The sequence below is a fragment of the Paralichthys olivaceus genome, chromosome 14 (genome assembly GCF_024713975.1).
Source record: "Paralichthys olivaceus isolate ysfri-2021 chromosome 14, ASM2471397v2, whole genome shotgun sequence".
In the NCBI taxonomy this organism is placed as follows: domain Eukaryota; kingdom Metazoa; phylum Chordata; class Actinopteri; order Pleuronectiformes; family Paralichthyidae; genus Paralichthys; species Paralichthys olivaceus.
Genome location: NC_091106.1, coordinates 791,126 through 852,073, shown reverse-complemented (window position 1 = coordinate 852,073; position 60,948 = coordinate 791,126). Strand labels below are relative to the sequence as shown.

At 39.4% G+C, this 60,948-nt stretch overlaps 2 protein-coding genes across 7 annotated transcripts in view; both read left to right on the top strand.

Annotated features, from left to right (window-relative positions):
• Positions 1 to 2,385: 2,385 nt before the first annotated feature.
• Positions 2,386 to 32,348, top strand: hells (helicase, lymphoid specific). Of its 6 annotated transcripts, none has more exons than XM_020103558.2 (23): positions 2,386 to 2,763; positions 7,178 to 7,275; positions 10,044 to 10,159; positions 13,018 to 13,140; positions 13,228 to 13,269; positions 13,365 to 13,392; positions 13,502 to 13,563; positions 13,645 to 13,686; positions 13,839 to 14,066; positions 14,289 to 14,471; positions 14,727 to 14,870; positions 16,608 to 16,804; positions 17,570 to 17,663; positions 19,211 to 19,372; positions 23,804 to 23,946; positions 24,286 to 24,430; positions 24,659 to 24,742; positions 27,399 to 27,518; positions 28,076 to 28,192; positions 28,293 to 28,452; positions 29,201 to 29,297; positions 29,422 to 29,498; positions 31,941 to 32,348. In XM_020103558.2, the coding sequence occupies exons 1-23, from the start codon at positions 2,756 to 2,758 to the stop codon at positions 32,027 to 32,029; spliced, it is 2,559 nt and encodes an 852-aa protein (XP_019959117.1). In that variant the 5' UTR covers positions 2,386 to 2,755; the 3' UTR covers positions 32,030 to 32,348. The 6 variants fall into 6 exon arrangements, with proteins under 6 accessions (XP_019959117.1, XP_069394948.1, XP_019959116.1 ...); XM_020103557.2 differs by having other exon boundaries at positions 2,412 to 2,763; positions 7,178 to 7,341; XM_069538845.1 differs by lacking the exon at positions 31,941 to 32,348 and adding an exon at positions 30,162 to 30,291 and having other exon boundaries at positions 2,412 to 2,763; positions 7,178 to 7,341.
• A 27,997-nt stretch (positions 32,349 to 60,345) lies between these two features.
• The window catches only part of LOC138413647 (tissue factor-like), a 6,204-nt gene continuing 5,601 nt past the window's right edge, over positions 60,346 to 60,948 (top strand). The window contains 1 exon segment of the mRNA XM_069538844.1: positions 60,346 to 60,424. Within this exon segment, the coding sequence (XP_069394945.1) occupies positions 60,361 to 60,424 (64 nt within the window). The 5' untranslated portion in view covers positions 60,346 to 60,360.

Here is a 60,948-nt window from a genome sequence, read left to right as displayed (position 1 = left end):
TGTATATTATGATTTGGCGCTATACAAATAAATTGAACTGAATTGAATAATCGTTAAAAAAAACCAAAGGGAACAGAAAATATCTGGACATTTTGCGACAATTTCCTACAAGATGAGGAATTATTTTAATAAGTTAAAGCACTTTATCAATGTTCTTATGTTAGACAAGTCAGAAAGGAACAAATGGGAATGTTTCAAATTCAAAATTCAACATTTAGCAATTGACCTGTGAGAATCAAAAGCACACAAACAAAAAAGGATTTATTGAGAAACCAAATATGAGATATAATGGAAATGAAATGGAACTATCAATGGTGGAGGAACTATAGGTACATCAAATTCATAGACTTTTCCATGAAAAAAGCTAATAGGGCAATCATACACTCAAGAGCTAGGAAGATTAGAAATGGGTCACAAAGACAAAGCAAAAAAGAGGATAAAACTTAAGAACAATGATATTATATTTCACAGACAAGTTCTCATACTATTGTAAAATGATCTTTACCCATATTGGTAAACTGTTGGTCCTATCCTAAGAAACTTGAAACTGTTGAACTGTTTGTATAGCCCAAATTCACAAAACACATTTTGCCTCAGAGGGCTTTACAATCTGTACAGGTAGTGACACCCTCTGTCCTTAGATACTCGGTTCGAGTGAGGAAAACTTGCCCACAGAAAACCCTTTTAACAGGGAAAAAAAGGTGGAAGAAACCTCAGGGAGAGACACAGAGGAGGGATCCCTCTCCCAGGATGGACAGACGTGCAATGGATGTCACGTGTACAGAACAACGCAACAGATACATATTGTACAATGACAATGAAAAACAATGATTACAGTAGCAGTGGTGGTAATATGTAACAATGCTACAATAATAAACACGTTAATATTAATGTCATGGAATTATGACTAATAGTAATAACAAGAGTGGATGTCAGGCAGGGCCATGGCAGTAGTGGGAACCACGATCCAATACAGGGAGCAGCCATGATCCATGAGAACCTGCTGGACGAGAGAAGATCTTTAATTAATTTGATCAATCTGAACATTCTATCGAAGGAATAAGTTGCGTGAACAATATTAGTCAATCTTTTTTACTCTGATTAATGTTGTCTGATATATATTGAGGGGTCTTAATTTGTAGAGGACTTTTAACTCTGAGTTGAGTCTGAATGTGTTTGGAGATCTGTTTAAGGACTTTTGGGCTGTTATGCTGATGCTATGGAAAAATTATTACTTTTTATACATTTAGTAATTACATTTATTCTGATTTTATTTACTTTTTTATAAATTAATTTACTTAGCCTTGCAATTCTAAATTTGTTTGTACTGCTTTGTTGATAACATGTGATGCATGTTGGATTTGACACAATGCATGATGGTTTGAAATTTTGTCCGACATTATATAATCTGAGTGTATTACATTTTCTTCTGTCCTAATCCAGAGTGCATTAAATAACCCATCAAACCCCATCTGATTTCCATTAAGTCCTGTCCTGTTCTTGCAAAGTAGTGCTTTTAAATTCAGTCCCAGCCCCAATTAGTGTACTGTATTACTTAATGTCTCGCTCTCTGAATTATATTTACAACAGTGTATGATAGCATATTCTATATCTTCTTAAATGTTGATCCATTGACATAGATCTTTATGACTTTTTCCCATTCTATATAATGTGGATTTAAATCATGCATGTCCAAGTCATAATCATAATGTCCTAATTTATTGTCTGTATTCCATTACTTTTGCCAGACTGTTGTTTCTCATGGCTGTCCTAATTAATGATTTTACCTTTACCCTACCATAAGCTTCTTTAATCACGTTATTTTTGTTTTAAGAGCCTTCTTTGCCTATTTGTGTTTGTTCATTATCTTTATCACTAATGCAAGCAGAGACTCAACAAAACTGTACTTCTAAAACCATCCCTTGTAATCTTAAAGACATTGTGAGAATTTCCAACAAGAGATCTCTACTCTGCCTGTGAGCCTTGGTAACAACGACCAGAGAGCCAATATCAGTGGGAAAAAACAACCTCGCGAGAAGTACAAGGTGTGGCACCAACGAGCTTTCAGAAGGGGTCTCTGTGCTGTAATATTTATGTTTAGTGATATGAAATCAACTATAGTCTCCAATACAGCTTTCAGGTTGATTTGACGTCGTCATGTAATTGTTATGGTGGTTCGAGTTATCACATTTATCTCTACAACACTGCAGGATCGACACACATAAATCCCGTACTACCCTGTTTTACAAGTAGTGGTTTAGTCCAAATTGGCGGGAAATGGAGTAGCCCCGCCCGGGATAACGCTCCAACCCCTTAAACGGACATGATTCTGACTTCAAAATAAGAGATTATAACGACATCTCCAGGCGATTCTAGAGTGAAGCCTTTGGCTGAGCAATCTTACTTTGAACGGCATTGTTCGGACGTAGAATTGTTTGTCGCAACTTCCTGCTGCGGAAAGATAGTATTTACCGTGGCTCTCTAATGTGTAGATCCCCACATTTGACTGTACAGATTGGGACATGGTGATAAATTAGAAGTCGCTTTATATCGTGATACCTGTAGTTTCGCTTTTTATCAACATCGTATCTTAGCTCGCTGGTTTGCCAACATTCGTGACAACAGTCAGCGTTATAAATGTTGGAGTAACACGCTTATGCAATTTTTGTTTGAGTACTGACAATACCTGTGTTAGTAACTTATAAAGTTTGTCATACGCTTTAGCGCCGTTGTCTGCTTCGCTGTTGGAAAAACAATGAGCTGGTAAGTAGAATATATTTCGCACTAGTAAGTTTTATGTAAGATATCATAACGTTTGTAAGTGTAACAATAATCCCTGAGCCAAAAATATGTTAAAGGAACCAGCATGTATGGGAAGGTTTTCAGTATTTATGGTTTTAAGTTTTTTTTTCTTTAAGTATTTGTTCATCTTTTAGTCTTTTAACATGAGTGTGTACATTACGAAAGCCTCCTCCACATTGTTGGAAAGTAAATATATACAGAATGCACTCTAACTCGTATTAATCATATTAAAACCATTATGCACAACATAGTAAAATATAGTGTTTGTAGATATTATATAGCCACCATATGCATAAATGTCAATCTCTCCCGCAACAGTACAATGCAGTTAGTCATGTTCCGTAAACTACGGTGGCCCAAACGGTCAAAATAAGGCATTTGCTGAAAAACATTTTTCTTCTGAAACCAAACATTCAGATGTCTGGAGTATGTACTACTTTGAAGTAACTGTCAAACATTTGCGAATCAGTCGCAAACGTTCTCCGTCCTACTGCGGTCAAGCCATTTGCCTTTTATTTGTATCTCCGTGGTCATGCAAGCCGCCCCTAAATTTCGCCCTTATTCAGACCTTTACGGTACATGTTGAAACATCTGACGAGAGCGATTATATCGGTAATTTGTCTTACTTTCTGAAAAGAAGTGTTACAGCAGCAGATATCTATCTGACAAGTGGAAATGTATTATCGCCGAACTCATACAACGCAGTATCACTGCATTATTGGTCGGATTTAGCGCGAGAATAAGCTAGCGACAATTTCCGGTTTTCAACATTAGAAACGTAAACGGAGTAGAGACAAACTCCACGTTATAATAAAAGATTTAATTACATTCACATGACGTGTAAAATATTTACTACTGTTGCTCCCAGCAACACTGTGTAGGAAACAGTCCCTGTGATTTCATTTATCAGTCCCGGTATCCATTTAGGGTCCACATCCAAGCTTTTTAAGTTCAAGATCACTTTTTAATTCCAAACGTAAGCTAAGATGTACTACCATGATATCTTTCAAAAACCCATTTAGAAGAGTCATATATATTAATTTTTTAATTAAATAAATAAAAAGTGCTATACAGTATGAAGCCATGCATCAAAACCCTGACCTTGCACTAAAACAAAGCCATTTGCACTTAAATTTGCTCTGCTTTTGCTCAAACTGTGCTTGCACTCAGATATATTGTTATTTTACTCTTTAACTGGGTTCATCCACTCACGCCCTCCATGGCTTTATTATATGGACTTCCCCTGTCCTTTTATTCCAAAAAGTCATAGAGAAAGCGAGGTAAAGTTCATCTAATAAAGCTGTGGAGGGCCGGAGTGGATGAACCCAGTTATAACTGCCTGCATGGGACGCTCCGAAGTAAAGCGAACGCACCCACAAGGCAGCGATCTTTTTTTTTTTTTTTTTTAAATAACATAGTTGCAAGTTTTTCAATGCCAATTTCATCTGACTCAGTGAGTCTAATTCTATACCAAATTGTGTTACTACTTTGGAATATTAGAACACACCCCCTTGTATTGTTTGTGCTTCCTCAATTTTTCTAAATCCTTTTTATGGAAAAATAATTATTTTCTAAACCTCAGTACTGTTCAGATCCTAATAATTTGTGATTAGGGCTGCTCTTTAAAGTGTACTGTTCAGGTCCTAATAATTTGTGATTAGGGTTGCTCTTTAAAGTATATAAAAGGGCTGCAACAACTAGTCGATTGAATCTATTATAAAAATAGTTTAAGTAATCAATTATTCAGGTCTTCTGTACACTGACTACACACTGTGGCAGCTTTTCCTGAGGTCGGGGCAGTTAACCAGCTACCCCTAGCCTAGATTAGCTCATTTGACAATGCCTTCTCCTCGCCTGAGTCAACATCGGAGACAAACATGGCTAACTGCACATTTTTGACAACTTGTCTCCACTGTACTAACACTTAACATTAATGCCTTCAGAAACTGATAGCAGCAAACTGTGTTCAAGGGATAGTTAACCAAAAAATGGAAATTAACACATTATCTGCTCACCATTACGCCGATGGAGGGGTGGGTTAAGTGTCCACAAAAAAACTTTAGGAGTCGCTGGGGTAAACAGTGTTGCAGGCAAAGTGACCCCTTCTTCAGATATAATAAAACACCATGCCTCCATACTGTTCATGTGATGGCATCTAAGTGTACGCGAGCCCCATCATTCATATTCAACTTGAAACAGCGTAATTTATGAAGTGTTTTAAGCATTTAAGCAATGCTAGTGGACACAGCGATGTGAATGTGCACCCCGCTCGTTCCCTTGTGCAAGAGTCTGTGTGGTTTTCCGGTGTGTCTGCGAGAACGTGAATGCGTCTCCAAGGAGCATATCTTAGGACATTTAGGCATAAAACACGGGGTACACCGTTTCCGGTCAAATATGAATTTTGGGGCTTGCAGACACCACACAAGCATTATGGAGGCAAGATGTGTTTTTTCTGTTGTCTTATTACATCTGAAGGAGGGGTCCTATTTTAGTGACTCAAACACTTCACTCACCCCTCCATCATTTTCTAGGAACTATCCCTTTATGCTAATTTCACATTAAATAGCACTTCTCTGTGGTATGAACCTGAAGAGAAAATGTTTTGGAGCCATTCTTCTTCTCTTGGTTTACTGATGAATTGGCAACAACTTTGGGTTCATACCGCATTGATGTTGTGCTGCTGTGTCACAAGATTTCTTTGAGGTTTGAATGTAAAATATTCACACCTTTTAATGACCCAACAATATTGGTATTTGTATCGTATTGGTATTTGTATTTTTAGTTACTCTTATTTTCTGACACTATTGCATGTGAGTTGCTGGAGGTGTCTGGGATTTAAGATTTTCATTGCCAACAGTATCTGTTGTGCAGATGACAAATAGAACCTTTGAACCAAGAATCAGTTCGCAAGTGACATATAGATTGAATGAAGAGAGGGAGCGCCAATAGTGAACACAAAGCAGTGCAACAAAAACTCAAACCATAATCTGATTGTTTCTTAAATACAAAAACAACCTGCTGAAAGATGTTGCATTGCTAAGTTTTATGTTAATACAGTCATGAATTGAGCCCAGTGCAGCTTGTCTGCTGTGACTAACAGATGCCGCTGGACACACAGACAGCTCTCTTTCTCACGCACATTCAGTAGGAAAGCCGTTTTTACTTTTCTTAACCAAGTTTGACCAGCCAGATTAACTTTACAATATCTACAATGTAATTTTTACTTTTACTGTGACTACTAAGAATAAAAATAAGATATCATTAATTCTGTTGTACTGCTCATAAAAACTGCTCAAATTTTTTAAAGATCTGTAATGACATTGTAAAACTCAAACTACTTTTGTTTTTATGTGTGTGTGGTTTCTCAATGTAGATTACATTATAATCTTTAATGCCAGTTCAAGATGCCTTTATTTGCTTTAAATTACGACACCTTTAATTATGTTTGAACTTTTCTTAATGGTGGATATGAACTTGAATAATGAATAGTCAGAATTAAATTGTAGATATCTGAATCTGCAATTATCATCATAATTAAGTTGCAGATCTCTGTAATACATATAATAACACCAAGAAGATTAAGTTGTTTTTCAAATAAACTGCTGGAAAGGGTAAAATGTAGCTCGGTCTTTTTAAATGATTCAATTGAAAAAATAATCAACAGATTCATCAATTATCAAAATAAACGCTAGTTGCAGCCCTAGTGTAAAATGAGCGCAGGTCAGCAGAAGTGTGTAGGGAGCATACCCAGACAGGAAACACGGTACAAACCACGGGAAATTCTGCCCTGATGTTGAAGCAGTGGCGCTAATAATTTTGCATGGACGGGCCATAGTGTAAACCCTGTATTCACACTTTTTGTTGCTACTCTTCTTTAACTTATTGGACTAATTTCTCGTAAACATTAACAATGTAATTTATCTCTGCTTCATTGTTTGTGTGTATGGGTGAGTCGGGGCAGGGTCTGTGTGTGAGTGTAAACTCTGCCTCCTTCTCAGATGAGAGAGGTAATACAACTCAATTAAATCCACGTGCCGTTTTCAGACAGGACCAATCCAGAGAATTGCTATGGAATTTACCCTCATTTAGCTTTGAAAAATACAGTGGGAGGTTATCTGCACAGATGCGTTTACAATAGCACCAAATCCTCTGCATTATTCAGGCAAGAGGTCGATCAGCCGGGTGCAGCAGGCAGAGGCAGGAAGTGACATGTTTAAGTTTAATATCATACTAAAAGAAACACTGATGAATGCAGTCTAACTTGGTTATAAGTATGAAGTGTTATTCAACCAAATGAAATGTTAAGAATATGATCACATAACTAGGAAAATAGTTCACCCTCTGGATCTGATTATGTTCACTTTCATGCTGACAGTGTTAAGGAAGCAAGCCGCAGTGCGTCCCCTCACTGCCCCAAACCAGATGAATCAAAGGAACCACTGGGGACAACCATGGAGACTGGAGCTTCCAATGGTCAGTCACAAAGGACCTTAATCTGTGACCTTCAGAGACCCCAGAGGAGTCTACTGGGGAATTCAAGTAAAATTTGATAAAAAGTTGTGTAATTTAAGTCTTAAATAATGATGAGTCATTTAACCCATGATTCTCCGCATTGTTGTTGACCGTATTCATTAACAGCAGTCTAACAGGGTGCAATCATACCAAGCTTGGGCCTTATTCACCAATATCTTTTTTTCTTGAATTTCCTGTGAAAACTCAAGGTCAGATTCATGTGTTCTTAAACTGCAAAATTGTTCACACCCATGTCGCTGTATTGATGAATCCCATTGTCATTGAAACATATGCCTGTTATGCAATTCAATTTTATTTGTATAGTGCCAAATCATAAATGTTATGTCTGTGGGTTACAACTTTAGATTACCACACTATGAAGAATTCGCAGGGGACACGTCAATACTGTTTAGCTGTCTGGTTCTTTACTGAAGCACTCGGCATCAGTGTCAAATATACATACATGAATGGATAAGTGGCAACACAGCACCATCCAGCTGCTTGCCTTAAGGACAGTAGCTTACAGGTGGTTTCACAACACAAGATGGGGATCGCTTACCATTTTCAGGAAGTGGTGTGTTGGTGACTTCAGATGTTACCTGTGGTGATGACACACTCACTAGATCAGGAGATGGAACCATAGAGGGTTCTGGAATGGTATCATCTGGCGCAGGTAGATCCGCAGAAACAGGGGATGACTGTGTGTTCGATGCGTGGAGTCTCCATCTCAGCGTGCTGGGCCAGCATCTGGTCAGCTTGACACCTCCACTGTTCTGATGATCTGACGTTGACTGTGTACGACACAGGGCCGGTTTCAGCTGATACCACGCCAGGTGTCCACTTCTCTCATCCCCTCCCATAATCACATAATCTCATGCCTTTACATTATCTCAAGGCTCTTAACATGGTATGGTCAAGACCTAAAATTTATCGAGAAACCGAACAGTTCCCACAATGAGCAAGAACTTTGGCGACTGTGGAGAGAGTATACTCCATCATTAACTGAAACAAACCATTTTTGTGCAAGGAATCGCATAACTGGTTAGCAACAGCTTTTTAAAGGATTTAAGAAAAATATAGTAAGGTTTGATATGGGTCTATAATTCGCCAATACATCGGGGTCAGTAGCATTTTTTAGTAGAGATTAAATGACCGTTACTTTTAAAGCCTGTCCTACATAGGCAGTTAATAGACCTATTATTCTGATTTAATATGGAACTTTCAATTAGAGGAACCCTATCCCAACTAGACTTCTTTAAACAGTCTAGTTGTGAAAGGATGTAATAGACAAGTGGGTGGTTTAGACTCGAGGAATAGACTAGTGAAGTCAGCTCAAAAAGATCTATTGAAGAGAAGTGGTCTAGATATAAAGCATGCTCCAGTTTGCTCTAAGGTTTCTGTACTTGACAGTGTATCTGTGCTATTCTAATGGAGGATGTGGTGATTTTTTTTCCTTAATGGTTACAACTGTATTTCTTAAAATCATTACTGCTAAGAGTTAAAGGAACACATGGATAAGTGGAGCTATGACTATATCTGTCAGCCTGGCTAAAGTGCTGAAGAGGAACCTGGGGTTCTTATTTTCTTCTGTTCATGATGAATAAGGTTCTGGCATTTCGGACGACTTTCTTGTTAGTTATCAGACTCTCTTGCCAGGGTAGGTGAAAATCCTCTAAATTGGTGGAATGCCACTTCCTCTCTATAAGTGAGTAATGACTAATTAATATCTACAAATCTCATGTTGTTTTTTGGACTAACTTGACAGCCAGCAGTGAAAGAATGACACGTGGCTGTACATGACTTCACATAGTCCGACATTATCTTTGCATAGAACACACTGAATCAATATACATTTTTGTGACCTTGCAGAGGAGGAGTAACTCAGCACTGTGAGGTAGAGGGAGCGCTGTGTCCACATGCAGAGATAACAGAAATGAAAAGAAAATCTAAGAAGTCAAGAATGCCAAAAACAGAATCTAAAGATAACGGCACACCAGAAGGAAAATGCACAAAAAGTTGTTGAACTATGTAGTGTCAGCATTGGATATAAATTTACACCAAAAACAATAAATGGCGTGTATTTACATGGACAGTGAAAGCCTTGCAGTTGGATCTCAAATCTGAAGTCAAAAGAATTGTTGTGCCTTATGGTGATGATCCATCTTCTGAGCCATCTCCTTTCTCAATCGGAAAATAAGCAGAATAAATAGGCTACAATTAGATGAAACATTGTAACTGAAAGCTGTTCCTGTAAAACTATGCAACACGTGACACACTTATTAATATGTTAAGATAAAGATGGGGAACTATTTCTGTGTGTCCATGAGACAAACACAAATTGAAAGATTATTAATATGCAAGGAGAAATATCTTTTTAAGTGATGGATTTAAATATTATCAATCATAAGATATCATAATTAAAATCCTTTTATATACACATGTAGAATTGAAGAAAACACTATTTATTAAAAGCACTCTTGCAAATCTGTAGTAATTTGCAAGATTGCTTTTAAGTGGGCCTGGGTTCCATTCTTACCTAAGAACAAACCCCAAAAAAGAAAGCATTGCTGATTGCCACATTCTTCGTTAAAACTGTTAATTTCTTATTAAGTATGATTTGGTGAATTTGGCCCATATATCTTCTGACAGTTAATAATTTGGAAAGAAGTGAAACCATGTCTGTTGTGGAGCCAGACGCAATCTTGACTGTCTCAGTTGTTTTCTTAAAGATGTTGGTGTGAAATCTGTGAATATGCCTGAAGTGGTTATTACAAAGGAAATGGAGGAAGAAGAGAAGCAGCTGATGAAGGATGGCGAGAGGAAAGAGGAGGAAATATTGGAAAAGGTTGGTTCCTTTTTTTTTTTCTAACCCTAACCCCTGCATCACATTAAGGTGTTGACTCAGTGTTTGAGTATGACTGCTTTTAATTAGACAGCATTTACAAATGAGAAACATCTTGTTTTTCATTTCAGTTACCATGTTATCTTGTCGTTGCAGTCACACTGCGTGTGAGCCACACTGCCCCTTTAGAGAGTCGGGGTCTCACCTATTCTCTGCTTGGGGTTCATAGCAAGATAGATCGACATTAACACTGTGGTGAAAGATAATTTTCATCACAAATATCTGCAATACTTACTGTACTTTTTCATCGTATAAAGCATTTAAGTGTTTCTTTTGACTGAATTTGGGAATTTGTTTTAACAAGCCTTTTATGATGAAATATTTGATTATATGGGAGGGGGCTTGTGGTTTTTTTCCCACATTTTTCCCACAAGGAGAAGACTGTGCCAAGTCTTGCGCCTCCTGCACAAGAATAAAGACAAAGGTTTCACAGTGTCTCCAACATTACAGTTGGCCCAGATTTACACTCCACTCAGCCCTTCACTTACATCCGAGTCATATTCACCGTCCAAGCCAGGGGTGTCCAAACTATGGCCCGCGGGCCGCAGTTGGCCTGCGGTCCAGTTTTTGTTGGCTCGCAGCAAATTCTGAAAATATAATTGATTATGGCCTGCACAAGAAGCTTGAGCTCAACTCTGTTACACTTCTCAGTTTTAACATTAGATGGAGCCAGCCATTGAAACGGTGCTTCTCCACTAAACAAAATTAAGCAAAGAAAAACCTTTACCGTGAGTCACCAAAAATGGCAGCACAGAAGAAACGCAAAATATCAAGTCAGTGTAGAAGATTTCAAACACGGTGGGAAAATGAATATTTCTTCAGAGAAATCTACGGAAAGTGTGTCTGTTTGATTTGCAACGAAGATGTTGCTGTGATGAAAGAGTATAATGTCCGTCGGCACTATGAGACCAAGCATCAGAGCTACACATCGTACACCGGTGCAGAACGAACACAGAAAGTCAAGCAAATGGCAACAGTTTTTTTTTGTGCTAACAAAATACAGGGAAACTCCACAACAGCAAGCCATGAAGTCGCTAGGCTTATTGCCTAGAACAGCAAACGGTTCTCAGGCGGTGATTTCTTAAAGCAGTGCCTCATCAAAGTCACAGAAATAATGTGTACGGAAAAAGGATTTCAACGTGAGCTTATCCAGAAATACAGTGGTGCGGAGATTCAAGGACTTGTCAGCTAACTTGAAACTTCAGCTGAGAGACAAAGCTTGTGCTTTTGTTTTTTACTCAATAGCATGCGATGAGAGCACAGATGCCACAGACACCGCCCAGCTGTTAATTTTTTTGCAGGGAGTAGAAGATAATTTTTGCTGTACAGAGGAGCTGCTTGATATGATGAGCCTAAAAGGCACAACAACGGGTAGAGATATTTTTGAAGCAGTGTCAGAGGCAGTTGAAAAGATGGGGCTTAAATGGGACATGCTCTGTGGAGTAACATCGGATGGAGCTCCGTCCATGACGGGCGAGTGCAAAGGAATGGCATTGATGGTGTGCGCCAAGGTAAAAGAGAGCGGAGGTGAGGCTGTTAGGATGCACTGTATAATCCACCAAGAAGCACTGTGTGCCAAGACTGTCCAGCTGGGCGATGTGTTGAACACTGTCAACATAATTAAAGCTAGAGGACTGTACCACAGAATATTTCAAGCTTTCCTATCTGATGTGTATGCTGAATATGGGGATGTACTCTACCACTCTTATGTGCGCAGGCTCAGCCGCAGCTCTGTGCTGCAGAGGTTTTATTCGCTGAGATCAGAAATCGACCAGTTTTGGAAAGAAAAGGGCTAACCTCTTCATGAACTGAGTGACCCTCTGTTGCTGGCAGACCTGGCATTTTTAGTTGATCTTATTCATCATCTGAATACACTGAACAAGAACCTACAAGGCAAAGAACAGCTGGTGCCACACCTGTATGCGCACATGAAAGCCTTCTGTGTAAAGCTCCGCCTGTTTGAGACACAACTACGAAGCTTTAATGCTGCACACTTTTCTGTGCTGTCGGAAATCAAGTCTGCTTTTCCAAAGGCCGACCTTTCTGCTAAAAAAGGAGAAATATGTGTCTGTGATTGCATCTCTCGTGACAGAATTCAACCAGCGTTTCCAAGAGTTTTCTGTCATCGAAAAACAAATCAAGCTGTTCTCGACCCCCTTCCTGGTGGATGCAGAAGAAGTGAAAGAGTCTGAAGTTAGAACTGATTGAAATGCAATGTAATGATTCTCTGAAGAGTCAACATCAGCTTCTCTACCTCCCTGACTTCTATCAGAGTTTGGATAATGCCAAGTTTCCTCTGATGAGACGCAACGCAAAAGAATGATGAGCCTGTTCGGCTCAACATACATATGTGAACAAACATTTTCTCTGTTAAATCAGAACAAAAGCAGACTGAGAACCAGAATGACCGATAGCCATCTCTGTGAAGTCCTTCGTGTCTCAACCACCAAACTTTCTCCTGACATGTCAGCCATCATTCAATCCAAAGGATAGCCTCACTGCTCCCACTGAGTGCAATGTTCTTCACATTATAGGTGAGTTAGAAATACACATAGGATTCATGTGTCAATATGTGACCTCTAGTGTGTAGCCCGGCCCTTTGTTTATTTTTCTGTATTTGGCCCTCACTAAAAAACCATTGGACACCCCTGGTCTAAGATAATGCAGGCATTGGATGCAGATGACAGAATGAAAGTACTAGATCAGAGAAGAGTTCCTTTTGTTTAGTGGGTACAAAAGAGATTATACTCAACCTCAATACTGTCCAACACTGGTCTGTGTCTTTAATGTTTGACCTTAAGGCCAGGAAATCATGGGAGAGGGATTCTCATGACATACGGTTTAAGCGACTGCAGCATCTGCTTCAGAAGAGCAACATCTACTCTAAATTCCTCCTGACTAAAATGGAGCAACAACAAAATGAGGTAGTGTGTGAACACCACATGTCAAACTCTCAAAGAAACTAGCTGTGCCATGCTTCACTCCATCTGTTTTTCTCTCAACGATTTCAGGAGAAACTCAGGAAGGAGAAACTGGAAAAGAATACCAAGAAGGTGAGGGGCATATTACTGAAAAAAAAATACATTTGGGATTGGCATTGAATGCTGTTTAAAGTCATTTATAGAAGCTATTTGTTGTTTTTATGCAGAGCACAAACATTGCAGGACCTGAGGGGGGTAAGGGAATCCTCTGACTTTCGGTTTAAAATAAAATACAGAATGCAGTTCTTCAATAAATTTGTTTATTAACTTGGTGTGACCTACTTGACTATCCCTGTTGAACTAGATAAACAGAGGAAGCGGAGGAGGGATGACGACTATAAAATATCAGATGTCATGACAAAAGAAGTAAGGTCTCATTTGAATTTGTGTTTGTTTTCTACATTTACCATTTACTGACATTGCTTCTGCTTGATTTTTCTTTTATAGGAAATCATGGTGCAGGCTAAAAGAGCAAAAATGGACGAAAGTGTAAGGGTTGATTTGAACGTCTGGCCAAATGAGTAGTCAATGTATTTTAGTTTTCCATCGGGGGGGTTGAGGGTTTAAACACTGTAAAATAGATGTATTTCAAAAAGTATTAATTGAACTTGTCTAGCTATACATGTCTAATCTGATATTAGGATGAGGCACCAGCCCAGAAGAAAATAGAAGCTGAGGATATAGAGAAGATGAGTGATTCAAACCAGGACATCAAGAACCGTCTATCGGAGGTGGTGCGAGACAAGGCCAGGCATTTCCTCCATCCTCACAGAATGGTAAACGGCCAGCTGGTCCCCACCCAGCAGCCACAGCTCTTCACTGGAGGAGTCATGAGGTGTTACCAGATTGAAGGTATCGAGTGGTTGAGGGTAAGTGGGGCTAGAACAACATTGGATTTTGTAACGTGATTTCCAAGATTTCTTACTTGACCTTGTAAATGGTACTTGTCAAATCAGTCTGACCTTTAAGTCCATTCAATGGATCATTCTTATGGTAGCTAATGGTCAGTATAAAACAGTGGAACCCGCTGAGTGTCTGGTGTTGTTCAATGCTCACAAGCAGCCCATGTGGATCTCTCTCTGTGCTACCAGATGTTGTGGGAGAACGGTATTAATGGGATCCTGGCTGATGAGATGGGACTGGGGAAGACCATCCAGTGCATTGCTCATATCGCAATGATGATAGAAAAAAAAGTGATGGGTCCCTTCTTGGTGGTTGCCCCTCTCTCCACTCTGCCCAACTGGATCAATGAATTCAAGCGTTTCACACCAGAGGTAAAAGGATATGTTATTGCAGAAGTTTAATTGGTCCTAGAAAATCATCAAACTTACCAAAGAGCAGGGTTATGTAATTTAAAAAAAAATTTTTTTTCATTTTATTGTTTAACAAACTACAACCATTTTTCTGATTAAAAAGACATTTGCAAATTTAGACCAAACAGCAACATCTGTAGTGACTAGTGACTGACTGAGTCTTTTTCATATACCCTGTAATTCAACAGTCTGAGCAGGATTATGTGTTCGTCCCAGGTGTCTGTACTTCTTTACCATGGCCCTCAGTCAGAAAGGGCCAAACTGCTAAAGCAGATCCACAGGCCTCAGGGGCTCATCAACATGTGTCCTGTCGTCATCACATCCTTTGAGATCTCCATGATTGACAGAAACTTCCTCCAGGTAGGATGCCTGCCCATTGCAGATGGCTGGTCAGGGTGTTTGTCAGGGGGAACTTGGGCATTGTCATTATATACATTTTTCATATTGTTTTGGACAGGTCAACAGTATTTTTGAAATTATCGAAACATAACACAGATTGTTTTTCTCAGCACACTTAATAGCACCAACCTCTTCTACTCCATCCCAAAAACCTCTTCTAAAAGTGCTGTCGTTTCTGAAAGTACACACATGAATGAGGTCTTGCCAGAAAGAAAACTCCCAGTGGTTTCTTTTGAAAGTGTCAGAAACACTGGTAGGTGACACATAAAAAAGAGCAATGGGCCTTTGAATTCAGTATAAGTTTAAGCTTTTTGTCTGCCTATAACAAAAATTAAATATGTTAAGTTAATATTATCTTTTAAGAATAATTACTGTGGCTTTATCTGGGCAGGTAAAGGACAATATGGGGCCTTACCCCCATCAGTGAACATCTTTCTCATGCTTAGATAGCATAAAGTATAATCATCTACAGTGTTTTTTAATAAAGGTTTATGACAAGATTCGGGTTAAGTTCCAAAAGGGATATTTGGAGACTCCAAATGAAAGCATGGTAACCAAATTGTGGTAACCAACCATGGTAACCAAAACAAGTGTTTCTATCTTTGTTTACATTTTCATATTTCATCAGATGATGCTGTTATACTCAAACATTTGCAAATTCCAATATCAACTAGTTTTTTTGCATTACTAAACCATTATTAATATATACTGTATATATATGTGTATATATATATCTGTGTATGATCAGTTAGTATATGCTGTGCATTATTTCAAAGTTTTAAACCTCCTCCAAAAGATGGACAAGACAAGCTTAATCCATGACTCGCCATCTATCAGTGAAATGCAATAAAACAAGCACAGACAAAAGCACACCGTTAAGATAAGTCAGGCTCCTGGCTTTCAGACTTGACCACTGATGACCACACAACGCTTGGCCAGATGCTGACACTGTACCAAATTGAGTGTAATTGTGATAGTAAAAGTGGAGAGATCATCGGAATATAGCCACAAATGTAAATTGAAAGTTGAAAATGGGCTCATACTAAAGCACTTACCTTTTCTGAAATAGCCAGCTCCACATCAACTCTTTCAAAATAAACTTAAAGAACTGATGCTATTTCTGCATCAAATAGAATCCAGGGATTGCAAACACCCCCATGTTTAGTGAATCCTGCAGATTAAACATTAAAGGGTCACAAATGCCTCTGTTTTTTCAGCCTCTGAAGCACATGGAAACATGTAATGAAAACCATTTGAGAGCTTAAACATTAAACTTTTGTTTTAAGTAATAACTCTAGTGTTCATTAAAAAAAAAGGAAAAATTTACTGAATATTGACAAATGTGCTTGTGCCACATCCAGCAAAGATTGATTGATTTACACTAAAAGCCTAAATGGATTTTATCTCATTTTGCCCTCTACTTCAGAGTAGGGCTGTGTAATATGACCAATATTTTATATCCTGTCACTTTATATACATAAAATAACTCATTACTCAAACCTTTCTCTCATTTAAACTGGGTCCATGTCTTTGTAGATATTGGGTTTTAACAGCAGCTGTTACTAAAATGGGTTTTTGGAGGTTGTTTTCAAACTATGTTTACATTTTAGAATGCCTTTTTAGAGGGTGCCTTTGGTCTCATGGGATAACAGTTAAGTCTTATATGACTGCTGTTAAGAGAATTGTTTCCTTCCACAGCGCTTCCAATGGAAGTACCTTATTGTGGACGAAGGTCATCGGATCAAAAACCTCAATTGTAGGCTGGTGCGGGAGCTGAAGATGCTGCCCACAGACAATAAGCTGCTACTGACTGGCACACCGCTGCAGAACAACTTGGCAGAACTTTGGTCCCTCCTCAACTTCCTCCTGCCAGAGGTCTTTGATGACCTCAAGAGGTGATTTCTATAGATACTAAATGCTGATTGCAGCTGCTACTCAGTGTTAAGTCAGACAGCAGAGTGTTTTGTTTTCCAGATTCGTATGAGGTCACCTTGACCTTTACCTTTGACCACTGCTATCGGGCCAATGACTCATCCTTGAGTCAAACTGAACGTTTGTACGAAAGTTGAAGAAATTCACTCTAGGCGTTCTTCAGATATGTTCTCAGGCTGCATGGAGGCATAATAATTAGTGTGGTGATAACAAATGGAAAAATGTCCAGCTTTGGCATCATAAAGAATGAGCTTTAGACTCGCTGTGGGGTAGAGCGGTTGCTCTCCAACCAGAAGGTCAGCGGTTCAATCCTAGTCTTCCCCTGAATGGCCCCTCATAGAAAATAGCCCACAGATTTACTGTGTGAATGGCAAACTGTACTGTAAATTGCTTTGAGTAGTCAGTCATATAAATACAGACCATTTACTAGTTGATCAGGTTAAGGCAAAATTTGCGAAGAAACACAATGACATCCATGGAACACCACTTAATGATCTGAAGTTAAAATTATGTAAATCATATGCTATGGCCTTCTGTCATCAGATCTCAACTCATTTGAAAAAATTATTTAGACCACCTTCTTAGTCAGGGCACTAAGGTACATCCTTCATCTGTAAATATCCTATTAATATCTTCTCTAAATCTTCAACACAAAACTAGTAACATTTATGATTAATTTGTGTTGGTAGTTGTTTAAGTTTAACTCATGGCTCATGTTTTCTATGCAGCTTTGAATCATGGTTTGACATCAACACTCTTGGGGAGGCTGAGAGTGTAGTGAATGCTGAACGCGAGCAGAACATTCTGAGCATGTTGCATCAGGTCAGTCCCATAAATTACCTAAATCCTATAATGTATTTCCAATGTGTTTAATTTGATGAGTCGCTGTCATTTGCTCATATTTGTTTGGTGTGACTTGTTTTCCCTGCACATTACATAATTTGATATAGTCCACAAGCATTTTAACTTTGTATTACAAACAATCTCTGTCCACACGAACTAGACTTCAAGCAAGTATGATTGAGCCCTTATCTGGCGACGTAAAGGTTTAAGTGTTCTGACATGGTGTCAACAAAGTCTCATGGCTTCCCTGGCCAATTTTGAGGGGGGATCAAATTAAAAAGCCAAGTCTAGCCTGTCACTGCTAGGGGGAGCTGTGTCTATTACAATATATTGGCATAAAGATGTGTTCAGGGCACGACCCTTATCCCACATATGAAATTGACTGATTAAACCAAAACATAAAGTTACAGCTACGTGAAGGTTCGTAGTGAGACTTTGCAATTCGCTGCCACGACATGGACATGCCCCCTGATGAAAACTCAGTGTTGTATTGTATGAAGTCACCAACACCTTCAGGCTCTCCTGACCAAATTTCACATGCATTGGGTGAACGGGGAAGCCGCGTAACAAAATGTAAAACTTAACATTTCTTGTTACAGATAGGGGGCGTTATACCTATTATTATCATATGGACCATTGACCTACATGTGTTTGAGCTAGTTTGGACAATATACATAGACGTTATAAGCACTTCAAGTTTTCAGGTGAATCATCAAAATTCGCCACCATGCTACAGCCATGCCCCATGATGAAAACATAATTTTGAATTTAAAAGTCCCTAACATGGCATATACCAATTTAGAAGTTGATGAGATAAAATCTGTAAGAGAATTAGGATTTTGTCTGAACATGCAAAAAAATCATGCCAAATTTGCACGATGTCGGTTTTCCTGTTGGGAGCTTGGTGAAGAGTGGCGAGAGGTGAAGAGTGGCGAGAGGATTTATTGTTTGTCTTGGCATGATACACGTGTGCCAAATTTCATTTCATTAGGCGAATGTAAATCAATCAGTAACATTTTATTTGTAAAGCCCATATTTACAAATCACATTTTGTCTCATAGGGTTTAACAAGGTGAATAGGAAAACCCTTGTTGAACATTTGCAGGGGGTGCTATTGAGCCACTTTTGGATGCTTGTTCCAGAGCACTTTAAAATATGTAAGAAGAAGAAGAATCAAAGCAAAAAAAATAGGGTCCTAATAATAATCAGAGCAACCCCAAGGACCCTCCTCACAGCTGTTGCTGCTTGGGCCCTAATCTCAATTTTAGTGGCTTGATAACCCTGGAGTATTGTGGACATTGTGCATCAATCTGGCTATGGTGTGTCCTAAAATGAATCATTCAATGTTTTTTTATGAGTTACCCATGAGATATTTTGTTGTGCAGAAAAGAGATTGAGCCCTTTATAGTTAAAAACAAGACATCACAACACAACAGAATCCGAAGACAGCAAAACAATGCATCACAGTAAGTAGGAGAAGGTCATGTTTATTAAATAATGCTCATGTCAGTTTTGTGTTGTTTCAGATTCTAACTCCATTTTTGCTAAGGAGGCTGAAATCGGATGTGACACTGGAGGTTCCTCCTAAGAAGGAGATAATTGTTTATGCTCCTCTGACAGCCAAGCAGGAGACTTTTTACACTGCTGTGGTCAACAAGACCATCACCAAGATTCTGGGCCAGGAAAAGGTAAATAATGTTTTATTCAATGCTGTATTATGGTATGGACTGTAAATTGGTCATTTTGTCATCGCCCTCTGAAACAGACTTAGCAGTGGTAATGTGAAACAAGGGTGTCAGTCCTTTATTCACTATCCAAAACAGTAAAAGCAAATTGATTGATGATATGGGCATTTTTATAGTGTAGGGCTATGTGGTAGCAATTTCTGTGAAACAAGCACAAAGTCAAACACTTCTTTCTCTAAGTTTAATTCAGCATCTGCAGATGGAATCAAAGTACACATCACCTGAATGACATGCACGAATGAGCAAAGAACATAGGAGAATCGGTCTTATGCCTCACAGCCTCCTCCCACTAAGCAAGCAAAGGTATTTATTACCCTCCTGTAGTTCCACTCAAAAGGACATCCTCTCATTTTGTTTTTACATGTTCTATAAAAGAACCCCCTTTGAGACCCCAGGTGTGGGTTCCCAATCAGAGATTCCAAGAGATACCATAAAGTTTTGGTTTCTCAAGGCCATAAAACTCAAGTCTCTTAAGCCATCATCGTAAACCTTAAAGTTGCCCTTTTAGATTAACAATTTGATCAAACATTTGGTCAGTCCTCCACATACATGTCTGCTCATGCAATTATACATACACAAATGTAAAATTTCCATTACAGATATTTTGTTGAATTAGTTGAATTCATTCTCACTTATTTTTTGGCCTCTCTCACCCAGGGCGGAAGAGGAAGATTTTAAAATCCACCACATTTTTGGTGTAATAATACGAAATTCCATAGGTATCCATAGGAAGGCGCATAACATCTCTTCAAGAGGGCACTCTTACTCTCTTCGAGACAGAGAAGGCCCAATAGTGGTTTGAAGAGATGAGCCAAGGTTTAGATACATTTGTCCAGATTCACAAGACTAGGAGTATGTGGCCACTGTGAATACAACTGTTGTTAAATATCTGAATGGCACAACTGCTATTCTCCATGATGCCTCCCGTATTGAGAATAAATACTTCTGCTTAAGACAGCCATCTCCAGAAAAAAACGAATTCCTTCAACCTGCCAGAAGGGCTGAGCGATATGGAAAAAATATCTTATCACAATAATTTTTTTCATATCAGTCAATATACTGTATATAGCGATATAAATCAACTAACCAGATAATAACTTTTGTGGTAATGTACAATGTTTTTAGGTACAAACATTTTTTCTCATGCCCAAAACAGATTTTACTTGCACGTACAATCATCCTGTGCCACAGCACTTTACTCATAACATTTCATACAAACCAGTACAGTGAAAAGGTGTTTATTATGTACATATTCAGCAATTTTATAATTAAATTAAAATTTGTATTCTATTGCCTTTTTATATGTCTTTGTTCTCTTGTCTACCTCATTCTGACCTGCCTGCTGCCGTAACAACTGAAGTTCCCTAGTGTGTGTGGATCAATAGTTTTATCTTAGCTTAATTTTACTAATCACTCACACTTGGAACTGATCTTTATTGACACCTTCTGAATCCATATTTATGTTCCTTGATAAACAGGGCATCGCTTGTTTTGCAAAAATGAAGTTAAAACACTGCATTACATCATAAGCTGCGGGAGAAACTTCTGTTTGCAGAAGTGTGTATGTGTGTGTGTGTGCGTGTGTGTGTGTGTCTGCTCGTCTCTGTCCCCCCTCTTGACATGATGTTGGATCTTGACTCTGGATTACGCTTCAGTCACATGATTGGTTCTGCACAGCGCTATGCTCATTTTCATGGCTGTCTGAAAAAACATGGGATGAGTTCTAACAATGTTATATCGACATGTCTTAAATTTCTATCAAGGAAAAGTTATATTGTGATAATTATCAATATCATTTTATCACCCAGCCCTACCTGAAAGATATACTGCACAGAAATGGTGTCACCAGGAGGACGCCAACACAACACAGTGGTTGGAGGCCTTATGTTTTCGGGTTGTTCATCCTGACGTACGTTTGTATGTCCTATTCTGGTTTAGGAGAGATCAAAAGAATGCCTTGAGGGAATTTCTTCAAATTAGTTACAAACATTCACTAAGACTCAAGGATGAACTGATTTAAATTTTGGTGGTCAAAGGTCAAGTTCAACGGGGACCTCACAAAGCACATTTTTCACACATTATTCCAAGTGCAAGGTTTGATCAGCTTACTGAGCAAGAGAGGGAAAAGTCTCAGAATGAATTGATGTTTTCTCCAAGAACACCTACAGGGATTGTAGGTGGAACCAATGTGACCACGCTAAGGCTCTTTGATGAATGGTATTCAAGATCCATCAGGTATTGTATTGAAGTTTAGAGTGAATATGGTTCCCTGTCATTATTTCGTAATTCATTTATGTATCTGATACCAAAAACAAATAATTGTTTGTTTTTCATAGATTGTAGTTTTTGCTCAGATCAAAAGTAGAAAATGGAAAAAAACAGGTCACAGGTCGAACTTGATTTTGATATTTAATATTTAGAGTACTAGCATGGATAACTCTTCTAGCGTGCCAGTAAGCCCACCTATACCTCAGGGTTTCCCGCAGCGCTTTATAGTTAAGGCGGCCGCCTTGACAACAACGGCCCCCCACCTTGACTATGTCCCCCCGAAAATAAATAAATAAATAAATATTCCGCATCCACGCATGCAAAGATAGTAGGTTAAAATAAGGCCGCATCGCAATGAGGCGGAGTAGTGGCATCTGTAGGTTAAATATGTTAAGCCATCTATCATCTGCTGTAACTGTGTGGCAAGGCCAACACAGTTTCTCTGGTTACAGCTGCTCATTTATCAGAGGGTGCAGTTGGTTTGTATTAAGGTTGAGTTTCTGTTTCCTCCTCCACTTTAACTAATAAATAGGTTGAGTTTCTGTTTCCTCCTCCACTCTGACCTGCTCTCACTTTAACTAATAAACACTCACTTTTTTAACCGCATGAACCGAACTTTGAACTAGTTCAAGTGTGAACTGGCACAACACTGTCCAGCATTGCTGTGTTCAAAGATTCTGTGCTAAGCATGATCTTCAGTAAAAAAGACATGTATCAGACAGAACTGGAGCAGGCTGTGATCGGATCCATATATGAGGGTTAGGGTGGGCGGTGGAAAGAAAAGCAGGTTGGGTGTGTTACTGGCTCGCTAGATGAGTTATCCATGCTGATACTCTAAATATCTAAATATTATATATCAAAGTCAAGTTTGGCCTGTGACCCATTTTTTCATTTCCTATTTTTGATCCGAGCAAAAAATCCAAACTATTTTATTTGTTTTTTGGTATCAGATACATAAATTAATAAGGAATAATGACTTTTCTAATTAAATTTGAAAAGAATGAATGAGACACGGATTGATACATTGTATAATTTGTTGAGAACAAAATGACATAACAATGGTCAGTGGATACCAAAATCATCAATCCATTCAGGGCTGGAAATCAAAAGTAAAAAATTGCAGTCTGATCCAATTTGGGTGAATTTCATCACTGCAACTCATAATGTGACACAGTAGTGTGTATGGCATCAGTTTGTCTGTATGCACTCCCGACATTGTGTGGGTATGCCCCTGATGAGTCGGTGAATGGGGTCCGAGGGACTCTCATCCCAGACTTGATCGGGGCATAAGTGAGCTCTTGGACAGGTTGTGGCGGTACCTGGATTGGATACACTCATACATAATGTCCTATAGGTGCCAAATTGGATTTAGGTCAAGGGTATCAATGCTGTCGTCATCATCCAGGAACTGCCTTCACACTCTGGCCACATGAGGCTGGGTATTGTCCTGCACCAAGAGGAACCCAGGGTCCACTGCACCAGCATAAGGTCCTACAATTGCTCTGATGATTTTACCCGGTACTGTTGGCTATGAATTGGTGGTCTGTGCAACCCTCCAAAGAAAATGCCTCCCCAGACCATCACTGACCCACCACCAAATCTATTATGTTGGATGTTCACCACGGCATCACAAGAGTTTCCTTAGCGTGCCCTTAATTTTTTTGAGCAGTGTATATTGTTACACCCGGCCCTGGACGCACGCACACTAAAGAGAGGTTAAATTTGATCAAAGATTTGAATATAATTTGAATATTTAAAATGATAAGAAATTAAATTTGAATGTGAATGTAGAGAGCAACACTTGATTGAGACACAACATATTGATAAGATGGTGACACGGTTCAGTGCCTTGAGAGAAGCTGTTGCAGCTGACTCTCTAAAAAAAAAAAAACTCACAGCTGATACACTTTTGGAATGACCTTTACATGTTACATCTCAATGAAATGCAGTACCTTTACTATCCTAAAGAATTTTTGTATTGCAGCAGCCACCTTTTCTCATTCAATATGGACCCCATCTGATCTCTCTGAAGTATCAGCCATTTTATGTGCTAAACATAAAACATCTTATAATAGGTGTAATGGTCTGCTATTGTGGTTTATTTAGACAGAGGCTCCTGTAATGCTGATGTCAAGTGGCAGGCCAAAGCGTCATAATATAAAGGTGGTGAACTACAAAGAAACAGATGGAGATACACCATACAACCTGGAAAGATACCTGGAGATGGTCAGCAAGGAGCTTAAGCAGAGGTCAGCACTGTCTACACACATCTCAGATGCAGACTAAAATTGCATATAACTGTGATGTTTGTCTCAAGAAGCTACTACTCCACTTGAGTTTTATTTCTTTACCTTTTTATTGATTACACTGGCTTATTTATTTTCATTGATCTCAAAACTGTTTTGAATGTCATCTGTTAATACATTTTTCACAGTTATGTGATTGTTTTGGTTGTTACCCCAAACGTGTCATGTTTTGGAGGCATGTACTCTACAGAATCACTCTCTAAGACCGCATGTGAGGTACACCCTGTAGCTTATATCTGTCTAATTATAATCTCCACACACATTTTATCTGGCCCTTTACAGCTCCCCTCCAGTGGTGGATGTTCATAGCCCGCTGGATGCTCAGATAAACTTGAAGCTGCAAAACATTCTCATGCTACTTAAGAGATGTTGTAACCACCCATACCTGATAGAATACCCCCTCGACTCCGCCACACAGGAGTTCAAGGTAATGCACAGACATTTGGAACTTTTATTCCCCATGTTTTTGATTGGGAGCAGAAATGGACAAATATTTAGATGCAAACGTAGATGAACAGGAAAAAACATTTTTTTTCAATGATTATTTAAATTTATTTTAGTATATTTAGTTGTTATTTAGTTATTTCTTCTTCCCCTGTGACTTCTTCATGCACTGTCTTCCCTGCCCTGTCTCTCCTACCTCACTGTCAAACAGATTGATGAGCAGCTGGTGCAAAGTTCTGGGAAGTTTCTCATCCTGGACAGACTGCTGCCTGCACTGAAGAAAAGGGGACACAAGGTGAGACAGGACACTAAGAGCCAAATATATAACTACATGTAACTTAATCCGATTTAAAACAAACTAATATAATAAGCTTTTAGGTCACATTTTAGTCCTTGCTTAGGTTTGGTGTTTTAATCACATCAATCAGGTGTCTTAAAGGTTCAGTGTGTAGAATTTAGTGATATCTAGAGGTGAAGTTACATGTTGCGCCTGTATACTCATTTCATCCTCCCCTTTCCAACATGAGAGATAACCTGTGGTGAACTTCAGTTATCATGAAAACTCAAAAGGTTTTATGGTTTTGTCCATTTTCATTCATTCAATGAAGATGAATAAGATCAGTAAAACATCACTAGAATTATTTTATATTACATTTCAGCCAAAAATCCCTTTTACCTAAATCTTATACAGTGGACCTTTAACATCCAGATATTTGTGGAGTTTTAATATGCTGTGACTGATCAAAAAGTAAATCTGAAAGTGATCTTGCTGTCATTGGTAATGTCAATAATGTAAGTCTATCTAGTCTGATGGTGGAAACTATTAATTTACAGTTGTGTGCAAAAGTTTAGACCCCCAGACACACTATATTTTCCTTTTGTCGACTTTTCATATTAAAAGCATTAAACCCCTGCAGCAAACAGAGCTTAAACAATGAGCCTTTCTTCAAATGTGAAAGACTGTGTAAAGAAAGTGAGTCATTTGTCTCCTAACATGCTATACATGCCAGTAAGTGGTTATTGAAAGCTGCCCTCATTAGCATAGCCCGCCCCAAAAACTATATAAGAACTAGGGTTACATCATTAGTTTCCTTTGATTGGCAGAGATTTGTTTTAGTTCCCCAAGAGTGCCGACCATTGCCTGAAAAAGTTTAAAGATACCTTTGGGAGTTGTTTTTTACACCACCATTTCTTGTCCCATAATCCTCTTGGGATGCTTCGTTCCCCTGCATGTTATAGGGGAACCAAGACGACAGAAGGCTGGTTGGCGTTGCCTTCAGGTGCTGTCAAAAAACAAAACACTGCACAGAGTACAACCAGAGTACAAGTCTAAAAAGTCTTTTTTTACGTATTGTAAATTCATTACACCATTTGAAATAATTGTCAGTGCTGTGTAGGGCTATAGGGTTCTCGAATCAAAACTGCTGCCCAGACGTCCACGCTCTTGGTTTCCCAAATGCAAAGATAAAACCACGACACTGCAGCCTGTTGCACGTGTGCATGTGTTCAATCACACTTCAGTCCAATCACTACCCTGTGTAATCCGAACCAACATAGAAGTGACTAGAGCAATGACTGTGGAGGTTGGAGAGGTCTGTTTACCTTTAGGAAAGTGTGTTGTAAAGTCTGCGTATTGTTGCCGCACGAGAGTGGACGTTGGAGTCTGGAGGAAATCAGGCGCTGGAGTCAGCTGGACTGTTTCAACACAATGTTGGCTTTCAGTCATCATAGATGGACAAGCCCAACCCCAATAAAAACTAGAGAACTCCCGCAACTGGGCGTGGCTTCCCCAGCTGCCGGGTCACACCCAGTTAGGAAGAGCTGTGTGAGGGCATCAGAATAATGCAAATTTTTTTTCAGGATTCCGCACCCTACTTTTATATACTTGCCAATTTATTTATTTTTTAAGCAATTAAATTTGCTCTATAGAATGACCAACTCAGAAAATGTATTTTTAATTACTTCACAAGTCTTTAATGCAAGTTTACTTTTTATCACATTAACTTAAAAAATGGGAAGAACAATAATAGTGCCATGTGCAAAGATTGGGCAAAACCAAGCAACTGCAGCTCACTGTATCTAACTTCTCACTGCTCTTCACCTATGGCCTATGTGACACAGTGCACATTAGTATGCCCTCTGTTGATTAAGATGACAGGTTGCTGCTGTTGTTGACGGTAGGTTAGGGACAGTAGTGTCTCCGCTCCCCTCACTGGTTCCCAGTGGCTGCCCGCATCCATTTCAAAATGCTAGTACTTGCTTACCGTGCTGTGAACGGATTTGGTCCACTTATCTCTGCATCTGCCAATCAGCTTGCTGCTCTCTCACTGCGAGCTAACCACTGAACAAAATCACAACAGTTTGCTGTCCTGGCACACACACACATACACATCTTCCACTGCAGACTAAAGACACATCAATTCCAACTACAAGAAGATGATGTCTTATAACCAATTAAAAAAATGAAATAAAATTGTTGCGCCTATATGGCACTTACATGTAGCACTTTGTAGTTTGGCTTTTTTGAAGCAAATTGTACTTACTTGATTCTTGTTGTTCTGGGTTTGTTCCCTCATGGTTGATGCACTTATTGTAAATCACTTTGGATTAAAGCGTCAACTAAATGAAATGTAATGTTAAGTGTTGCTCAGGTACCAGGACTGATCCTGGTTCTGAACGGTTTATAGCACATCTACGCCAGCATTGGCTCTTATCATTATGAGCTCTCTAAACATCTTCCTTGGTGTTGTGTACTTGTGACACCACTTTTTCATTTGGACATAGAAACATCATCAACACACCCACTAGCTCGCATTGAAAAAGAGGATCTCCTGATGTGTGATCACATCAGCTCCTCCACAGTTTCTGCAGACTGAACACCGGAGGGCCAGGTGGGGAAAGTAGATAGATTCTTCCATCCCTTGTATGTGTAATTGATCGTTGTCCTCCAGGTTCTGATCTTCAGTCAAATGACATCCATCTTGGATATACTAATGGATTACTGCTATCTGCGGGGCTTCCAGTACAGCCGGCTGGATGGCAGCATGTCTTACTCTGACAGAGATGAAAATGTGAGTTTAAACATTGAACTTTATGTATACTGGAGAGCATTGTGTGCAAGATTCTGTAAATGACTCTGTAAGGAACAATGATATAACACTCTGAACATCCATGCTACATCTGTTGTTGACATGAGCTCCATGTTTTCGAGCATAGGTCCTCTGAGAATCTGAATACAAAGAACTACATTTACATAGTACTTTATATTTTAAAAGACCATTCAAAGTACTGAACCCCACATAACATTCACACACTGCCACAGCCATTTTAGGCAATCAACTGTCTTTGGCATGACGTAGACATAGGCTTCAGCCAGCTGAAATGATATGTCATTGATATTTATTTTTTCTTAGTGATTTTCCATCCTTTTAGTATGTAACCACACTTTTGCAAAGCGTACAGTGTACTACCTAAAACACAAAGGAACAAGACAGTGAATAGTTGCATTAAGAATCCACAGCAGATTTGTTAGACAGGGCTTACACGAGGGAGTGGGTGTGATGTGTCATTCTCATTTGTTAGCACTACATGTCCATTTTACTGCTTAGCACCAAAATTTCTTTCCCAGATAACCAAGTTTTCCAAAGATCCAGAGGTGTTCCTGTTCCTGCTGAGCACCAGAGCAGGAGGACTTGGGATCAACCTCACAGCTGCTGATACAGTCATCATCTTTGACAGCGACTGGGTGTGTGAAAATCATGTATCATCAACTCTTACCATTTCAAGTATTTCCAATACATTTATTGAGATTAGCTGTTATGTGATGATGTTCTTCCCTACTTCAGAACCCCCAGGCAGACCTGCAAGCGCAGGACCGCTGTCACCGCATTGGTCAGACAAAACCAGTGTTGGTGTACCGCCTGGTCACAGCCAACACCATTGACCAGAAGATCCTGGAGAGAGCCTCTGCAAAGAGGAAGTTGGAACAGATGGTCATTCACAAGAGTGAGAAGCTTCATTTTGATAGGATACTGATATGAACTTTATTCTTACCTCATTCACTGCCACAGTAAATTATTTTAATATATGTATAAAATGTCTTTTAATCTCTATGTAAAGTGTCTTTGAGTTCGTTGAAAAGCACTAAAGAAATACAATGTTTTATAATTTTCTATAACTACTATTGATCTCATCTTGTTTCCGTTTTGATGAGCTGGACTGGAAGCAGACACAGAGAGGAATAGTTTGTGAATGAACAGAGTTTTCAATGAAAAGCTTGTGGCAGGCAACAGGCTGAAGGCTGGCTGAGGGTGAGCAGGAGTGAAGGCAGGCGGGTTGAGCTCTGGCGATCCTGAGGCACAGTGAAAAACAAAGTTAGTCGCATGTACAAAAAACAAGCGAGGAGGTTCTTTTTCTAGGAAAACACTGCGGCCGAGAGTGTATACCATAGGAGTGACTCTAACAATCTGGTGATGAGTATACGGGTATTTGTAGCACTGGTGATTGAAGCCAGGTGTAGAACTCGCGCCAGGAGTAGAGGCCTTGCCTACACACACACACACACACACACACACACACACACACACACACACACACACACACACACCAGGAAAATGGGGGAGGGACAGAAAATACCATGCCGTGACACATCTTGTATTTGCTTTTTGAATGGAAAGCGATGGACCAAAGGTTAGGAGAAATATTTTACAAAGGTTGATTATAAATAGTTGTCTTATGTTGCTGTCCTCCATAGATAAGTTCAAAGGCGGGAAGGCAGAGCTTAACCAAAGTAAGAGCTGCCTTGATCTGGATGAGCTCATGCAACTGCTGAAAGCTAGAGGCACTGAGAAGTAAGACATTATCCTCTGTTCCAAGATGTAAATTGCTATGGACTGTAAAGACCTAAAATTGCTCTTTAAATAACATATAGTAAGAAGAAAGTAACATTTGGCTGTATTTTTTTGTCCAACACAGGCAGATGAAAGCATCAATGGGGAAGGTGATCAGTGACAAGGACCTGGAGATTTTGCTGGATCGCAGTGACATGCTAGGTATGGAGACTCATTAAACTGCAGTTTTTGGTATTTGTGTACATTTATCATTAACGAATAGTCATCTTTTGTTTTTTACTGTACAGTCATCTAAACTTTAGTTTCTATAACTCTGCAAGGCCTTTTAGTTTACAGAATTCAGTCAGGATTTAAATTGCAAAGATATGGTGTCAAAACATGCTGTTTGACCAAATACACTGTTGAGACATTCCTGTTGAGACATCATTCAAAACAAATTGTACAATATCTCTGAAGCATGGGTATTTTTAATTCATGTAACAAAGTAGATAAGAAAAATTGTATTTTTATCTAATAGTACTTCAACCAAGTTGTTCCATACACAGTTATCACATTTTGATTTGAACCAAAACAACTACAAAGATCTTGTTTAATCCCCAACTAACTTAGTCCCAAAGTAACCAGTTCATTTATGGTTACTATCCAACTTCAATTGGAAGTGTGAGGTAAATGGCTCCTCTAGCAAGGTGTGCTTTGCGTTCTGGGATGCAAACCAAAGTAGCAGGAGCTTGCCAGAGAATGAAGATCTTACTTGAACCATCAATGAGGAATGACATGCCTTCTTCCTGTATTAATTATCGTGCTTCAGATGTATCTGACCAGTAAGTAAATGCTCTGTAATTATATCAATCCATCCCTGTGCAGAGCCTTCTCGATGATAGATCATTCATGCACTGCCAGCACAGCCATCAGGCGCAAGGTCGGGTTCAGTATCTTGCCTAACCTTCTGGTTGGTGGACGACCAGCTCTACCTCCTGAGCTACAGCCAGTGTGGAGTACGTTCAATGGAATTGTAAACTGCATTTAAACAGCACTTTCCTAGTTTAAACATCCACATAAAGTGCTTTACTTTGATAGCATAAACGTTGACATGCGGACTGAAGGAGCTGGAATTAAACCATGAGCTTTCTCAAATGTTTTGTAGTAATGTATTTTGGTAGAAAAAAATAAGTGAATGTTGGGTACAAAACCAAATATGCCTATTACACCGCATCAGCTGGAGCCATGATGAACTGCACTAACGGATGCAATCATGGAGGAATACAATGCACTCAACCACATGTGCTGATTCTGTAGAGCTGGAAATAATGATCAATATGAAAATATAGGGGGCCAAATTCAGTTCATTTTTAATTTAATTCTACTTTTACGAATAATTATGAAATAAATTAATGGTAAAATTGGTCTAGCTATTATTGTTCTGATCATCAATGACTTTATCTGCACAATCCTATCAGGTTTTGGTATTATGACATCATTTTTAAAAATGAGATAAAACACACAATCAGCAATGTTTAAAAAGGAAATTTACTGACGGTATCACTTATTTATTTATTTTATAACTTTTTATCAACGTTGTGATTATACTATTATCGGTATGTTTTCGGGCCACAATCATTCAGTAAATCTGAAATGCTTATGATAAGGTTGCTGGAAATTCCATGTTTAGAAATTTCAGATCCAAATCAACCTCTATATACTGCAGAGTGGCTATCATTAAAGAGCTTCCAAACCTCCTAACTAAATATCACATGACACAACTATTCATTTTGGCACAAATTAAACTGCGCTCTTTACAATCTGAAACATTGAAACACAACTTAATAGAAATTTAAGTCCTCTGGCACCATTCCAAAATATATTTTGTGTTAAAAATAGATCTGCAATCTAGACTGCATTTTGCTTACACATTCCTGTCTCCAAAGAGTAAGAGTCAGCCACTGCAACAGTAAACTTAAAGGGATAGTTACCCAGAAATGAAAATTCACTCATTATCTACTCACCCCAATGCCGATATAGGGGTGGATCATGTGTTTTAGAGTCCACAATACCCTTTTGGAGATTCAGGGGTAAACAGTGTTGCAGCCAAATTCAATACCATTGAAAAATTTTGTGAACTTTTTCTTTAGACATAAAAAACACAACATTCCTCCATACTGCCTGTGTGGTGTCATACAACTGTCTGAAGCCCCGACCTTCAAATTTTACTCGAAATAGCCTCATTTACACTAGTTTATCCTAGATGTCAGCTGATATCTTCCTTCGAGGTGCATTCAGGGACCATTGGAAATGCTATCGTCTGCTAGCTTAGCCACTTCTGGTGGACTTTTTGGCCTAAAACACGATGAAAATGACCTTGTTTTGAGTCGACTATGAATGTAGTAGTATGGAGGCATGTTATGGTTTCTCTGTTTTATTACGTCTGAAGTTAGGTCACTAATGTCTTCAATTGTATGGGATTCGGCTGCTACAATGTAGCAAAAAGTATTTTGTGGACTCAAACACTTCACTTACCCCTCCATCGTCGTAGGGGTGATTAGATAATGAGTGCATTTTCATTTCAAACTATCCCTTTAACACCATACCTTAACACCTGCTTGCAGATATAAAGTGTGATTCTTACTTGTTTGTCTTTACTTTTAGACAAGGAAAAGGGGAGCTTGAACAGAGAGACGGTTGGAGTCTTCAGAGTAACTGATGCCCAAGAGTCTTCAGAAATCTCACTGACCTGAGAACATATTCAGATGTGACCATCTGACCACATTCCTTCAGAGAGAAATCGAGCTAAATTCTGAGGGCTAACAGCTTCTGATACTAGTAGTAGAGACTGAAACTGCTGTCGATGTTAATAAGTGTATTTTCTGTTTGTTAATTGGCTTGATACTGCCCTGTTTAATGAGCTTTGTTGAACATTGTCAATATCAGTGAGATTTTGTTCTATGATTGTTACCATGTATCTGTTTAACAACAGTGTAGTCCCGTGATCAAGTTGGTTAGGCCTCTTGATTACCATGTCTTTTTTTATAAAAAAATAAAGTCTTTTTCTGCCAACATTTACTCAAAAACATGGTACATTTGTATTGTCATAAGATGCAGAGGGTGGTGGTGTGTTTCTGCAATCCCATATACTGTACTAGTTAGTTTTGTTCTCCAATGGGGCCTGTATCATCCTGGCCTTGGTGAGCGTCAAGATCTACACCAGCTTTGACTTCAACTCCCCGTGCCTTCCTCTGTACAACAAACTCTATTCTCCGGGAGTGATGATTATCCCACTCATCATACTGTTTTTTTTTCTGGGGTTCCTGGTCAATAGAAATGTAGGCATAATGATGGATGAGTGGATGAGACCCATTGGGAAAAGGATCTAAAAATCCTGGTGAAGTGAGTCAAAAGTTTACTATAATTTAATGAAACAATTCTTGACAATTAATGATAGTTAAGTTAATTGCAGCAATATTGTTGATACTAACCAAACCTCAACAACTGCAGGTAAAAACTATTACAAATGATTCTCCCTCAGCCTATTCTCAGTCAGATGCACTGACTGAGAAGAACCCATTTGTGCTCTGGCCAGTGGCCATACTTCACCTTTTACCATATGAATAGATGTATACAGTTACTCCAGTCCTGCAAGGCACAAATAAGTCAATATTATGACCTTATAGGACAGCCTAGGCTAAACTGAGTATGCAGAAATGTCAAATGACTTTAAAAATAGCCATTCAGCTGGCGTTACTGTTCTCTATCTTGTTTTTGTACCATTTTGGCTAAACACATTCCTAAACACTTTTAAAATATCAGAGGGTTTGTTTTTACATTTATTATCAGACCTAATTATGAACTGAAAATGGAAATTATGTAGATATATCTCATATCAAGCTAAGGTTTCTGGAAATGAGAATATGCATATACTTCACTTGGAATTAATGGAAGGAAATCAGGAATCTTGTCTTTAATATGCATTTACTTTTTAAAGATAAGATTCCTCCTTTCCTTCCATTTATTCCAAACATAGATTAACTATTAATTTCTGATACATCTATTAATTTTAATTTTAATTTAATTTTAGCCACTGTAATTTCTCATTAATGTTGTAAATATTGATATTTAAATGATGTGTTCTGTAAAACACTATATCTATTGCATGTCTGTCTGTCTTGGGAGAGGAATAGCTCCTTCTTGATGCTGAGGTTTCTGCCTTTTTCTACCCCTTATTTGAACAGAGTTTTTGGTTGTTTTTCCTCACTCTAGGTAAAGATAACTTAATTGTCACTGCACCAGTACAATATAATTCTGTAGATGCCCATTAAAATAGAACAAAACATATTATAGGAACTAGACAGTATAAGGATGTGAATAAATAAAAAGACAAAATTCTGTAACAGTACATCGTACAATGTGCAATGGTCACACACAGCTTTACGTGTAGTGTCCCACAAAGTAGGAAATCACCTCACCTAAGATGGAGTAGTAGTGCAGTGTTTATTCAGTCCAATGTATCAATTCAGTTAAGTTGCTTTCAGACATGCACTGAACTCCTGTGATTCTCCGCACCTTCTCTGGAGGAGGTGCATGTGTGAACGCAATTGGCCGAGTGAGAGCCTCCAGATTATCTGTGGACTTTGTCTGCCTTGCCCCCTAATATAAAGTCTGTATAAAGTCTGGAAAATTGCCTGCTGGATTTACGACAAGTGGAGGGGTTGATGAAGCTTCTAATGTGACAGACACAAAAATGAATAAAACAAATACACTGTATCTCCCAGTGAAAAAGCAATGCCATGCACGTATAAGACACAGGTTCAACAGGTTCAATAGATTCATTCCAGGTCTGAAAGTTGCACACTGCTAATCCTCCAAGCCATTTTAAAGGTGTGGTAGAGGACTTTATTGTTCTTTATGGTAAAACTAAGGTACACACTACTAGGTACAAGGTACCACACTGGGGCAGCAGTGGCTCAGGAGATTTGAAGCTCTGAACTAATGCTGATGGGTTGATGGCTATGTTTTCGTTGCCTGAAGTCTAGTACCAGTTGTTATGTTTTGTTGAGGTTAACCCAGAGTTTGAGCTGTAACAAGAATGAGGTGGTTGCAACATTTGTTAAAGGACATTGCTGTTTTGTTGTAGCCTTTATTCACAGTTTTGAGTATTTAACTGCAATTCATGTAAATAAGTGATTGGGAAGCTAACCATCTTGACCAAACAATTTCTGCGGCCTTTATTCACTGTAAGTGCTTTATGAAGTTTGTGCAACTGAGTATTTAAGATAATTACCATATTTCACCAAAAGTTAATTTGTAACCTGAATTAACTGTTTTATGTGTTTTACAGCAGTTTGTGTAACGTTTAATTAATATACTAACCATCTTAACCAAAAATAAAGTTTTGGCCTTTATTCACTTTTTTAAGCATTGTCATGCTGTTTGTGTAAATGAGTGAATGAGAACCAAACCATATTAACTTAATTAATTAACCTTAATTCGCTGTTTTGAGAATTTCACTGCAGTGTGTCTAAATTAATAATGTATATGCTAACTATCTTAACCAAGAGCATGTAAGCCTTTTTTCACATTATTATGTGTAATTTGTCTCAATAAGTGAGTGAGAAAGTCACAGTAAATATTAATTTGTAGTTTTAAATGTTTTTTGTTTGTATCACTGAATGAATGAAAAACTTAAATAATTTAAAGGGTTTCTCAAATCCTTTTCAGTTACACATATATAGTAACATAAAAGACTGTCTTCCACTAAACCTGCCTGAAATTACTTTGGTCAAATACCCTGTGACACCTATAAGTACAGAAAAAAAGATTTCATCAATCTATAGGTGTCATGTGACAAAAATTAAATCAAGTTGCAGTCTGATTATTTACATATATTATGAACAACTATGCTGCATTAATAGGACAAGCCCATATAGTAACCAAAGTAATGAACACTTATACAAAATGTTACACATTACCCCATGTAGGTGGAGGCTGTCTCAATACTTGTTGGGATGAAGGTGTAGGGCCAAGTGTTAGGGCTGTACAGCCCTCGAAACGAACATTTTTGAAACCCACACTTCAAACTGAGTTTATGAGACACATGTTTAAACCTGCTACACAACATGAAACATAACGCGCACAGTCAGGATATCAGGGTGAAGACCAGCGCTTTTTCGACTTCATTGTTGCAGAAGAAGCGACGTTCCGTTCATCCAGGAACATAAATATGAATTCAGCAGGTTTAATAAAGATCAGAAGTGCGATGATTACAAAAACATGCGCACGTCCCTAAATACACTATATACACTCACTGGCCACTTTATTAGGTACACCTTGCTAGTACTGGGTTGGACCTTCAGAACTGCCTTAATTCTTCATAGCAGAGATTTTGATCCATATTGACACAATAGCCCCACACAGTTGCTGCAGATTTGTTGCACATCCATGATGCTAATCTCCCGTTCCACCACATCAAATCAAATCAAATTTTATTTGTATAGCCCAAATTCAAAAAACCCATTTTAAGAGGGCTTTACAATCTGTACAGGGAGTGACACCCTCTGTCCTTAGACCCTCGGTTCGAGTGAGGAAAAACCTGCCCACAAAAAAAACCCTTTTAACAGGAAAAGAAGGTGGAAGAAACCTCAGGGAGAGCCACAGTGGAGGGATCCCTCTCCCAGGGTGGACAGACGTGCAATGGATGTCACGTGTACAGAAAAAAGCAACAGAAACATATTGTACAATTACAATGAATGACAATGATTACAGTAGTAAGTACACAAGTAAAGCCTTGCTGGATCAGGTGAGTCCTGAACCATCCCTTAAGCTGCTATAGGTCTAGAAAGGGGAAACTCCCATCATCCACAGAGCACCCCCCCCCACCCCCCCACACACACACACACACACACACACACACTCATTTATTTTTTTTAATAAATGTCAAAAACTATGTTATTGACGTGTCTCTTTTCTCCCATAGTCCCTCTCTCTCTTTCTCTCTCTCACTGCAGATGTCTCTGACTCCAGAACTGAAGGAGAACAACTAATATTATTATTATTATTATTAATAACAACAATACTTAATATTAATTGTTGCTGCTATCATTGATAATCAATAACTTCTTTACACTGTTATTGTTTACATTTTAACTAGTCAGAGCTGATACCTGATGGCGCTCAAGTGTTCCGGTCTCTCTCGCCTCCCCCTCCCCACTATTTCTCTTCTCTCCCCATTTTTCTCTGCTCACCCCAACCAGTAGAGGCAGATGACCGTCCACATTGAACCTGGTTCTGCTGCAGGTTTCTCCCTGTAAGTGAGGGAGTTTTTACTCTTCACAGTCACCAAAGTCTGCTCATTGTGGGGACTGTTAGGTTTCTTTATATTAAACAAGATTTGAAGGTCTTGACCTTCTATGTAAAATTCCTTGAGATAATGTATTGCATTAATGTACATGCAATGTATATTATGATTTGGCGCTATAAAAATAAACACTCTTGGACATGGAATATCGTGAATCGTCTTCATAAAAGTGACACTAAAAACTCAAAGTACTCTTCAAATAAAGTTTCTCCAAACGTGTTTTATGTAGTTATTAACACTATATTCCATGTCCAAGAGTCCATTTCCCGGATAAGATGGGTTTTATTCTTTATTTACCACTATAAACACACTCTGACCTCCTCGAGCTTTTATTTTGGTACTTCCTTACCGGCATTTGAATTTGCATATTTGTTAAATATTTAGTTTCACCTGAAACATTTAGATTTAACATTTAGATTTAACATTTAGATTTAGATTCAGATTTAACATTTAGATTTAACATTTAGATTTGGATTTAACATTTAGATTTAACATTTAGATTTAGATTCAGATTTAACATTTAGATTTAACATTTAGATTTAGATTCAGATTTAACATTTAGATTTAGATTTAACATTGAGATTTAACATTTAGATTAAGATTTAACATTTAGATTGCACATTTAGATTTAGATTTAAATTTAACATTTAGTTTTGGTTTAACATTTAAGTGTAACATTTAACATTTGGATTTAAATATTTAAAATATCTCTAAGTTGACAAATATTGTTGTAAATGTGCAAAAAAGTGACTCTCAAAAATTCACACAAGTTTTTTAAACATGGTTTGAAGCTAAATGTGACAAAATGTTGCTGTTATTTTCAGCGTGAGCTGCTTTACAAACTGCACCCCGTAAAAGAAGAGTTGAAGTAGCGTACAAAATGGTTACGCTAGAATGTGAGCCGTATAACGTTATTAAAAATTAAAAACAAGAAAGATCTTACCTTTGCACCTTTCCTGCCACACAGGGAAAGACAACGCCTCCACGACACACACAAATGAAACTTATCTCTCTCTCACGTGTCTGTGTGTGTGTGCGTCGGGTCAGATCAAGGTGGTCAGCGGGACCTTTCATGTGACTCCTGCATTTAGAGACGCGGTCTTTCCCTGCGTGGAGTTGGAGAGAGCGAGCGACCTTCGGTGACCACGGACAATGATATTCCGGCTGAAATCTTGATACGGACACACAGGGGATGCAGAGGACGCAAAAAACTACGGAGGAAAAGGGAGGCTGTGAAACAACAAAGACTTATCAAGAAGAGCTATAAGCCGAGTCTTCCCTCCATTGTCATGGGAAACGTGAGATCGCTGGGGAATAAGATGGACGAGCTGACTGCACTGGTCCAAAGTCAGAAGGAGTATCGTGAGTGTAGTTTAATATGCTTTACGGAGACATGGCTGCACCAGGATGTTCCCGACGAAAACACCACCATCAAGGGCTTCCATACTGTGCGCGTGGACAGAGACAGCGTTCAGAGCGGTAAGCGCAAAGGAGGGGGTCTTTGCAGGCGATTGAAAGACCGCGTCTCTAAATGCAGGTGTCACATGAAAGGTCCCGCTGATCCCCTTGATCTGACCCGACACACACAGACACGTGAGAGAGAGAGAGAGAGAGAGAGAGAGAGAGAGAAAGTTTCATTTCTGATGAAAGTGTGTGTCGTGGAGGCGTGGTCTTCCCCTGTGTAGGAGAGGTGTATTGGCTAGTAAGATCTTTGTTGTTTTTTAATTTTTAATAACGTTATATGGATTACATTATAGCGTAAGGAGTTGATATGATGCTATTGATATTATCCCGTTGATATTATCCCGTGTGTTGTTTTCCAATTGCTGGTGGAAGTGAAGGGGGTTAACCCCGCCATAAGCAACATCACGGCCCTGGATGGAACACACCTCATGACTACGACCAGTGAGCTGAAGCAGGAACGATTAACAAGAGGAAAGTGACTGAAGGAAAGTGTGAAAGACATTCACAGATTCAGACTTTTCGGATCAATAGCAGACTGGCAAGGGGATTTGTATCAAGTTACATTGTGAAACCTTTCAGGTAATGCAATAACTTTATTACAGTTTCCCTTTTTCCAAATTAACAACTGAGACGATCCCTCATGTGATTAGTTTATCATTAATACCACGGTCATTTTATACTCCACTTTAACTCTTCTTTACCCATCTTTCACACTTTACTGCAGTAATTTCCTCCTGTCCTCAACCAGAAATATGTCACGCTATAATGTTATTAAAAATGTATAAAACACCCCACACTTGAGAACAAACAGTTAAGATCTGTTGTTATATAGATAGTATGCTTGAATGTTGTTATATAGTATTGTTTGCAGATGCTATGAATGTGTTGTTAATTTTATGACACTCAGCCCACAGTTATAGGTTGGTGTGTGCATAATATGAAATGGAAAATATGTTCATGAAAGAAAAAAAAACATATTATTTTTGTACAGTTTACTGAATATATTGCGATACTACTGCTCAATTAATTATTGTTATTATCCCATCACCTATTGAATTCAATTCAATTTTATTTGTATAGCGCCAAATCATAATATACATTATCTCAAGGAACTTTACATAGAAGGTCAAGACCTTCAAATCTTGTTTAATATAAAGAAACCTAACAGTTCCCACAATGAGCAAGCACTTTGGTGACTGTGAAGAGTAAAAACTCCCTCACTTACAGGGAGAAACCTCTAGCAGAACCAGGTTCAATGTGGAGAGACAGAGAGAAGTGGAGATGTGCTCTGTGGATCATAGGAGTTTCCCCTGCAGTCTAGACCTATAGCAGCTTAAGGGATGGTTCAGGACTCACCTGATCCAGCAAGGCTTTATCAAAATGGAATGTTTTAAGTTTAACCGTAAATGCACAGAAGTTGTCTGCCTGGTAGCTGAATGCTTTACCTCCTGTTCTACTCTTACAGACTCTTGGAACCACAAGAGAGCCTGTGTTTTAGGAATGAAAACACCTACTGTAGATGCTTGAGAGAGAGTCTGAGCCAGGGACAGTAAATATGGTTGAGGTTCCATCAATAAGGTGAGTAATAAAAAATGTGATACCTTACAATATACTGTGATGTTAACTGTGTTGTGAGAATGTTTTTGAAATCTGTGGGGATTTATGTAGATAACATTTATTTGACAACTTGTACCATTTCTATTTGGGGGGGGGGGGCAATTCCACGGCTATGCTCAGTATCAAATTCTAAATCCACATTAAAAAATTGAGGAGTAAAAAAATATGAAAAGATGAGGAGGGAGGTTGATTTTCATGTGATTTTTATTGTGTTGTAGACTGGTTTGTTTTAAATGTCCCCCAGGCAAAATGGAACATGCGTAACTTGTAGTGACTACAGTATCAGTATAGTGCCTGGAAAAGATAATTTTGGATACATGCCTCGAGCTGCAACTGACAACTGAAAGTAATGCATGTAAGACACATTGTCATCATCCACAGGGTCTCCTCCTGTGTCCTTTCACCTCCCTCTATAATGTGTATACTGATGACTGCCGCAGCTGGCATGACAACAGATTACTTTTCAAATTTGCTATGACTCTGTGACAGTCAGTCTCCTCCATGCAGATGAGAACAACCATGGTCCCATTGTGGATTGTGAATCTGTATTGGTGTGACTGTGCATTTCTACTACTAAATGTGACAAAAACCAAGGACATAACTTTTAGGCATCAGTCCTCAAACTCTTAGAATACTATCATCAAGGGACATGTGGTAGACTTTGTAGAGAACTACAAGTACCTTGGGATGATTATTAACTATGATCTCTCTGATGTTCCTGATGATGGCTGTTTGTATTACAGATAGCAAGTGGCTGATCCCTTATTCAGTAGAACATGTACTTGTACAATGTAACTTGTACAATGCTCAATGATATAGATATCCATTTCAGATTTCTGCAACATACTTTGTAATTGTATCCATAATTAATTATGAAAATAAATCCAGTTTATGATTTGTGATATATGACAATTTGATTCTGACTGATCATAATTCAAGGTCAGCTTTAATTTGCCTCAATTCAAGATACTTTAAATTAAGTTTAAAGTGAGAATGTCATCGTAGAAATCCTAAACTTGAATTGTGACTAATGAAGCATTGTGTTAGTTCATGCAGAACACAGAGTCATGTGCTCAGCTACCGATAGGTTTATGGGTGCTCGTCAGTCACCCACCAATCACAGCCCATTCTCTCACCAAAGTGGTCTCTTTAAATACGACCTCATCCTCACTGATCCCTGCTCAGCTCTAACACTTTTAGCACTGTAATGGAAATGTTACATTTTTCCGTGCTCAGCTCTAACACTTTTAGCACTGTAATGGAAATGTTACATTTTTGTATCTATAATTGCATGAGCAAAAATGTATGTGGAGGACTGACCAAATGGTTGACCAAATTGTTAATCGAAAAGGGCAACTTTAAGGTTTACGATGGTGGCTTAAGAGACTTGAGTTTTATGTCCTTGAGAAACCACAACTTTATGGTATCTTTTAGTATCTCTTATTGGGATCAAACAACTGGGTTCTCACAGGGGGGGTCATCCACAGAACATGTAAACAAAAGGACAGGATGTCTCCTCCAATGAGTGAAACTACAGGAGGGTAATAAATACCTTTGCATGCTTGGTGGGAAGGGGCTGCGAGTTGTAAGAACACAGATTCTCCTAAGTTCTTTGCTCATTTGTGCATGTCAATCAGGTGATGTGTACTAATGAGTCCATCTGCAGATGCTGAATTAAACTTACAGAAAGAAGTGTTTGACTTTGTGCTTGTTTCACAGAAATTGCCACCACAGCAATGATGACTTGAATAGAATTCAGTTGTCAAAGATCAAATGGCAAGGTCACTAGGACCTCACAAAGCACACTACTTGCCTTGTAAATGCCATATATCCGAAATGCCTTCAGGGAATTCTTTCACATTTGGCACAAACATTCACATGAATTTGGGTTTCATTTTGGTAGCCAAATGTCACAGTGTTCTCACAAAGTATGTAAATATTTTTCCTTAAATTGATATCTAAAGATCAGCTCATGGGAATGTTGTCAAACTTGGTAAAAATATTAACTTCAATTCAAAGATGAAGAATTGTATTCCCTTCGAAGTTAAAGGTCAGAGTAACGTCACTGTGAATGTGATATGTTAGGACTGTCAGTAGGGAATTTCATTATATCTGGTAACTTGGACTGCTTGAGGGAATTTCTTATCAATGTTACATGAGTTGTCACTTGGATTTCAGCCCTCTAGCTGGTCAGGGGCCTAAACAGGGCTCGCAGCCTCTTGGTTCTGGAGATTTTTGGGAAAATTACGATCCCTTTCGGGGCCTTCCCAAGTGCCTAGGAGCCCCAAATTTGACCCACTGGTCACAAGGGGCTCTTTGAGCCTGCATTACCGATTTTCACCAAAACCGCAGAAGGGCCCAGGTGAACTTTGTGACCTTTGGTATCAATTAAGCCCATTTCTAAGGGCTCCATTTTCATAGCCGTACAGAGTACATACGGGTATGAGAGGGAAGAATGTTGATCGGGGGGCCTAATGATCGCAAAGGTGTAACTTTCAAACAGTTTGAGGCTTTTTTGGCTGAAATGAGGGGCCAGCATATACTAGGCATTGATAATTGGCTTTACACTAACTTCTGATTCCCCTTTCATTATAGATTGCAATTTGAGGGGCCTCCAGCAAATGCCAGAAAGCATGTAGAGCTTTGAAACCGCGACAGGAGCCGTCTTTACAGAAAGCCCATCCACCTAGTTCGGCCTGGTGTCCGCAGGTGCAAAAGAAGAAAAGTTGTGCCTGGTTGAATTAGGCAGTCAGACAGGTTCTGACACTTGTTGCTTTTGTGACACAAGGAATATTGTGCTTCACCAGCAAGTAAGCTGAAGTAGCAGAGTAACATTAAATTTCTCATATTCTAATACTTGAGCATATTCATGTTATGGTTATAATGTTTACTGTCAGTTGCAGCAGTTAGAGAACAGTATTTTTGTGTATTCTTGTGTTTTATGTTCAACAAGTTATTCTAACACCAGCAACAGTAAGAGCAGTTGTAGTTACCAGAGGGATCCAGCAGAGGGAGCATGTAGCTTTTGAGGAACGTTAAGAGACACCTCGCTTACTCCCTTCAGTCATAATGCACATGATTTGAGAAAAGTTTGTGTCCATGTATCGTTCATTCAAATACTCCCTTTTTCAGGTATGAGTTCCTCATAGTAATGGTTAATATTTACCAGTGTGTTAGGTGAATGTGTATATGTGCTCAGGAAACTCAGCCCACAGTTATAGGTTGGTGTGTGCGTAATATGAAATGGAAAATATGTTCATGAAAGAAATAAAAACCATATTGTTTTTGTACAGTTTACTGAATATATTGCAATAGTACTGCTCAATTAATTATTGTTATTATTATCCCATCACCTATTCAATTCAATTCAATTTTATTTGTATAGCGCCAAATCATAATATACATTATCTCAAGGAACTTTACATAGAAGGTCAAGACCTTCAAATCTTGTTTAATATAAAGAAACCTAACAGTTCCCACAATGAGCAGACTTTGGTGACTGTGAAGAGTAAAAACTCCCTCACTTACAGGGAGAAACCTCTAGCAGAACCAGGCTCAATGTGGACGATCATCTGCCTGGATCATCTAGTATCAGCTCTTACTAGTTAAAATGTAAACAATAACAGTGTAAAGAAGTCATTGATTATCAATGATAGCAGCAACAATTAATATAATAATTAATTAAGTATTGTTGTTAATAATAGTAATAATAATAATAGTTGTTCTCCTTCAGTTCTGGAGTCAAAGGTATCTGCAATGAGAGAGAGAAAGAGAGAGAGGGACTATGGGAGAAAAGAGACACGTCAATAACATAGTTTTTGACATTTATTAAAAAAAAATAAATGAGTGTGGGGTGGGGGGGGGGGGGGGGGGGGGGCAGAGAGACAGAGAGACAGAGAGAAGTGGAGAAGTGCTCTGTGGATGATGGGAGTTTCCCCTGCAGTCTAGACCTATAGCAGCTTAAGGGATGGTTCAGGACTCACCTGATCCAGCAAGGCTTTATCAAAAAGGAATGTTTTAAGTTTAACCGTAAATGCACAGAAGTTGTCTGCCTGGTAGCTGAATGCTTTACCTCCTGTTCTACTCTTACTGATTCTTGGAACCACAAGAGAGCCTGTGTTTTAGGAATGAAAACACCTACTGTAGATGCTTGAGAGAGAGTCTGAGCCAGGGACAGTAAATATGGTTGAGGTTCCATCAATAAGGTGAGTAATAAAAAATGTGATACCTTACAATATACTGTGATGTTAACTGTGTTCTGAGAATGTTTTTGAAATCTGTGGGGATTTATGTAGATAACATTTATTTGACAACTTGTACCATTTCTATTTGGGGAGGCAATTTCACGGCTATGCTCAGTATCAAATTCTAAATCCACATTAAAAAAATGAGGAGTAAAAAAATATGAAAGATGAGGAGGGAGGTTGATTTTCATGTGATTTTTATTGTGTTGTAGACTGGTTTGTTTTAAATGTCCCCCAGACAAAATGGAACATGCGTAACTTGTAGTGACTACAGTATCAGTATAGTGCCTGGAAAAGATAATTTTGGATACATGCCTCGAGCTGCAACTGACAACTGAAAGTAATGCATGTAAGACACATTGTCATCATCCACAGGGTCTCCTCCTGTGTCCTTTCACCTCTGTGGTGGCAATTTCTGTGAAACAAGCACAAAGTCAAACACTTCTTTCTGAAAGTTTAATTCAGCATCTGCAGATGGACTCATCAGTACACATCACCTGAATGACATGCACAAATGAGCAAAGAACACAGGAGAATCTGTGTTCTTATAACTCTCAGCCCCCTCCCACTAAGCATTCAAAGGTATTTATTACCCTCCTGTAGTTTCACTCAGTGGAGGAGACGTCCTGTCCATTTGTTTACATGTTCTGTGGATGACCCCCTCCTGTGAGACCCCAGGTGTGAGATCCCAATCAGAGATACCATGAGACACCATAAAGTTTTGGTTTCTCGAGGCCATACAACTCAAGTCTCTTAAGCCACCATCGTAAACCTTAAGGTTGCCCTTTCAGATAAACAATTTGATGAACCATTTGGTCAGTCATCCACATACATGTCTGCTCATGCAATTACACATTCACAAATGTAAAATTTCCATTACATTTCCCCCCTTTGAGCATTTCATGCTCACTAAACAACAATCATTTTTAGACAAACGCATCATCTTGAAATTGAGAATTTCATTCTAGATGAGGGCCCGGAAATTTAACATATCTAATTGCATTCTTGATTAAAGTACACAAATAGTACACAACTAACAATACACCAGACCAACAACACTTAAATACAAACAAAAATCTGAATCGATGTCAAAAATTCCAATGACACATTTTTCACATTTAAAATTCACTATGACCACCAATTCCATGCTTCAGGAATCTGTGTGTCCTTGTTCTTTCCCTCAAACAATAGGCAATTTAAATGAAAAACAATATGCATCAAATTGTCAGATGTATGTATGTATGTATGTGCAGCAATCAGATCAGATTATGTGACCAACACCTCCTTGGCTGGTGAGCATCATGTCCAAAGCCATCCTATTTCGCAGAGCCACATTTCTGAGGCCCTGAATATTGGGAGAAACAAAAATGAAAACCCAACCCCCACTAAGTACAATCCCATCTATTCTGTGTGTGTTGTTCGCACATTTCCCTACCATGGGAAGAGCCCCCCAAATCCTTTGGAGACACTTTCAATGTGGAACACTCATATCTTCATAATAGTGAGTGCAATCTGTATGGAAGTAAGTGAGGTTAGGTCTCTCATTGATGATCTTTCCTCGCAGTTGTCTTCATGGCTGCATACCATGAATTGACTTCAGGCTTTGTCAGTTCAAACAAGAGTTTCCATTTTTTGTTTTTGCTTATGATGCTCAGTTTAGTTTGGTGTTGTTCTTCCTGCCAAGGTTTCACCTGCCATAGCAATGTTGGCAGGACGATGATGACTGTGAGCAAGGACAGGGAACACATCTTTTCCCTCGAACTGCATGCCAGTCGTCCCATCAGGTGTCACTTTTTGTCTGTCGGCGTCATCGTTTATCAGCAGCGTCACCCTAGCCAACCCCCTAATCAATGTGCCGCCTCTTCGTGAGATTGGAGACGTGTGGTCCTAGAGATTTCCACCCCCTCCTTGCTCGCGGACACAAAGCAGTTGAAGGCTGAGGTGCACTCACTGACATCAATGCACGCTATGTTCTGAAGAATCCACTCCTTGCTCAGGAACCTCCCTGCAATGGCTTGCAAACATCCAAGTTGATCTTTCAGCAGCCTTCACTGCCATCTATGGATTTTGGTAGGGCTTCCTTCACCTATCTGTGGATCTCAAAAAGCATAGGGGACCGGTTGCACAATAAAACATTTCCCTGAGCAGTGCCTTCGCAACTGCTAAAGAGTCCTGTTTAAATGTGGAGAAACACACATGTCAATAAAATCAAGACAGTATTGCTTTCCCTCACTTTGTTCTTCCATAAAAATCCCTCAAACAGTTCACTTTATATAATCTGGATTCCTCTTTGTATGTTATTATAGTACCAATTATATAACTCTAATGAAAACTTAAAAATAATTTGTGAGTAATTTGTGAGTTTGACAATTCTTTTGTAAACCAATATATCTGTATCTCTTCCTACATTTGGCATCCCCCCTTTGACACTTGGTTCTGACCATGTGTCAACTATGAGGAAACAGATATCTTTCTAAACAGGATTTCCCATTTGTTCCAGACCAAAATGTATAGCCACCAAACAATCCACTTTCCTTCAAACAGTTTTTTTGTTTGTTTTTAACTGAGCTGCCCTTATCTGCAGCTCCTTTAAATCTGTATTTAAATGTTAATGACCCATCAAACACATTAGGTGTTAATGACCTATCAGATTCAGAAACGCCTCGGACAAGCAGACTGTGCTTTGCTGCAGCTTTTGCAGCAGCTTCTGCTCTCACATTCCCCTGTGAAACTGAAAAGTCTTTAAAAAAAATGCTTCACATTTGCAGAACGCAATTAGTTTGAATAACAACACAGCATCAATCAGAACAGCAACCAATGTATGGTAGGTAATGGGTTTGAGAATTTCCCTTTAGCCAAAAATCTGCCAAATCATATACCACTCCCAATGCATACCTGCTACCAGTGTATATGTTGACACCTGTCACTTACATATTTGCATTCCTCAATCAATGCAACCAATTCTGCAGCTTCTGCAGAATAATGTAACGAGTGATTCAGCCAAATTTGTCATTCCAAAGTTGTAACGTCAAAACCCACTTGGCTTCTACCAGTTGCTGGATCTTTTAATGCTGAGTCGTCCACAAACAGCTTCATATCTGCATTTATCAGCTGTACTGTATCTGAGTCACTTAGCTTTTGAAAAGTGTTCAGTCTGACAATAATAAATTCCACAGTCCTAATTGCATTTATCACTGCAGAAATCTTTTGTGATTTACCTCTAAACCTCTGATTAAATTATTTTTATTATTGGGATCAGATGTTTTTTCCCTTCCCATAACCCCTTTTGGTCCAAAGTTCCAAAACTTTCAATACCAATTGTTTTTGTTCTCCTTTGCTTAATAGAACATGGAGATCAGAATTTGATACCTTAAACAATTTGTCCAGTGAGTCAATCTAAGCTACTGAGACAACACAGTGATTACTTTTCTAGTATAACCAACCTAACCTATCGTTAATCTAACTTTCTCTATCACATTCTTTAACTACTTACTCTAACCTTCTCTACCATCCTTTGTGTTAGCATAACATCTGTAATTACATCTGGGTGAGTACCTCAGCATCTCACAAGAAAGTGTTACTTACAGAGGTGAGGGAAGAGTTCAGAATCTTCCATTGATATGCATATATCAAATCCTCTAGTTACATCTAAGCCTTGTGATGTTAAAATTAGCATATTACTCAATGAACACATCAAATCTCTACCAATAATATCTATCAGCCAGCGTGGTGACAACAAAAATTAATGTTTAAAATTTCCTTAACCTCATTTTTTTTTAAAACAATGGTACAGTGTATCTCTCTATCACTGTCGTACCTGTTGCTTCAATTGTTTTAAAACATCTCTAACATTCATTTTTGGAGTTATATTAAACTCTTCACATTAAATGACTGATTCTGTTTCACCTGAATCTTACCAAAAATGTGGTGTCTTTACCATTTACTTTGATTGTGTGTTTTTGCATATATGCATAAGTTCTAACAGTAATTCACATGGTGTGCGTGTTACAGTGCTCTTACGAATTTGGTGAGTAGGTTGAAACTTTCTCTCTGTCTCCGCGTCTGCACCAGATGAATCCTTCACTGTCCCCAGCTCCACCGCTACTCAATCGCACTATGTGTATTGGTTCTCAGGGCAATCCCTGATCCAATGTCCAATTTTGCCACATTTGAAACAAGCGTCAGTTCTTCCACGTCCCCTTCCTCTCCCTCCATGACCTTTCTTGTGCCCGCAGACTTGGTTTTGATATGCTGCCAGCTGTGCCATTTGCAGTCCCTCTGTCAACTGTGTTGCCTTTTTCTTTTTCTTGCTGTTCAACAGTTTTTCTGCATGATCAGCATGACCCCATGCTGGATTCACCATTCTCCGCTCCTGTGCAGAGACGGATCTTGCCACTTTCGAATACTGAGTCCCCATCTCAGTCATCAGCAGTCTCTGCTGTTCAGTGCTGGTTCCAGTTGCACTGCATACCGCTCCCCCACTTAACACTTGTGGGAGAGATGAAATGGTAGGTTCTTTCATATTGGTGAATGTCCATGGTCTATAGATCAGCTGAGTGTTTCCATCTCCTGCAGCCACCTCCACCATCGGTGCTTGCGGGGTTGCATTCAAATCATAAATTGCCTCCTTCCCGGTGCGCCGTGGAGTATGTGCTGCCAGATATGGAGTGGTGCATGATGGAGGCCTGTCCACCTCCTCTGCTGCAACAAGGTCGAGGTCTGGATGGAGGTTAGGGACGGCTGGAGCTGCCGCCTGCGCCCTCTGCACCGGTAGCAGCTGAGTGTCCTGCTGGTCATCACACTGCACCGCTGCTGGCTGTGGTTGTCCTCTCGGTGGAGCTGAGTCCAGATCAGGGTCTAGTCGGACACACTGAGACTTGGAGATTAGTTCAATCCCTACCTTTTGTAAACTGTCCCTGATATTCACTTCAGTTAACCAAAATTCACACGCTCCAGTACAAATATCCCTACATTTCTTTTTTCCTTCTAATTTGTCCTCACTAACTCATTCCTCTCTAACTCTTTCCTCTCTAACTCTACGCTTACCATCACTTATTAACATATACTGAACATTAAGAAAAGAAAGCTGAAGTGGATTAGCATTATCCTTATCTTTCTTTCCTTTACCGATGTTTAAACCCATTTCTCTCGTAGGTTGTCTCAGCAGTTTTAACACAACTCTTATTTATCAATTTAAACTCCCAATTTGTTCAACAAAATACAAAATTTGGAAGACCAAAGTTATGCTGATATGGGAAAAGACATTTAGAAATTCCCTAATTTATTTTAATCCGTTCTTTCTTTTTAATTTCCTTTTGTTAAAAATGTGTTTTTAGGATTTTAATTTTAGGATTTAAGTCTTTCTTAATAACCTCAAAAAGCCAATTATACCCCTAATATACTTAAGTTTACTTAAATTTACTTACCTTTACTTACCTTTGGCGGTTGAGAACTTCTCTCACTCTCTCTTTTTTTTTTCCTCTTATTAAAGCAGATTCATTGCAGTGTCAAGATTATCCTGGCTCAGGTCTCAGTCCTTCAGTCCCAGTCACATCTCCAGTGCAAAACTCTATTTACTATATTATATCATAGTTTGTTAAATCATGAGCTCGACGTCAGAACCCAATATAACAAGTGTACTAAAATCATCAAACACTCCGTATATTTCTATTATTATATCACGTACATATCAATACTCCTTAACTCTGTGACCTCCTCTCAGATCACCAACCTGTTTATTCTAACTCCTTAGTTCCCAATTAACTATGTGACCGTCTCTAAGATCACCAACAGGCTTATTCTATATTAACTCTGTGGTCTCCAAGACCACCCGTGACCTCCAAGATCACCCGAAGCTTCCTTGATTCTACATCGGTTCCAAACCTTGCCATGCAGACACGTCTGTCACTCACCCTGTGAGAGAATCGTTTCCCTTCTGAATTTGTCTTCCCAGAAAGACAGTGTCTCTGTGCTACTTGGTCCGCCGGATCACAGCAGTGAGAGCACTCTTTGGTTCTCAGGCATCAGGCCCTCACGTCTCTACCCTCTTTTGTCAGGGAGGTTGAGGTCAGAGTCCCAGACTCCCTGCGCAGTTTTACCTTTCAGCCTTGAGATCCAGAGTGTCCTCTCACACGAGTGATCCTGCCGACAACGCCAAAATTGTGGTGGCAATTTCTGTGAAACAAGCACAAAGTCAAACACTTCTTTCTGAAAGTTTAATTCAGCATCTGCAGATGGACTCATCAGTACACATCACCTGAATGACATGCACAAATGAGCAAAGAACACAGGAGAATCTGTGTTCTTATAACTCTCAGCCCCCTCCCACTAAGCATTCAAAGGTATTTATTACCCTCCTGTAGTTTCACTCAGTGGAGAAGACGTCCTGTCCATTTGTTTACATGTTCTGTGGATGACCCCCTCCTGTGAGACCCCAGGTGTGAGATCCCAATCAGAGATACCATGAGACACCATAAAGTTTTGGTTTCTCGAGGCCATACAACTCAAGTCTCTTAAGCCACCATCGTAAACCTTAAGGTTGCCCTTTCAGATAAACAATTTGGTGAACCATTTGGTCAGTCATCCACATACATGTCTGCTCATGCAATTACACATTCACAAATGTAAAATTTCCATTACACCTCCCTCTATAATGTGTATACTGATGACTGCCGCAGCTGGCATGACAACAGATTACTTTTCAAATTTGCTGATGACTCTGTGACAGTCAGTCTCCTCCATGCAGATGAGAACAACCATGGTCCCATTGTGGATTGTGAATCTGTATTGGTGTGACTGTGCATTTCTACCACTAAATGTGACAAAAACCAAGGACATAAGTTTTAGGCATCAGTCCTCAAACTCTTAGAATACTATCATCAAGGGACATGTGGTAGACTTTGTAGAGAACTACAAGTACCTTGGGATGATTATTAACTATGATCTCTCTGATGTTCCTGATGATGGCTGTTTGTATTACAGATAGCAAGTGGCTGATCCCTTATTCAGTAGAACATGTACTTGTACAATGTAACTTGTACAAGGCTCAATGATATAGATATCCATTTCAGATTTCTGCAACATACTTTGAAATTGTATCCATAATTAATTATGAAAATAAATCCAGTTTATGATTTGTGATATATGACAATTTGATTCTGACTGATCATAATTCAAGGTCAGCTTTAATTTGCCTCAATTCAAGATACTTTAAATTAAGTTTAAAGTGAGAATGTCATCGTAGAAATCCTGAACTTGAATAGTGACTAATGAAGCATTGTGTTAGTTCATGCAGAACACAGAGTCATGTGCTCAGCTACCGATAGGTTTATGGGTGCTCGTCAGTCACCCACCAATCACAGCCCATTCTCTCACCAAAGTGGTCCCTTTAAATACGACCTCATCCTCACTGATCCCTGCTCAGCTATAACACTTTTAGCACTGTAATGGAAATGTTACATTTGTGTATGTTGTGGTGGCAATTTCTGTGAAACAAGCACAAAGTCAAACACTTCTTTCTAAAAGTTTAATTCAGCATCTGCAGATGGACTCATCAGTACACATCACCTGAATGACATGCACAAATGAGCAAAGAACATAGGAGAATCTGTGTTCTTATAACTCTCTGCCCCCTCCCACTAAGCATGCAAAGGTATTTATTACCCTCCTGTAGTTTCACTCAGTGGAGGAGACATCCTGTCCATTTGTTTACATGTTCTGTGGATGACCCCCCTGTGAGATCCCAGTTGTTTGATCCCAATCAGAAATACCAAGAGATACCATAAAGTTTTGGTTTCTCGAGGCCATAAAACTCAAGTCTCTTAAGCCACCATCGTAAACCTTAAGGTTGCCCTTTCAGATAAACAATTTGGTGAACCATTTGGTAAGTCCTCCACATACATGTCTGCTCATGCAATTACTAATTCACAATTGTAAAATTTCCATTACATGTCCCCCCTTTGAGCATTTTATGCTCAAAACAACTATCATTTTTAGACAAATTCATCATCTTGCAATTGAGAATTTCATTCTAGATGAGGGCCCGGAAATTTAACATATCCAATTGCATTCTTGATTAAAGTACACAAATAGTACACAACTAACAATACACCAGACCAACAACACTTAAATACAAACAAAAATCTGAATCGATGTCAAAAATTCCAATGACACATTTTTCACATTGAAAATTCACTATGACCACCAATTCCATGCTTCAGGAATCTGTGTGTCCTTGTTCTTTTCCTCAAACAATAGGCAATAAACAATATGCATCAAATTGTCAGATGTATGTATGTATGTATGTGCAGCAATCAGTTCAGATTATGTGACCAACACCTCCTTGGCTGGTGAGCATCATGTCCAAAGCCATCCTATTTCGCAGAGCCACATTTCTGAGGCCCTGAATATTGGGAGAAACCAAAATGAAAACCCAACCCCCACTAAGTACAATCCCATCTATTCTGTGTGTGTTGTTCGCACATTTCCCCACCATGGGAAGAGTCCCCCAAATCCTTTGAAGACACTTTCAATGTGGAACACTCATATCTTCATAATAGTGAGTGCAATCTGTATGGAAGTAAGTGAGGTTAGGTCTCTCATTGATGATCTTTCCTCGCAGTTGTCTTCATGGCTGCATACCATGAATTGACTTCAGGCTTTGTCAGTTCAAACAAGAGTTTCCCTTTTTTGTTCTGTTTATGATGCTCAGTTTAGTTTGGTGTTGTTCTTCCTGCCAAGGTTTCACCTGCCATAGCAATGTTGGCAGGACGATGATGACTGTGAGCAAGGACAGGGAACACATCTTTTCCCTCGAACTGCATCCCAGTCGTCCCATCAGGTGTCACTTTTTGTCTGTCGGCGTCATCGTTTATCAGCAGCGTCACCCTAGCCAACCCCCTAATCAATGTGCCGCCTCTTCATGAGATTGGAGACGTGTGGTCCTAGAGATTTCCACCCCCTCCTTGCTCGCGGACACAAAGCAGTTGAAGGCTGAGGTGCCCTCACTGACATCAATGCACGCTGTGTTCTGAAGAATCCACTCCTTGCTCAGGAACCTCCCTGCAATGGCTTGCAAACATCCAAGTTGATCTTTCAGCAGCCTTCACTGCCATCTATGGATTTTGGTAGGGCTTCCTTCATCTGTGGATCGCAAAAAGCATAGGGGACAGGTTGCACAATAAAACATTTCCCTGAGCAGTGCCTTCGCAACGGCTGAAGAGTCCTGTTTAAATGTGGAGAAACACACATGCCAATAAAATCAAGACAGTATTGCTTTCCCTCACTTTGTCCTTCCATAAAATCCCTCAAACAGTTCACTTTATATAATCTGGATTCCTCTTTGTATGTTATTATAGTACCAATTATATAACTCTAATGAAAATTAAAAAATAATTTGTGAGTAATTTGTGAGTTTGACAATTCTTTTGTAACCCAATATATCTGTATCTCATATCTGCCTACATTTGGCATCCCCCCTTTGACACTTGGTTCTGACCATGTGTCAACTATGAGGAAACAGATATCTTTCTAAACAGGATTTCCCATTTGTTCCAGACCAAAATGTATAGCCACCAAACAATCCACTTTCCTTCAAACTGTTTTTATGTTTGTTTTTAACTGAGCTGCCCTTATCTGCAGCTCCTGTAAATCTGTATTTAAATGTTAATGACCCATCAAATACATTAGGTGTTAATGACCTGTCAGATTCAGAAACGCCTCGGACAAGCAGACTGTGCTTTGCTGCAGCTTTTGCAGAAGCTTCTGCTCTCACATTCCCCTGTGAAACTGAAAAGTCTTTAAAAAAATGCTTCACATTTGCAGAACGCAATTAGTTTGAATAACAACACAGCATCAATCAGAACAGCAACCAATGTATGGTATGTAATGGTTTTGAGAATTTCCCTTTAGCCAAAAATCTGCCAAATCATATACCGGGAGCTATCCGGCCTGAACTACTCCCCCCCTTCCATCCGGCCAGGGGAGGAACCCAGCCCACCGACTGAGGCGCTCCGGGTGTCGAGCAGGTGGGCGTCGCGGGACGTGGCGTCTCTCTGGCGGCCTGGAAGGTGGGCGCCGCCGCACGGGCACCTTGGACCCCGGAACAGGAGTGCGCCGCCGTCCGGGAGACCCCCCCCCCGAAGCAGGGTCGGCAGGCGTCGGCCTATCTGCCGACCGGGGACCCAGAGCTGCGGGGATCGCAGGGCCCGCGAGCGTCAGCCTCACCTCTGACCGGGGACCCCGAACTGCGGGGACTGGGAGCCTCAGCATCTCCGCTGACTGGGGCGCAGGAAGAGGAGCAGGACCCGGAAGTGTCGGCTTCCCTGCCGACCTCGGCACCGGGACCGGAGGCGTCAGCTTCTCCGCGGACCGGGGCGCAGGAAGAGGAGCCAGCCCGGGAGGTGTCGGCTTCACCGCCGACCTAGGCACCGGAACCGGAGGTCTCGGCTTCCCCACTGACCTCAGCGCTGGAACCGGAGGCGTCAGCTTCCCCGCTGACCCTGGAGCCGGACCCATCGGCTTCACCGCCGATTGGGGACCAGCGCTCCCCTCTCCAGCTCGGTGCCGCAGGTGAGACGCCCAAGCCTCATCCTCTCCGTCTGCCTCAGGATCTCCTCCCTCTGCCTCAGGATCTCCCCCGTCTGCCTCTGGATCTCCGCCGTCTTTTCCCAGTCCATGTCTCTGGCTGTGTGAGGTCCCTGTTCAGGTGCCAGTGTGGCAGTGGGCCACGCCACGGGGTTCCCATCACGACAGCCAGAGACAAACCAGTCCAACCATTGCGTTTTCGGCAACATCATTTATTAATCAAACTGAAACTTACAACATGGAAATTAAAGGGTCCAGCACTTTCTGCTGGACCTTTAGCTTCCCTAGTCTCTTCCCAGTGTGTGTCCTCGAGGTAGCTCTGCTGCTGCCTTTTCAAGTCTGAGGATCAATCAGCTAACAGCTCTCACCTGTGCTGACTGATCCTCTGTGGTGCAAGTGAAGGTGCTCTCTCCGCCCCTTCACCTCCACAATCATGTATTGCTATATTTCTTTCTTTACCATTTTCACATTCATCCTGGTAATAATAAAACACTCCTCACCACCTCTGACTGGTGAAGCTGATGACAATTTAAAGCAAAACTTACTTTGATAGCACGTTGAACATGCTGATAACATGTGTTGTGTCTGTTTCTTGTGGTGCAATATATATTAAATAAGATCATCAGTATGATCTTACCTTACCCGATCAACCATAAACAAGAACATATACAGTTTTTTCTCAAGCAGTCAAAACTGAATAGATCTTTCTAAGGTGCTAAAAATGTAATTGTTATTATGGTCTGTATTATAGAGTGCTTTTCTAGTCTTGATGACCACTCAAAGTGCTCTACAATACAGTTTGCCATTCACCCGTTATAAACAGCACACTTTATTTAAAAGGGGCAATTCAAGGGTTAGCAGCTTGTCAAAGGAAACTTTGGCATGCAGATGGCGAAGACTGGGATCAAAATATCAACCTACTGGTTGGAGGATGACTGCTCTACCCCTCAGCCACATTATTTTAAGGTCAATGCTGCTTGTCCCCTCTCCTCTTGCTCCATCTCCTTTGTTTGACCAAACCATCGGCTCCTCTGTTCAGCAGCGATGCTTGTAATCAAACCAGATCGACCTGTATGCCCAATAGCTGCAGGACGGTGAAAGTGAAGTGGTTTTATTTATCTAATGGCATCCATGTCTTGCTTGTGTGTATAAAGGTGGAGATAAATTTGCTGGCACTTTATGAGGACTGTGTGAGTAGCTGCCCCATATATGCCCAAGCTGTCTACCATCACAGGAATGTGAAACCTGTGTTTGGCTCTTACCAGCTATCTGAGCAGATAAGAAGGTCAACTGGGCACTTGACTCCCAGCAGACCTCAGTTTACACACTGTCTCCTTCCATTAGACAGACAATCCCCATTCCCGCAGCTTGTCAATATTATTCAAAGGTTTATTGTAAAGTTGTTTAATGTTGTAAATAGATATTTAAGAAGCCGTGACTTGCCAATTAATTTACATGAAATACTAAGATGACCACATCCTCTCTTAGAGGATGCAGGCTTATGCTCCTGGTAAATATGCCATAAGTAACAAGTTTGCAAAACAGGCCTTTGTCTTTGACATTTCCTCAATAGAATAACAGAAGAAATTTGAATATCCTTTTATCTTTCAACAACATAAAAAGAGAGGATGGCACAGTGTTAAATAAACATCTGCCCCCAGCTGGTAAATTTAAAGAGAACAATTAATCCTGATGACTTTGTGAGAATTATGGTGTTAGGTATCGATCTTCACATTTTATCAGAGGTGATAATTTTTGTCAGTGAATAATTACTTAAGAAATAGTAATTGTTTTCTTATTGTCTTGAACTCTCCCTCAGCTCTCTCTCTTTCCAATTCATGTCCATCACTGTGGTGTAAAGGCAATTTCATTATTAACTGAACATAATAACAAATCCATGTTGCTGTTTAAACTCTGCAATAAATCTGCAGAAAGAGCATGGCCAGTGTAGTTCATTGTGAAACCTTTCACTGAACTTCTCATCTCGGGACAGTAGCTCAGGTTGTCACTGCATATTTACACATTACACTGTGTTACTCAGAGGTGGCAAAGGTACTCACATTCTTTACTAAAGTAGAAATACAGATACTTGAGTAAAAAAAGACTCTGGTAAAAGTAAAAGTACTGATACAACTCCTTAACTCAAGTACAGGCTCTGAAATGTTCTCAAGTATATGAGTAAAAAGTAAAAATGAATTTTTAACTTCAATGATACACAATGCTTTTTCTAGGATATAGGATAGTTTTCTCCTTTGGTATCAACCTACACAGAACTGGTACTGAGAAAAAAAATCACTGGACACACATCTAGTTTTGCTGCCAAATTTCAGACAGAATAATAAAGACTACAGGGAATAAATGGATGTGGAATGTGTTCGGGTTGATTAAGTCCCTGCCCTTTGTACACACCACCTGTCACTACCATAGATTGGATGGTTTAGTGAGGTCCTCTGAGGTCCTCTCTGTGTTGATGTGTTTTCTTATGTCGTGTTGTCATCCGTGGAGGTTGAAACAAGTAACGAGCCATTTTTGAGAATTTAAAGAGTAGATACCTGAAAAATCTACTTAAGTACAGTAATGAAATATTTGTACTTTGTTACTTCCCACCTCTGGTTTTACTCATTTGATAAACTGATAGATGGATGAGACACATTGGCTGTGAAAGGATATTCACTCTAAAGACCATTTGGAGAAACTTTCTAAAGCATTATTCAGATTCAGAAAATAAAAGTAGTCTGCAATTGGTTGATTATAGTAACAGGGACTTAAGGGATGTAAAGTGTCCCAGAAAGAGTTGTTGTTGGATTTGTCTGTACTGTATATTGTGATAAATACCTCTATTGTGTTGGGGGGGAAGCAGAACCCTCAGAACCCAAACACACTTTGGCCCAATGGGCTGCAGTTGAAAAGGACTGCTGACGATTATACACTGAAAATAAAAGGAAAATAAATCTCAGGTGGATCCAACAGTGTTTGACACCCAGATATACTGTATGGCTGCACCTCCCCCTTACCACTTTTTACACTTTGCACTTTTCCGTGTTGCATCTTCATTATAGCCCCTTGATAACATACCTCAAAATTTGAATAGAAGAAGAAAAAGAAGAATTACTTTTATTTTCATGAATACACTCTGTCACACTGTGAATTTCATTTTATTTTCATTTTATTTTATTTTATTTATTTTTTTATTTTTTCTTATACAACTTATAGGTCCATTGTCTGTCTGTATATGTTGTTTCCATCGTTGTTGATTGTTTGCACTAATAGTTTGTTTGTTATAAGTTGTGTGTTATATATTACTTGCACATTTGGAGTATGGGGAAACGCAATTTGAATCCTCTGTGACCTGTTGCATTGTTTGGTTGACAATAAAGTTCACTAAGACTAAGACTAAAGAAGCAATGGACCACAGAGCCAAGTGAATGCTTGATTGCTGCACTGAAGTCAGTACTATAAAGGTAAGATTTTTTGGGGGGAGAAATTGAAATAGAATTACATAATTCACCAGGGTCTGGGAGCATTAAGCTTTTCTCTGGTATTTAAATTTAAACTCACCCATCAACACAGATCACTAAACTCTGCTGTTGTTGCTTTTCTTGACATGTGTGCATGTGCAGGTATGTGTGCATGTGTTCCTGAAGCTTTATTCTGTGTAAACAGTTGGTGGACTCATTTAGTCATTTGGATTCAGTTCTTCCCTTCGGAGTGTTCCTTGGTATTCAAGCCACGGTGAACTGTAATACAGCCAGGCCCCTCACTGCCAGGGGTGGGGGGGCTTGTGGGACTAGAAGGATAATGAGGCAGGGGGAGGAGCTCTGGCAAAGTGCCACATGTGCCAACTCCATGGGAAGAAAAACTGCCGTCTACATTAAACAACCACTGTCTCTGCTTAGAAATTTGCTGCAAATCATTGACAGTCCTTCCTAATCATCTCACAAAGCTTTAGTGTTGTACATGCATTCCAACCTTCCTGCTGCTAGTTTCACTTGATTTAATCTGCATGTGAAACTGAATTTGCAGAGATTTTATTACAGTTACATTGTTGAACAGGTTACCGTGTGTGGTGAAGTAATGTAGTAGTAAGACTGATTTGAAAAGGCAGGCCACCCTGTACATATGAGAGCAAAAACAAACAACAGAGGGCTTCCCTTTCAGTAACGTGGAATATTAACTGTGGTTAACACAGTATAAACCTCTCTATTAACATACCACAGTCCAAACTCACTCTCAGTGTCACTGTATGTCTGCAAGCATAACTCTAAACCACTCAGTCTATGAATAGACCTCCAGATCACCCACTTGAGCTCTTAGTGGAAGTCCTGACTAATGTCCTCTGCAGAGACATGATGATGCCATCGACCTGGTCAGAGCTTGTAAGCTTCTAGAATATTTAGGTTCTCTCACGCTGTAATAAGGGTTGTATGGTCAACATACCATCGGGAAGCATGTCATCCATTCCATTCCCACTATGACGACACTAAACCTACTATACCTCTCGGTTTGAGTCACATTACCAACATCTTTGTGTCTGTTGAACATTGACCAACCAAATTAAAAATTTTATAAATCTGTCATGAAACATATTCACCATCTGTTACATCTTTTTAAAACTTCTTGTGGTAATTAAAATAATAAGCAAATATATAAATATTGAGCCAAATGAAAAACTCATTTTGAGATAAATAAGTCTAATGAATTATTTTGCATACAATAAATACTGGGGGGAAACTATTGTGTTGTTTATCACAAACCACCTTTTTTTAAAAAAACCTGGATTTGTTTTTTTAAACAGTGGAATATAATAGCATCTGATATGTTCCTGGTCGAATTCAAGTGTAATAGTTTCGTCAATTTGGAAAATACATATGATTGAATTATTAACACTTGGAAACTTAATTCAATCACAAGATTGAATCATGTTATTGAACATTACACAGCAACAGTGTCACTAAAAATAACAAGTCAACCATTACAAGGTTGCAATATGTAAGTTTTTGCATGTGCCTGATTATTTGATCTTTTTTGTCTGTGAGGGTTGTAGAGCAGCGTGGAATGAATGTTGAACTGTTGAATACTGAAGAAGAGTTCAGGTGTTGGTAGCAGAAATATTCACAGAAACCACTACGACTCAGGTGGACTATTGTTTAACGTTGGCCTATAAACTGTCTCTCACCTTCACAGAACAAGAAAACTTGTTATATCAGGCCTTTTGTGTTGAGGTAATAGAAGCCCTTGATTTAGAGCATGCATTGTAATTTGAGGACTTTGTTGCAACAATGGTTTTTCTGAAATCAGCCTCAGTTAATTACTTGGAATTTGTTACAGATGTTCCATGTTTCTTTCTTTCACTTGATTTCAAAGAATCTGCCAGGTGAAGTGAGAGAATGAATGAATGAATGAATAGAGCTGATTTCATAGCTGTGATTGGTTGGTGTCCAATAATTATATGCTGACTGACCAAAACGTCGAAATAATAATAACAACAACAACAACAATAACAACAACAACAATAATAATAATAACAATAATATTAATAACAATAATAACTAATAATACATCAGTAAGGTTGATTACGTGGCGGATGACCTCAGTAGGACAGCATGCTGTATAGTAATTTCCAATACTGTGGCTGTCAGTCTGGTGACGCCACGGCCGGACGCTCCATATTTGGCGATGCCCCGCGCGGGCATGTTGCTAAAACCACTGGTTTCCAGCGAGAGAGTCAGACGATCCACAGACTGCACAGGGTACTCGCTCAGTAGCAGCACAGACACAGAACAGAACCTTTAGGAATACATCAGAGGAGATGATGTCAGTCACAGCAGCTCTTGTCTCTACACTCTTCTTTCTCTCCACACGCTCCGCCTCAGGTGAGTCCACGCTGCTCGCCCTTCATTCCACGCGTTCTCTCAAATGACCTTAAAGTCAAATTGTAGTAGCGCGACATATGATATGTACATACGATATCAAATACTATGATTCTCTGTGTGGAGCAGTTCGTTTTGTAGTATTGTGAGTGTGAAAATGTAAATGTATAGCAAATGTAAAGTTGGATTCACATGAGCAGATCTACATGAACAGGTCACTGGAGGAGCAGCATACAGTCATTTGTTTAGTGTTTATGTTTAGATTTCCAGCACACAGAAATACTCTTTACAGTTTTCATATCTTATAGAGTTTTCAGTACAAGTCACTACACACTTTGCAGGATTAATATTTGAAAAAAAATGTTTGAACACCAGTGGACACTCGTGCTTTATAGGCTGTAAATCACATTTAAGAATAAAAGATTACCTGTAACAATTTAATGTTGAGGCATTTGTTAGTACCTAAAACATTATGTAACATGAGGGGGGGGGGGGGGGACTGCTGTTTCTTCTCAGTATTTGCTCAT

Excerpts from the sequence above, each read along its gene's own strand:
- hells (XM_020103557.2), top strand. Across the intron at positions 17,664-19,210 it reads TTCTGAGCATGTTGCATCAG|ATTCTAACTCCATTTTTGCT; the intron begins GTCAGTCCCATA and ends GTGTTGTTTCAG. Across the intron at positions 24,431-24,658 it reads CCGCCACACAGGAGTTCAAG|ATTGATGAGCAGCTGGTGCA; the intron begins GTAATGCACAGA and ends ACTGTCAAACAG.